General features: G+C 37.4%; 1 protein-coding gene across 1 annotated transcript; it reads left to right on the top strand.

The window, feature by feature from the left end:
* Window positions 1-32,720: 32,720 nt before the first annotated feature.
* On the top strand, window positions 32,721-66,605 carry LOC124160280 (collagen alpha-1(I) chain-like). The gene is made up of 2 exons (XM_046536107.1): window positions 32,721-32,989; window positions 63,043-66,605. Exon 2 carries the CDS (start codon window positions 63,047-63,049, stop codon window positions 65,147-65,149), a length of 2,103 nt encoding a protein of 700 aa, XP_046392063.1. The 5' UTR covers window positions 32,721-32,989; window positions 63,043-63,046; the 3' UTR covers window positions 65,150-66,605.
* Window positions 66,606-72,089: the final 5,484 nt, after the last annotated feature.

The following is a 72,089-nucleotide window of genomic DNA, read 5'->3' as shown; positions in this document are numbered from 1 at the left end:
AATAAAACTGGAATTGTAAGTCCCCAAATCCGGTTTTCCTGATGTATAGACAACCATAAATGGGTGAAAATAATGTGTCTTAAGATGTTCGAGGACGCATAGGAAGGAAATAGTATAAGATTTTTAAAGTAATCGCTTAGCATCGGTTGGGAAACGATGAAATTGCATTATAATTGACCCGGAGCGATTTTTTTTTATTATTTAAGTATTTAAACGATTAAGCTGAGTCCCAATGGAGTACTTAGAGAGCATTATGGCAGTCTCCCCTTCCTTCAAGCATATCCCTCTTCAATTCACAATAAGGTCTACTCCCTTTCATTGTATCTAAAAATCATATTCTTTTCCTTCCTCTCCTTCGTTTACCCAACCAATCTGCCTTCTAACACTGTTTTCAACGTTTGCATGGATCGTTTTGCAAGTCATCGCAACCTGCCCACATTGGACCTAACGTTGTGACCTACTTCCTTAGATTCCACCAATAAATAATATTATCTTCCTTTCCCTTTCTTGCTTACCTAACATTGTTCCTATTACCACGGAGTTCAGCATCCTCTTCCCGCTAAGTACTCCCTCCATCCATACCTTCTGTGTCCTCTGTATCTCGTCTATGAACTGCCTCTCATCATCCACCATGTTAGTCGTTTCGGCTCCGGGTCAATTCTAATGCAATTTCATCGTTTCCCAACCGATGCTAAGCGATTACTTTAAAAATCTTATACTATTTTCTTATACGAATATAAAAATCTTATACTAATTTCTTTCCTATGCGTCCTCGAACATCTTAAGACACATTATTTTCCCCCATTTATGGTTGTCTATACATCAGGAAAACCGGATTTGGGGACTTACAATTCCAGTTTCATTTGGCTTTAGAGCATCGTCGTTCCTCCTCTCCGTCCACTTCACATTTTCCATCCTTCGCCACACTCACTTTTCAAACGCCTCCAGATTTCTCTTGTCCTAAAGCTCTACACTCCAGAACAGACTCTTCACCAGCCTTTTCTTTAAGCTATTATATAACGATCCATTCATAAGCTCTTTCCTGTTCATGAACGCCTCCTTTGCTAACGCAATTCTCTTCTTAAGGTCCTTACTGCAACTTATATCCGGTTTCCATCTAATGTGCTCCCCAAATAGTTGAATTGATCTATCTGCTCAAGTTTCTCCCCAACTATTTTTCTATCGAGTTTCACATTCACAGCTCGTGATCAGTGTACCAAACTGTGTCACAGATCGTGTCACCAAACCGTGTAGCCTCGGTCTTCTGATGTTTTTATTACATCGACAAAATTGTTATGTTTCGTTAAATTGCATCAATGAACACTCTACCACCAGAAATCAATCATTACAATGCAATTGGACAGTTACCAAAGGATCATATTCCAGCACATATCATTTTCATCTCGCTAACACCCTTAAGACTCATTGTACGATACTACTTTCCCAGAGTAGGTTCAACAACTACACATCGAGAAACACCCTGAGCGCTGTATAGGTATTAAAAATAATTTCCATCTACTTCCACAGCTATATCCGCAAAGCGACTTATAGTCATGATAACAGGTCAGAGGATTGGTCAAGACTTTCCTGCTGTTTCTTCCACAATGACTATCTCTGAAATCAAAAACTGCTTGTCTTAAAATTAAAATGCAAGTTTTTTCGAAGTTTCGGTTTAATTATAAACCATCATCAGGTCTTTATATAAAAACGAGTAAATAATTTCGATAAGTAAACTAAATAAATGGTCACAGAAATGTTTTTACAATAATATAATAAAAAAGAACCATTCAGTCATAAATTAACAAAAAAGAAGAGAGGAATTATGGAATACTTACCTTTTTGCAATGTTTACTGATGGTAACGAGCTAATGCACTTCATGGTTACCAGTCAATTTTAATTAGTTAAAAGATAATAATTTTGCTTTAATTTTCTGTCTCATTCTGTCTTATTATAGCATTTTTTTAAAAATATATACACCATTTCTTCAAATAATCTTTTTGTTGATTTATTTTCAGTTTCTAAAACGTAGCTATTTTCAAAGTCATAAGTATGTTATTTGTTTAAACAGCGGTTTGCATGGGCACAAAGTTGAATTTAATTTTTTACAGATGATTTACGTTGGAAAATTTGAAGTTCTCTTTTTGAGTGTTGATGTCTTAATTAAATACCTTTATTTCAATGTCATTTTAAGGAAATTGGACCGTTTACAACGGATCATATTCCAGCACACATCATTTTGTTCCAGCTAACACTCTAAAGGCTCATTTTACAACACTACTTCCGCGAAGGATGTTTACAAAATTCATCACTCTCGATCGAAAAACTCCCTACGCGCTATAAAGGTACAAACGATAATTTGTAAGTACTTCCGCAGCTATATCCGCAAAGTGATTTATAGGCATGATAACAGGCCAGAGGATTGGTCAAGTCATGGCTCCTGTTGTTTCTTCCACAATAACTATCTCTGGAATCGAAAACTGCTCGGGATACCTCTCCGAGGATTGACACGCAGTCACGGTGTGGTCGGAATAATACATTAATTGATGTGAATTGCGCCTTCTCCGTGACTTTCGCACGCCGTGGAGGCACGAATAGATAAAACTATGGAAACCACGCGAAATTATAAATCAAAATTTGTGATATAGAGCTGGGACCAAATTAACCCTTTCATTGTTGTCTGCTACTTATCGGAATTGTGGAACAATTATCGATAGGGAGTAGGATTTTAATGGCTCTTCCGTGACCTTCAGCATCCCACCATCAACGATAATTTTATCTTTCATGATTATTCACCTGAACGCAAAATAAGTGTTTTTCGCCCCCCATTACACCAAAACAAGGATCTAATCTTCATCGTGAAGTGGAGTCATCCAAATCTGAACATTGATCTGAACAGAAACACTGGAGATGCGAATTTTAGGATGACAAAGAGAAGGCTGAATGAATTTCATAAATTCATACTATTGAGACCAATATTCTGTCCAAAATCATCACTATATTGGTACTTCTAAATTAATGGGTGACCCCACAGTAGAGGTTCTAGGATTTTGTTTTTGGGAGGGCTAACTTATGGAATTCTGAAGGCAGGCGAAGAAAAAGTTTACAACGCATTACCGTGGTGATGCCAGAAATCGAAAAATCATTACGTAGTCATGAAAACATTAAGTATTTGTTGTTTATGAGACAAAGTATGGAGAATATAATCCTTTGAATTAACACCATGCAGTGCATACATATGTACCTGCCGTAAATTAATATACTGTAGGTAAAAATACTTTTATGTGCGCATGACTTTTTTGTAAATGATGGTAGCCATAAAACAGGTTCTTCCTAACGGCAACCTAAAGTTACTACATTATTTATGTAATCAAGTTTCTGTACTCTACCTTTTTCCCTAATTTATAGTGATGAAACAATTTATAATTAATAACAAAAATTGGATTGCCCAGCAACAAGAACGTTAGCTCGCGGTGGAGCTTAAATTCACAAAGTGCGCCCACCGGGCTCCGGATGGTGGTTCGACCTCTAGATGTAGAGGTTATCAGCAATGTAAGCGGGTTTACTCGTCGAATAAGCAGTAGTGGGCAAAATACGACGGAATTCCGAGGTGGTAAGGGACTATGGGTAGGATAGTCCGTCAAAGTGACACTTTAATCCTGTGAAGATACCGTGACTTGGCGACGGGAGGCCGCCAACAATAATGCTTCCCATCACCCGGGGGAGAAGCAACAGGTCATCTTTACATTACTGACGGTAGAGACCACAGTGGTCAGTACAGGGACTATCACTTCACTGCAGACGTGGTAACATTTACTTAACGACTGGGCTTTCTACAAAAAGAAGACTCTTCTTACAACCGGGAATATAAGCAGAGAAGTAAGGAAACAATTCATCAGATGATACTTATGGAGTATGTTTCTCTATGGAAGCGAGGGTTGGACGTTGACAGCAGCAGAGAAGTAAAGAATGGAAGCATTCGAAATGTGATGCCACCGAATAATGATGATGATAAAATAGATCGCTCGTGTAAGCATGGGGAAGTGCTAAGAAGAGTGGAAAAAAAGAGAAGCCTCCTAAAAACCCGCAGAAGACGGGACAACTTAGTTGGCCACATTATGAGGCATGATAGCCTGATGAAGATAATCGTAGAGGGACAGGAATTGAGAGCTGCGTAAAGCCAATCTTAAAATTTTTTACTAATGATGATGAGCACTGCAATGTGGAAGGCAAGGGGAAACTACTACCTTATTATGCCGAAAATTCGCAGAAACTCCTATAAAAAATACAAAAATTATGAAATTTCCTTAGGTAAAATATTCCGCAGGCAAACTAATCTCCCATTCCGACCTCTAGGAGGAGACTACCCAAGAAGGTATATCGGTTAACTATAATAAAGTTATGAGGATTGGAACGTGAGATCGCTTAGGATGTGGTAGTCCAGAGAACCTTTCGGTGGAAATGAGAAGATTGAACCTTGACTTGCTAGGAATCAGAGAAATGAATTGGCCTGAAGAGAGAGACTCTCATAGTGGAAGCTATAGGATAATACACACCGAACTATCAAAGGTAATGCTGAAGTTGAGATAATGCTCAGAAAGAGCGCAGGAATTTGGTTTAAATGCCGGAATGCGTTTTAAAATCTCCCTCCTGTACAATGGAAAGGAAACATCCGTGCGACAGAGTACGAGAATGAAGAAGTTGAAGACGTCTACGACGATATCAAGGAAGTAATGAAACGGGTAAGAAGTGATGAAAATATTATTGCTTTAGGTTATTGGAACGCTGTCGTCGGCGAATCTAAGGATGGAAGAATAACCGGAAAATGTGGATAATGAAATAGAAATGAAAGTTATGAAGGCTCTTGGAATCCTACTCAGAACACAAATTAGTGATTAACAACACTGGTCATCAATCACATGCGAATAAGATGTACACGGAAAATTTCAGCAGACAAAAGATGATTTAAACTAAACTATGATGTGAACAGAGGTCTAGGAACCAATAAGGGACTTAAAAAGCTACCCGGGGGCAGATACTGAGAGTGGTCATGATCAAATGATGATGAAATGCCATCTAAAATCTGAGGAATTAAAAATATTAGTGAAGAGCACATGGTAAGTAGAGAAACTTAGAGAACCATAACATTAACGTGTATTTCAAAAAGTATTGAAGAGCAAAAACATTTTAAAAATATGAATGAGAAATCGTTGGAGGATAATGGGATAGTATCAAAAGTGGGCTTCAAGAGTCCGCAAGAGAAATGCTGGAGAGAAGAATGGTTATTAAAAAAGCCCTTGGGTCACAGATGAAGTCTTAGACCTCAATGAAGTACGAAGAGAGTATAAGAATACGAAAACTTATGAAGGACAGGCTTCTGATGTCGCATGCATCAAACATACTGACAAGAATCATCTATCAATACAAAAATAGTACAAAGAGCAGAAGAATCCCTGAATGAAGACAATTTCGGCTTCTGGAAGAATAAGGGCACAAGGGAAGCAATTTTGGCTCTCATGCTGCTCGTGCATAAGAGAGTTGGAGAAGAACAAACGGATTTTCCTCGCATTTGTTGACTTGGAGATGGTATTTAATACCATGGAATAGAACTCAAGGCTTAGAATTCTGAAATAAATAAAAGTGCTCTACATTGATCGCACAATTGTGCACAGTTTATATAAAAACCAAATAGTTATAATAAAATCTGGATCCAACTGTGAAGAAGCAAGAATAGAAAAAGGAGGGAGACAAGGACGTTCATTATCCCGTGATTTTTTATATTTGCATCAAGGAAGCCATTAATGAAATCAAAGAGAAAGCTTTGGGTGTAAATATCCACGGAGAAATCATTAGTATGCTTCAATTTTCTAACGACATAACAGTCATAGCCGACACAGAGACTGAATAGCAGAAGATTTGACAAATTTGGAAAGGGAAATGGCCAGATATCAGCTGAAAAAAGCAAAAAGAAGACTAAGATAATAGTATGCTGCAAAAGCAGGAGGAAGGCTGAGGCTAGGACGAACATCGAAAAAGGAAAACAAATTCTTGAAGAGATAGAAGAATTAATTTTTACCTAAGAGGCCGAATAGCCAATTATGGACGAAGCAAGAGAGACGTTGTCAGTAATACAGTGCAGGAAAAGACTGTTATCAGTCTTATTTTTATTACGTTAGGTACTAAGTCCAAGACATCATCCTATGACTGCAGTTCATTAAAAAATAAAGAAGTTCGAGGTATTCTTCTGTGTTTTATTTTCATTATTTCATTCAACGTTTTCATGCCATTAGAAAAATTCATGTTAAATTAAAACTAAGTTCGGTTAATTTACTTCCTACCATTTAATAACTGAAACATTAGGGTGGCCTATTGCGTGATACAGAAACGTATCTAACATGGCTCATTAATTTGAAAGCTCTCTCCTTTAAATAAATTAATTTAAGAAATTGTCATACCTTTTTTCAAGTTAATGATTCTCTTATTACAATTAAACTGATATTTCGAGGATAAGTTACAAAGGCCAGTGTCGTTTTTTTATGCCTTCAAGTGTCTTTAAAGCTACAAAAATGAATGGCCTCAATAGATAACCAACTGTTCTTCTACAATCGACCATCTGATTATGATCGAAACAAACAATACATCTGCTTTAATTGGCTGCCTCCCCTTTACGGACTCAAATCGTCGCGCTCACTATGGTTTTCACCAAGAGAAGATATTTAAGATAATGTTGGATCCTTATACTGCCCACTAAATCACTCAGAAAATATCTGAACTGTGAAATCTGAAAAACAACCACACTTAATTGCATTCTGATTGCCAATGTACATGGAATCATAATTTAATGAGCGGCATTTCGAGTGGAATTACTTGAAATCTATTTAATATTTTTTTAGGATAACTACTTATTTGGTTACTAAGACGCATTGGAATTATTAGCTATAGGTAGCATATGATAATTTTACCGCGTAAGAAATATATTGGGACGAATCTACCCAAAGGAACTGTTACATTTAAATAGCCTCTCCCAAAAAGTTGCTATTTTTGAGATACGTGTTGTTAGAACTTAGCCATCGATATACAGAGAATTGATAGAAGCATTAAATGATCCAGGACATTAATTTAAAAAATGAAACAATGCTGATCTTTAAAGGTATCTTTACATTTAAGTCCCAAGTACGAAAAAATACCAAAAAGAACACCAAATTGCGGAAACAAATTTTGTTTTGGGCCAACATGAGCATTTATGAGAATTCAGATGTAATCTTCTTTGCGGAAGACTAAAATGTTTTAATTCCAACTCCTCTGTAAGAAAAAGGTACAGACAGCCTTCATGAGCGTATATTACATCGTTTTATAGTTAAGAGAACTTTAGAATATTGAAATAGCATACGGAAGTAGTGACACATCATTTATCACGCAAACATAAAATATATGAACAACACGGCCTAAACGAGCTGATTCAATACAAGGTGATACATGAAACAAATTAAGCTATTTGGTTAGTAGCTATTAAAGCGTAGCACGGTGGAATAAATACATATCAGTTTTCTTTTGACCCGCAAACATTCACGAGCATAAATAAGGCCTCTATAACGGGAAAAGAAAAAATAACTTTTGAGATGTCAAAGCTGTTGCGAGAAGTGATTATCATTTATCATATAAAAGAGATAAACATTATCCGAATACTGCCCAATGGAGGGCCGAGGAATTTTTATTCCTAGCTATTTACCTGATATAGAGAATTTTTGGGCGTCGAATTATCGATTATGTGCTACCTATCGATCATCATTTTTGACACATAATGCTTGATGCCTTAATAATACAATGAAAAACCGTTTTATTTCAGACCGCAAACTTTATTTAACACACCACAGATCTTTATAAAGGAATGGAACAAACATTTTCCGATGTTTGATCCTTCGAGAGAGATGATACATCATATTAGGCGCGCAAACAAAAATGCTCAAGAAAAACACAAAAGGAACCTTTCCGCAGTCGTAAGGATGAATGTAAACAATCGACTTCCCCCAACCTCCAGCACCTTCACGTCAGGAGATAAGGAGGTATCCACCACACCAACCTGTACCTAGTCTTCCCCGAAGGAAGAAAATGTTTTTTTTTCGCCTGAGGAAGTGGGTGGCCGGCGGGCAATTAGGATGAGCTGGCAAGAAGGGGAGAGGTATGAGGCTCCCTGGAGGTCATGAATTGGCCGATGGATAGAAAAGTGAGATAAGCCAAGAGAAGTATTCCTCTTCCCCCCCACTCCACCCTTCCGATGGCCTCCACCATTGAGGAGGGCCCGCGCTCATTGTCTTAAGGAGAGATAGAGTCGGCCATTAAGCGTGCCATCGTCCCTTTATGCAGTTGGGGGAAAGAGACAAGAGTTGTGTTTTTATTTTCGAGACGAGCTGAGGTTCCCCTCTCTCTCTCTCACGCCTCGCGAGCGACTGAGTGACTAACTGATCGAGGCTGGCGATGCGAATGAGAGATTCCGACGCCTTCGCCCTAGCCTTGGTTCGCCTTTCTGCCAACACCCCTATTAATTGCTAACTATCCAGAAGGGTTAAAAGAATCCTTAACCCCTTACGCTGTAATGACGACTCTGGCTCGTCATGAACTTTCGACGCCAAACCGCGCAATGACGAGTGTATCTCGTCATCGGATTTTTTATAATTTAAGCACTATTTAGAGGAAAAATATGATTATTTTGAAATCTTAAAAATGTTAAAACACACATTGCATACATAAATAATTCATACTTCTTGAAACATGATGTATTGGAAGGATAAAAATGATTTTATTCGAGTAGCGATAGCTGTGTTCTCCGTGTTTAATAATCACATATTATTTCACGGTTCTACCTTGAATAGAAATTACAAAATATCATTTCATTACCTACCATTTGATAAAAAAAACCACAGATAAATAAATAGAGAATAGGAGCAGGATATTCAGCAAATTAATTGAAGTGGAAGGGGTTAAGGGAGATACAGCTGGTGTACCGACTCATCTTAAAATAGGGTAGTTTCCTTCATCAAAGAAAACGAAAGGCATTGATTGCGATTCGTTACCCACCATTAGCGTACTCGTAATATACAAATTATTTGGTTTTAGAAACCCCAGTTTAGACGAATGTAAATGGTCAATTTTAACCTCATTTGAATGACGCCCATGCGATGCAACTCCACATGACGTCACAGGGACCTAGCTGCTATACGAATAGCCAGGAGTTCTTTATCGTCTGAGATCACCAATGCATGCATGTAGCACATAGCTCAAGGAAACATCTCTTAATAATCACCTGTTTAAATTGCCTATGGTCGGAAAGTTTCCTTCGTTTGATAGGGTCTTAATAATCCTTATTTAAGCCAAGTGCCTGCGGCTAGCAGGGTACTCTGCTACCTGCTAGCAGCCTGCATCGTGGCGGCGCTCATAGCCTCGCACCAAGCTGGCGTTAGCCGAAACCAGAATGACGTCACATGAGCTTTTCCCAGCATTCATACTAAGCCGTCGCGTTTTCGCGCGCTTGAAATTTCTCACTTTTAATTTAATCGCGAAAAATAGATATCGTCATTTAAAAATCTAAAAGCGTGAAATACGTACTCGAGGAGTAATATTATTTCGATTTAGGAAAAAAAAAACAGGAAACCAGCCTATTATCCATCAAAATAATTTGGCACCTCTTATATTTTTACATTTAGGAATTTGAGTATTATCTCCATGACGTCTAAGATACTGCTCACGTTCTGGAGTGGAATGATTTATGGAATAGATTCATGGATTCATTCTATTTAATTATGAAGTCATTGCAAGCATAGTACCATTTTTTGCGATTTTTTTTATGTTTCCCCGCCAATAGACGAATTTAAACCAGGGATGGCCAGTGAAACGAGACGAAAATGTTTCATTTCGACCCGGAGGGAAACGAAAATACGTGGCCTGGATTTAGTTTCGTTCCTGCACGAAATTAAAATCACCTAGGAGTTTAATTTTGCCCCGGGACGAAAGGGTCTAGCAGGTTAAGATGGTGAAAAGTTCCCCCAGATATTTTAAAAGTAAAAAATATACACTTAAAGTGCATCTAAAATAATGTGTTTCCCCAAAGTTTCAGGCCTTAACAATGGGCAATACGAAAAAAAATTGAAACACAAATTTTAGTTTTTTTAACCATATCTCCAGTCATTATTTTTGTAAAATCGTTTTCTTGCATTGAAAATGTAAACACTCTGACGTTCTACCATCTTGATTTTTTTCACCGAAAACAACTTTTAAATAAGTTTGAAATTTTCAAAATTAAATTAAATATTTTAGGAAACAATGGACACGCCGAAAAAATATATGTTGTTACCTCTACCCGAAACTATAATCCTACTCTTTTACTCCCGGGAACGAAACTAAATTAATCCAAACATCTGTGCTCTTAGTTAAGTTTCGATCCCAGAAGTCGAGTGGAGGGGAAAAGAGGTAATAGTTTCGACCCATTCCATGACATGATATGGAGAGGTTAAAACAGTTAGCTTCGTTATATTGCGACTGAGCACTGCGTTGCGCATTGTGAGTGGAAAAATGCATCCATGCCCCATGCATCGGAAGCGGAAGGGTGAACCTCTACTTCATTCAACCATACTTCGTACTCGGTGTGTGGGTCGAAACTAAACTGTTCGAAGGTGAAGCACGTGATCTCTCCGGTGCGAAAGATAATTTGTGTTCCGTTTCGTCCCAAAGGTTTAGTTCAGTTACGACCCGAAGTAGTTTTGACTCCGATTTCGTTTCGACCATAAGTTCAGCTCCCTGGGTAATATTCATTTTCGTTTCGTTTCTACATTCCGCTCCTGGGACGAAACTATTGAAATTTTACTGGTTTTGGCTTTTATTTTGTTTCGATTGCCATCCCTGATTTAAACATAACAATGATACTCTTAACACGTTCCCTGCCACGCTCCGCCATAGGGCGTTTCACATAACTTCAAATCCGAGTTAGTGAGACGCCAATGGGCGTCAAAGTGGCGTTTCCGTTGAATCATCAAGCGATGTATAGAACTTGAAATTTAAGCTACATTTCCTTATGCACTGATGAGACAATGTTATCTTCTGTGAAGGGAGGGTATTGGTAACACATTTCAGCTCGAATTTCATTTTTTTTCGCCTTCGGTTTCTCATGTTTTTTTCGAGAGTGCCATTTTTCAATTGCTAGATCATTCTATGTTTCAAGTGGAAGCTTGAGGTATTATATCTCCACACAATGTTTCAAATTACATTTGCAGAGCTTTTTTTCGTTTCTTACCTTCCCTCTGTTGTCGCTCATACCTAACCGAGTGAGGAGCGCATCAGTATACCAAATTTATTCTCTGTGTCCGTGCCTTCGATACGGAAGTGATAACCAGTTTAGTGAATATATCATGTGTACTCCGTCACGCATTATTGGGGGAAAGAAACGTTTTAACGAAGAAGAAATCAAGCATATGTTTTAATCTGACAATTCGGCTTCCACCAACGACCTTGAAGGATTTTCTGAAGGAGACACCGCTAATTCACGGTGTCTGAGGAGTCGTATGATTCCTCAGAGTCAGGTAATCTTTCTTCTTCTAATACAGGTATGATTCCTTATTCCATTTTTTTATTCACATTCTAATAACTCCTTCTCAGTGGCACCGACTCCACGGGGCCTGAGGGGGCCCGAGCCCCCCCAAAAATTCGTTGCAGATGTGAGGAAAAAATGTGTCATGCTTATCAATTTTCCCCGGAGTGTCCAGATATCTAGATGCCAGTGATCAGGGTTCTAACGTCGATCATATGACTCTTATAAAATGCTTAAAAAACTTAAAATTCACTACTTATAAAATTTACAGAGACAAGGTATTTTTTGCAGGGGTGCCGACTTACAAAATATTTTTTGTAAGTCGGCACCCCTGTTCCTGCTGTAATGTTTAGATACTTCTAGTGAGGTGATTCATCCCACGCTTATGGAAAGAAATCTTGGGAGATAAGTCTCATTTTGTGGGAACCATTAGCAAAAATAGGAAGGGGCAGTTAAGAGAAATAACGACTGCTTAATTAAAGAAAGGCATTTCAGTGCTATGAAAAACTTGTTGAGCAACGGTAAAGAAATGGAAAGATCAGCGCGACGTATTCATGATCTCCACCACCATCAGGTAGGAGATAATCCCAACGGGGAAAGAAATCGAAGAGGGGAAGTGGTTACTAATCCAAAGATGGTGATTGAGTACAATAAAATAAAGGGAGGAATTGACATTGCCGACACACTTTCGTTGTATCACTTCACCCATCGAAAAACAATAAGGTGGTACCACAAGGTGGCTGATGATGCTCTTTTTGGGACTTGCATTGTTAATGCTTTTATACTGTGGAATGAAACACGGAATCCAGGTGCCCACATGATCTCTCTCCTGCAGTTAAGACGATAAATTATAGAAGAATGGATGCATATTCTTCGTGATTCCGTTGATAGGGTCTAAAAAAATCGACGCACTACCTTGTAAATACAAATAACACTAAAGGAAGTCTTCGAAGTCTGGTAATTTAGAGGATAAAATTATCATAACATAAAATCGAGAATTAGTATTTTTCGCACTATTTTTAGCGCTGTTTCTTCATTTTAGAAAAGCCCGTGTTGGCTGTCGCGGATGTTGCAAAGAATTCTTGCAGACGATGAGCCGCAAAGTTGCCCTCAGGAGAGCCAAACGTGTTTCTACAAAATTTATGATCTGTCCGGATCAGCCGTACCTAAGTCTCCCAAATTTAAATCATTGCACTAATCATCTCCGGATACGGTAGCAAATATTATTAAAAGCATAATCAACAATTAAAATTTGTTTTAACATTATTTTCAATCATAGCTTTTCAGTGTACACTAAAAAGTTGGAACGCAGATCCAATTGCCTGAGCCGCCAAATGGCGTCTCATCAAATTTTAGGCATTGTCAAAAGTGGGGAGACGCCCTATGGCGTCGCACGTGACTAAAGTTACAAGCGATAGCGCATCACGTAATGAGTGTAAATATACCGAGAAATATTAGTAAAACCCGGAGATAGGCTCAATATCATTATAATATCATTATGGCCGTTTGGTAATAGGTACGAAAATATTCGCCTAGCATACGCGGAATGACAGTAGAATTCGGGCCCGGCAGCGAACGTGTTAAATAAGGAATTCGCAGTGGCACTAAATTATCCAGGATATTCATTTAAAAAATGAAACGGTTTAAAAAATTTTCAAATGCTGTTAAGATGATACTTACATAATTTTTTGCAGAGCTTTTGGTATGGAAAATTATAGTTTATTCCCCTCTTATCAGGATTTTTAATCATGCACGTGTAATGGTTTTGGGCAGAAGAGTGCCTCATCACAATGAAGTTATGTGTTAGAACGGATTCATTAGCAACCAAAAAATTTAGCTCGTTTTAAAATTACAAAATTACTTAGCTTCTTATGCGTTTTCACCAGTGTTTGCGCGCATTAGGTGGTATTTCACAGACACGAAGACGGAGTCTTTGACGTTAAATAATGATTCTATTCGTCAATATAATCGTCATATAGGCTAATAAAAGTTCATGCGCTGAATGAAAACTGATCGTTCAATTGAGTCGCGAGATATGTATTATTTGGTGCTAAGAACTTAATATGGTCGCCAATAATATCTGATCGGTATACCAAAGCAAAATCTCTTAGCACCATTTGTATTTTTGTTAAATTTTTTATACGCAAGATGATGTAAAAGAGGCTTCGAAAACCATTTTTCGACAACCAGATGCTTCGACAAACAAAACATTATTTCGCGTCATTTTGGACAGTATACTTTACACAAGTATGCTTCACAAGTTTCTGAGAGTATACTTTACAGTGTTTTAAGCAATTAAATTTCTCGGCTCATTTAATGCATGCATTATTTTCTGTTCTTTTGTACAATCGCTTATGGAAGAATTCTCTCTCCAAACTTTTGGATGACCTCCTTGCAAAGACTATGCTTAGAATAAGTCTTTTACATAAACCCCAAAGAAATAGCACGAAAAAACACATCTCGTGACCGTATTGGGGTTTTCAGACAACATTTTCCCTGGCTCACGCCAGTATTCGTCTGTTTAGCTGATCTGTAAACCGCCGCGTCCCTAGCACCGACTATTAGTCCACATCGCACAGTGGTCCGGATTCGGAAAAAGGTGGACAAAAATCATTTTTTCGACTTTCTTCAAACTCGCTTAGACTATACAAGTTATGCAGTAATATGTCTGGGGTATCACCTTTCATGCTTACTTTTTTATAAAAAAAATTGCTAGCTTAGATATATTGCGTCAAAGTAGCACTATTTCTAAGGAAACTTGATTTTTCCGTTTTTTCGAAAATTACGCATTTTAGATTTATTTTTGGCTTTACGCCGCCAATTATATTCGTAAACTAACTTTGCACTGTAGTAATATAGACATTTTACTGTTATAAAATATATATTTCAACCTTTTAGAGATGTTGATGATTGCTGTAGAATTATTTGAAGGGGAGTAATTTTTTTCGGAAAAAATCGCATAAATGTTGAGTTATAAAAAAAGTGACGTCAATTTGCGCGGATTCGGCTATTTGTGACAGTAAAATACAGTATCATAAAGATATTAGTAAAGAAATCAGCTGCAAATCTGTGCGAGTTTGCGAATGACAACGATTTATATGCCTAGCCGTAGTAGACGTGAACGTCGACGCGCTAGCATCAGCGCAGTGTAGGCACATGGTAAATTGTGTCTCCCAATGTTTCATGGGCCAGAATCACAAAAATAAGAATTTTAGCATTTTAAAACATATTTTATACTTTGTAATCATCCAAATTTTATCTGTATGTGGACCAATAGAATAATTTCGGAACAATTTGAATTAGGTTAAGCGCAGTTGGGACGCTGGGAGAGGAGATAAAATATTTTTTCCGATCGCTTCTCAGAACGACTTCAAGCGCGATTTGGTAATAGATTTAAGTAAATACGACAGGCTATATGCACTGCTACCGGGAAAACCCACAACCGTCTCCCTTTCTTTCAATCCGAAGGAGACCCGTTACCCGAACACGTGTCGGACCTCAGGGAAGTGGGAAGGGGTCTTTAGTCGGGACATTTTGCCATCTTTTGTCATCTTGCTATTTTGCCACTTGGCGCACCACCCAACTTGAGGTTATTGCTTTTCTAGGGGCGGTCTGACCTGTAAGTGAAGCTGCACGTGTTAATAGATGAGGTCTTTACCCTCCACCCGCTTCCTTTTGGACGGGTTTTATTGCAGGTCCGCCGCTAGTATGCATTTTCGCACAGAATCCAAACATTTCACATTTTCTTTACGGGGTCCAACCTTACCCCAACCAGTTATCCTGGGGAATACCCACATTTCCATGGGTAAAGATTACTCCTCTTTTTAACCCCATCCAAATTTCGGTCGAAACATTTTGGTACCCTTCAGTTTCAACTTTTCTGTCGATGTGAACACACCCATCACTAATTGCGAAGTCCTATTTTGGCTACAGTTTTTGTGATTTACAGTGATCTCGAAAAGAAGTTATAGTGTTGTGATAACTAAAAAATTGTGATTAAGTTATTTATTAGTTCCTGACAACCACATAAATAAGGATTATTGAGCAGGTATACTATGTTTAATTTATTTCCGTTTCTTGTTTTCGTTTTGTTTAATTGGTCTGAGACGAGGCAGCGCTCTAATTTTCCATATTTTCCCTTCTATTTGATATTTAACTTTTTTAGAAAGAAGACTGTTGTGTAGGTTTTTGTAAACCTGTGTTTTATATTGTTGACTGTCAACAATGTCATGGGCATTTACGCGGTTGAAAACTGCACGAAAAAATGCTGGAGAAAAAAGAGAAAACCATGGATGCTCGAAAAAGGAATTTAAATGCATATCTGGAGAGTTGTTTCAGATTACACGGAGATGAGGAGGCAAAACTCGAGCTTAATAATTTTTTAAACATGAAATTTTTTTATTCCTACGAGAGAAGATGGCGAGCTAGTTCGCAATCAAAATCTTAAAGATCTTCCGGGGCCGGGGCCTTAAAGATCTTCCGCAGGAGGTTCGTGATCTCTTGGTCATGCAAGAATCTCAAAATTCTTCGAGCGAATGCGAAGAGAAGGAGGGGTGGGATTCAGAAGAATCTGATGCTGAATAATACATAATTGTAAATTTCTGAGGAATTATTCATGCTTTTATGAGAATAAAAGAGTTACATAAATACTATTTTGATACTTATTTAATAATTACTTTTAGTCCATACAGAAGAATCTCACGAAATCTGGAAATCGCACCTTTTTAACGTTAGTCAATGCACCCAACAACCCTACTTTTAGCCGTTTTTTTGTTTATTGAGTACTTTGAAAGATCATTAACTCATTCTATACAACTAATTATCATTTATTTTCATATTTTATCATGATTACCGTTTATCTATGCAGTCAGCGTTACAATTAGCCCGTTAATAAGTCAAAGTTCCACGATATCGCATGAAATAAAAGTTTTTTCGTAAAAATAACTGCAGAAATAAAAATAGCTCGCCAAAAAACATATAGAGAGCAATTTTTAAAGACATCCAACCAAAATCTGATTTTTGTCCAACTTTTTCGCGATCCGGACCACTGTGCATCGTAGCCTCGACGTGGAGTCTGCACCGATTAAGTTCCTGAATCTCCAAAAAATACTCTTTCCAAGATGCATATATCTACACATATTAATATCTCTATATAACTTTATTTTACGTTTTATGATGATTAGTACTCAATTTAATGCCATCGACGACCTCTCCATAGAAATCAACGATGCAAAAGATGGCGCGCCGCTGAATGCGAACATCGAATGCTACAGTTGGCGCATTAGTCTTCCTTACAAGGAACACTTTCAAGAGACTCATATGCCTGCTGAGGCTCTGGGGCTAGCCGTAGCACTGAAAACTCTTTAAACAATAAAAATTGTGGTTGCCATTTGCTAAAATTCTATACTTTTACATGAACTTATAGGATTTCTTTATGGCATCAATATTGAATCAGAAGTTCTATTTATGACTTTATTTTCTGATATTAAGGAGAAAATATAAGATTGAATTGGATGGATACCCTGAGCTACCTGACACTACATGTGCCTCCCAGGAGTTTGCTAATGCTATAATTAAAAATAATATTTATGCAAAGGAATAAAGATATGAATTTTCACCACTATCCGATTATACAAAGCGAATTTGATCAAAGATACGAAAGTAAAATGAAAAAATACTCCACGTCTATAATACTGCGATATGCAAAATATTAGAACACCTGATTAGAAACAATTAATGGCGACAGAACAACGATAAGATATACGAGTCTAAGTTTCAAGCGTAAAATCCTCGCAAACGCTTACGTGGTATAGATAAGGTGGAGTATGCGGGTGGGTTAAGGGATAGGAACGGAGAGGAAAGTGAAGATATGGGAAGGAGAATAGCAGCCTTAGAAATGGAATTCGGAGTCCTATAAGACAAATGATGTATTGTCAAAATGTGTCTAAAAGAGACCAAAGGTAAAGTAAAAGTGGGAAAAGAATACTTTGAAACGTTTCAAATAAATACATGCGTGGGTCAAGCAGATGCACTTTTTTCTCTCTTCTTCAATAAGTATAACACGAGAAGATAATCTAAAAAAAACCAGGAGTACACCTGGTGGAGCCAAAATTCCAGAAAAAAAGATTAGTCTGCCAGCTTTTGCAGATAATGTAGCAGTAAGGAAGATCTAAAAGACTCAGTAAAGGTGTTATTAAAAAGAGATGAACAAGTAGTTTTAAAAGTGAACATAGAAAAATGAATTTAATGAAAATCAGTAGAAATAAAGATGTATGGAATTCTCTACCAGTATTACATCAATATAATAAAAAATGAATCACTGCCCGTTAGTCTCACTAAACGGCAGTATAGATTTAGCTAATTTTGGTTTTCAAATATTTGTAGATGTTCAGGGAAGGTTTAAACGGTGAGAATATTATTTCGTAGATAGAATGGTGGAATGTGGAGACTTTTGGTCGGTGAGGCCATAGCGCATCTGGGTTTCCAATGGCCACAGGAGTATGTAAGGAATGGGAAAAATGAACCTGTCGCAAGAATGGAGCAGATTGCTATTGATAATGTAAACTGTCTCATCTTCTCTATTAAGGGAGGAAGAATGTCCATCCCAAATACTAGTGTAGCAATTAGCTGGAGACGCCCCGCGCCCCTTGCTGGATCCACCCATGGTAACAAGGAAATTAGGGCAATCTAACAATAATTAAACTCTATAATAAAGATGATTTGATGCCTCAAGATGGGTGACTTCGCCTTTTTATACATAAAATATTTTTCATCTATTTAACCCACCTTCGAGGAGGGGTAAAGGAAAATTAAGGGTTCTAGAGGAATATTCCAACCTTATCACAACACTACAATTGAACATCTTCTTGGTCAACGTAAATTGGCATTTAAATCGACCTTGACTTTGAAAGTACGAATGGCTTGATAGAATAGGAAAGGCTAGTAATAGAAAAGAGAACTACTTGTTGTGCCCTACACATAGATAAAAGTCAGATAATCTAACTTCCGCAATAAGAACAGCCAGACAGACAGTAGAAAACTATGAACAAAATCATTTCAGCGTTCCTGTCCAGAGGTGCTAAAAATAGATACTCTAAGTTATTGATAAAGATCTCTGGCCGGACAATCGATTGAAAAATCAAAACACCCGTTGTTGTAAGAACGGTGCCCACACATGTCCCTGTCTCCAACTCCTTCATGTCGGCCGAACAAAGGAACAATCCCATCCATCGGTTCAAGTCCGTTCATTGTGTTCTGAAAATGCTTTTTCCTTTAATTTTTTTCTCCTCTCGAGGTGGCGTGCCAAGTCCGACGTCTGGGATTCAATTAATGAGACAGCCAAAGTCAAGCGTTCGTCTCCTCGATCGAGTGCCCACACAAACACGCCTCGCCAATGAACGCCCAGACAAGTTGTCTTTACGTCTTTGCACCTTCCTTATGCGAAAAGATTTACGCGAGGTCTTCCGCGCGAGCTTCGTGGGTGGTGGTGGGGGCTTTTTAGCCGCTTAGCGCGCCCGACGCACGCAGCGGGGTGGCGCCTTCTTTTGTCTCAAAAGGGCGCGAGGAAAAAAATGAACGTCGCGGGGCGTGAAGGCGGGCGCGCGCAATTTTCATGGTCTCATCCTCCTCTTTTCCTGGACATAAAACGTCCAGCGAGCTCTCTTAAAAGCCCATCTCCCCGGAGAACAGAAAGAGAGTTATTTTCCGCGTATTTATTTCCCAGCATGAGAAGTCAGCTTTTAAATGGGAGGAAGCCGGCTCGCGCTAATCATGACATTCTCACTGTTTTCCCTCGCGAGCGGCGTAAGCAGATGGCTAGAATTGAATGCACATTCCCCCACTATCTTCCGGCGATCAAACGATTTGCGCACTTCAATTCCATCAATTAAAACAGGCTTTTTTCCTTTAACGGCTGTCTGTCATGTGACCCGCAAATGAATGAAATGTATTTAAAAATACACATACAAGCGAGATGAAAAATGAAACTAATATTTAATTAATTACAGACGCACATTAAAGACGCCGGTGGTTAAGAGGATTGATACAACAACGAGACTTTTTTTACGTGAGCCATAATTACCGAGTTTGAATACACGCAAGCATTGCACTTCGTTCTTAATGATCTCTGAAAATGTGTACCGGAAGCATTAAAGAGATTTTTCAAGAAAGGGGTGGGATGGGACATGGGATGAGATCCAAGGCAAAAATAATGCCCAGTAAAAGAATTAAACAACGGAAAATAAGTCTTAGGGGACTTTAAATAAAATGGGAGTGCATTCCTCTTTGATGTTATTTTGAATCAGGAGCAACTTTCGAATTAACGTTAACTATAAGGTGGCATATGACTCCCACTGGATATCAATCTTCAGGTTCTCTGAAATTAAAATATCAGTTAAAATGAAAAATTACATTTTAAATACCGGGTAAAATATGTAATGCTGTTGTGTGTATACATTTCGTGATACCGAATCGACGGATTTTAATGTACCTAAGGCACTGTGCCGCAATATAATCACACGATAAATTAAAATCTAACATTCGATCAGTAAGCAATCACATAATAACATAGGAAAATTAAACAGTAGCCCGTCTCTTCTTTAAACCTTCGACTATTTGGAAATTCGTGGTCCGGTGTCATTATGAAGATATTTTTGGTGAACTAAAATAAAATGAGTTCGTGGTTCCTAGATTGCCACCCATCAACGCAGTAGAGTAAACTTAGAATAAACGCCGAGGATATTTTGCTAATATAAATGTACCTGGCTCCATTTCAAATTAAATATCTATTACAAGGAGATTCAGTCTAAGACATAGGTAACTGTGAATGGCAGAAAGAACCTACAGTTGGTGAATGTTTGATTGAAACATGGTTCAGACGGTTATAAATAATGTGTATTGAGACCAATAAATAACCTATTAAATACAAACTTTTTTTTTTGTTTACTTAGATCACAGGAGAAAGGTAGGATGATGGCAGTGAACTCTGCAAGTTATTTCTCGCATGGAAAAAATCAGAAATGTCCACTACCCAATTGGGTTAAGGTATGCATGTAGCCAAAATGTATTTTTTTAGAAAAGCAAAATGAAGAAGCGATCTCTATTAAGGCTTAGGAAAGAAAATACTAGTCCCAAGTGAGGAGAGTGGGTAATTGCTTTCGCGAAAGGTGTTGTTCATTTCCCTAACAATAGCCTTCCTTGCTTCTTTTCTTACCTCGCGCTCCATCAGTATAAAGAATGGCCAATAGAAGAAGATAGCAACGCAAGGTGTCGAACGTTGAAAAAAACAATGGTTCTTCCAGAGAATCGGAATTTGAATGCACGAATGGGCGGAAACTCATCAATGATGAGAAATGAGATGAGCTAAATGGCCCATAAAAATGTGTGCACAGGCTTTTGGGTAAAATGAGTAATAGGCCTTAGCAGCTGAATTTTTTAAATTATTAAAACTACGCTCATACATCGTATAGGTACCGGTTAGTTTATAATTTTCCACAGATATATAATACTCATTTTTATGAAGTACCTAAGTATTAAAGAGCCGCTTATTTAAACCTGATATTTAAATTGTTTCAAGATGAGATACCAGGTTTTCAGTTGAAAAATACTACTTCAATTGAAAATTCTAACTTCTGCTTTGTCATTCGCATTGCAACATATGCGATCAATTCCGGCAAAACGGCACGCTGGGTAGGTACTGGTCACTTTACTTGAAGCACACAATTTTTAATAAATATGTAATGATGTATTTAATAAACTTCTTGTTGCATACAAAGAGGGAAACCTAATTATGCGTCAAATCAACCAATCGCTTGCGAAACACTTTCCAGGAATCAATTTCACCCAAATGTTATAGCGATTATGTTGAGACATGGTGGAAATTACTGTCTTTTTTCTTCACTTGTTGTCCTTTTGCTTTCCGTCCCTTTTCATGAGTAAGGAAAGCCGTGCTGCCAATAAGAGCACGACAAATTATATGCACTGATTAACTATCAGCTGAATTAATCACAAAAAAATGACCGTGGATATTAGTGCGTGACAAGCTTAACTATAAATGATTGTCGCATTATTTCTAAAGTAGTGCACGAAATATAATTATCAATTCCAAACCCAACAAATTCCTTTTCAGCTTCGCATCCGTAGTTGCGAGTAAGCGAGCAAGTGGTGAGAAATTATATTCCACTCAAAGGAGATAACAGAACCTCATGAATCTGCCACGCCAAGGGACACTGCCCCTCGCTTGGTGCGTCGCAAGCTCTTGATCGTAGTAACCCACAAAGCTTACATAATTATCATGTAAGTATTCTACCGATTAAGGTAGGTATGCATGCAGTTATTACCAAGTATTATAGCCGTATACCCTCACTTAAGGGTCCTCCATCTCAATACACAAATTACAATTCCAGTGAAATTCACAAAAACGCCTTCTCCCCTTCACTCTATCTAAAAATCTTATCCTCTTCGTTCATCTTCCTCGTTTGCCAAACATTTTACCCTGTTACACTGTTTTCAACATCCCCTTCACGCTAAGTACTTCCTCCATACATACTTTCTGTCTTCTCCAGATCTTACCTAAAAGCTGCCTCTCCTCAACCACCATGTCCAGCACTTCATCGCTCCTTTTCCTCTTCGTCCATTTCACCTTCTCCATTCTTCTCCATGCCCACATCTCGAATGCCTCCAATCTTCTCTCGTCCTTCTTCCGATGTTTCCATGTTCCCGGATCGTGGAGCGTGTTCAGACGTTATACCTTTTCTTTATATTCTTTCATATCGATCCATTCATCAGCTCTTTCCTATTCATGAACTCTTCCTTTGCTAATGCAATTACCTTCCTGACTTCCTTACTGCTGAATCCGTTTTCCTCTAGTGTACTGCCCAAATTGCTGAATCTGCTCAAATTTTCCCCCGACCGCTTTTACCTCGCTGACTGGTTAATGAACGTCTGGTCATCCGCGAACCTCACTGATTCCTCCGACTTTCACTCCAGCTTCCAATTCATCCCACCCCTCTCTTACTATCTCCTCGGTACCTATATACGTTAAAAAGCAGTGGCTATAGTGTACACCTTTGCCTCATTTCCCGGCCAATGCTTGGCCACCCAGATTCTCCGTCCGCTACCCTCACTTGGCAGCCTGGGCTACATACATCTACATCTACAAATTACCCTGCGAGCCACCTCTAGGGTGTTTGGCAGGGGGTGATCAATCACCAGCGTGCAGCATGCATTTGGACTCCCACATGCACACCACACCGTCCAAAAAACGTCCCGTATAATAACAAACTATACTACTATATGCTGTTAGAAATAGAATATAGAATAGAAATTCAGAAACATGCTTTAAGTTTTACATAGGTTAGTAGGCTACACTACAAGTCATGCAATCTATTTACGAGGTCTATTGCTGCCGTTATAATCTCTTATTGATCGAGGAAAAAATGACATTCGGAATCTGTCTGTTCTGCAATCTATCTCTCTTATTTTATTTATATGATCTGATCTTCCGTAGTACGTTGGCGTCCGCAAGATATGGTTAACTTCGTCAGAAAAGACACTGCTCTTGAATTTATCTAAAAGGTTTAGTCTATTTTTCAATCTACGGTCCGACAGAGATTCCCATCCGAGTTTATCTAAGAGGTCAGTTACACTAACAAGACTATCGTAACGACCTTTCACATACCTGGCAGCTCTCCTTTGCACGCGTTCTAACTCTGTTATTAAGCCTTTTTCATGAGGGTCCCAAACACTGGCAGCGTATTCCAAATGTGGTCTAACGAGGGAAAAGTAGCTAATTTCTCTCACTTTGTCGTCGCACTTTCCTAATATTCTTTTAACAAAACCCATTTTACGATTAGCTTGACCGGTTATTTCTCGAATGTGTTTATTCCACGATAGATCATTATTGAGTCTAACCCCTAGATATTTCACGGATTCAACTGCCTTTAACTGGGTGCCCCGAATGATATAGTTACGCTGTAGGGAGTTATTTTTCTTCCAGAAATTCATTACGACGCATTTTTCCAAATTTAATTCTAACTGCCAAGCATCGCACCAAGCTTGGATAGCAGCAAGGTCATTCGTTAGTTCATCTATATCTTTGCTGGAACGGATTTCTCTGTAAACTACAGCGTCGTCTGCAAATAATCGTAACTTACTCTGCACTACTTCGCCAATGTCGTTTATATAAAGAAGGAATAGGAGTGGGCCAATGACACTACCCTGAGGAACGCCAGAAGTGACTCTAACCTCATTGGAGACTGCACCGTCTAATACTACTCTTTGGATACGTATTACGGATACGGATCTACATATTACGGATCTACAGATTACGGATCTACATATTACGGATAAGTCGCGTACTTCTCCAAGTTATCCCTTTTTTCTTAAGAATATCCATTTGATTTACCCAGTCCATTCTAACAAATGCTTTTCCGAAATCTACAAAGGAGGCATACGTGTCTTGGTCATGTTATAGTCTCTTCTCCACGATGGACCTCATTACCGCGATAGCATCACGAGTTGACTTTCTTTTTTTGAAACCAAACTGATCTTCGCCCAGATCCTCGTTAGCTCTCACCTCCATTGTGCCTGTTTAATATCCGCAATGCCGATTTCAATACGTGCGACATGATACTTATAGTCCTATAAAATTCGCATTCTATTTTTTAGGAAGCGGAATTAGAACCGTTTTCACAAAATCCTCCGGCCAACGTCCCTCCAAATAGATCCTGAGTATAAATTAGAAAAATCTCCCGTTGCCATCCCTCCCTAAATTATTTAGAAGCTCACACGGGATATTGTCCGCGCCTACTGCTTTTCCAGACTTCATATCACGCTTTGATAGAACTTTGGGTTGCTCAGTTATCCTCCATCCGTTTTTTATTTCGTTACCCTTTTGTTTCAGGAGAGTTACTTCCCCTTGCCGTGAGGCGCGCCTGACTGACCTTCCTCCTGAAATTATTACATTACCTCACACCGTCTTTTCCAGCAATCCTCCCTCATTCTCTTCGTTTCTCACCGTGATCGATTTTTATTATTCCCTATATCCTTTCCCTCAGTGTCCACGTTTCTTCTGCGAAATTCTACTGCTTTTTCTCCCCAGATGTTTCTCATTCCTATTCCAAATTCTCTTTTAACGTTTCTGCCCCCCCTTCCCCGACTAAGGCGTTCCAGTCCCCCATTACTACTAGATTTACGTGAGAAATCCCTGATTAATTTAAATAACGGATCATGCACCTCATCGATTAATGCCTCCCTATGATTGATTATGAGCTCTTAAACTTGAAACACCATTTGGTAGTTGGGTTGTAGACTACTTTCTAACACCCGAATCCTACTGCTTGCCTGATCTACACCCATCGCTCTCTGATCCATCTTCACGTTCAACCCTAATGCTACCTCTTGTTAACTTTCTTCCTCACTGCTATATATAACCATACCCCCTTTTACTCCAGTAGTCCCCGCCATCCTTCCACCTAAATACGCATAATCCAAAGATATCTTTCCTCCCTTTCTGCATTTCCCTTTTGATATTTTATAGCTTGCCCGCCCTCATCATTGACCTCACATTCCATGTTCCAACATTCATTACTGCATTTTTCTTTCATATATTATTAGTCTTCTTATCTTCTTTCTTGGATGATGCTGTGATCATTTTTAGGCTCTGCAATTATTTGGCATCATATTGACCTCAAGGACCTTGCCGACCTCGCTACTACCCTAATGGCCAAGTCCCGTGATTCCCTCCGGGGGTCGTTTGGCTAAACTCGTTGTTTTCAGGGATGAGATATTTGTAAGGGTTTCCCCTTCCTTTCCAGCAGTCTTTTTTACGTGACACCATCACGTGGACTACCTTTCGTCTGGCTCCTACCCCTCGACCTATCTGGCATAGGTGGCCTTACCGGGAATAATTTAGAATCATTCCCGCCAGTACAGCTCTAGGGGTCATAGGAACGCGCAAGCCTTTCCACCGCGACAAGGTTGCAGCCCAAGGGAAAGGGTCGCCCTACCGGGAGTAATTGAGAATTAGTCAAACTGAGTCAAAGCAGCTCTTGCGGTGGTAGGAAATGGCAGGCCTCTCCACCATAGAAAGGTCGTACCACGAGGTGATATAAATTTATTTATAACCATTTTGAAACTATCATATTTATTCCATGCACATAGGTCCCCTGGTCTATTTCACTATCTCTTCCGTAATCTCTTTCTTCGAATAATAATAATAAAATTTTTGATAACTATTAGGAGCGCGGGCCAAATGAAATATTTTCGGAGGCTACAGGTTACAGCTAGATGATCTTAATACCAACTTAACTCATCCAAGCCGAGATGGAAGTGGTCTAAGTTCTCGGTCCCCGCTATTGGAAAAGTACTGAATCTTCGATTAGGCAGCATTTTCCTTAGCGTATTAGCCTTTTTGGGTCAGCGTATATTCCATGCCTTACAATCACCGAAGCAATACACTGATGAAAATTTGAAGGTAATCAACAGTCATCATTTATAAGATTGGTTTGACTTCACTGTCAATTCAGTTCCCCATTTGGCTTTTCTTTCATTGTCTACATAATTTTCCTGCTTAGCAGTAGCAATAAAACCCTAGTTTTAGTTCAAATTTAATTTTTGGTGAATGAGATCACTCATTACAGTTTATTTATACTAAGTACCTAATGTCAACTGAAATATGGTCCAACTTATCCCTTTAAGTCCACTCATTCATGAGTCTTCATCCGCCTGTGGCCTTTTGAGCTCCTCCAAATTACTTTGGTTTAACGCATCTATTCATACAGTTCGGTACCCAACGCAATATTTTCTTCAATTCTACGTATTTGGAATTGTGAGCCAGTGTATTCTGAAGCATAGTTCCATTTAAGACAGTAAATAATTGTTTGGAAGCTACTAATGAAATTCGATATTTAAAAACTGCGACCCAATCAGAAAATCAATGCGCTTCATAATCCTAGCTGAATCATTGGTATGTTAGAAAAGGCAAAATTATGTGAACATTTTAAATGCTGATTAAAGTATGAAACCATATTAGTTTTCGATGCCCACTTCAAGTCTCATATAATGGAAGAGTATACTTTTTCAAGTGATGTTTACTCTCCTGAACTTCCGAATCATCAAGTGATACCACCAAGGCTACATAACGGCGGTTGGTAAGCGGCTAAGTAGAAGAGGAAGCCAGGTTTTAGTTGGAATAAATAAAATTTTGCGTCATGCTCAATGTATTTTCCCGGTGGTGTAAGCCTCACTCTGTAAGCCTGTAAGTTTTTCACTAATTTTATAACGTGATCGAAACAAGCTATGATAAAGCCTATTTTCGATAGAGAATTTTTATAACTTATAGTCGTCTTATTACGCAGCGGGAAGAAAATGGATAGCACACAGAAAACAACTAACCCATTTTAACCCAATTTTGCTCCTAAGCAACATAAAAAATTTATACATTTTCGGCTCTATTCAGGAAATATTTAAACTATATGTTCTTATGTGCCGTAAATTTTAATGACGCCGTACGTAGCTGCTACAATAATTATGATTGAGTAGTAAATTTTCATTTTTTTCAAATGAGAGGTCGTGAAATTAAACTTCTACCAGAAGTAGCTCTGAGTTAGAAAGGGTTAATTACCTGGTGCCACAGTTTAGGACTGACTTACTGCAATACTATGCATTTTTCTTTATCTTATAGAAAATATTCCTTATTTTTAAAAGCAATGGACAGCTTTTACCTTAATTCCTTGACATAATGCAAAATGCGACTGACTTAAAAGGATACGGAAATCAGTCACGACCTTCCTTTATGCGTTTTTAAAATTAATATTAATGGTTTTTATGCTCTTTTCAAAAGCCGCTGGCAAAGTGAAACTCCTCGTGACAGGCTTTACCTTGGCCACTTCATCTACCTGCATCACGCCTGCATCTCTACCATTTTTCCATTTAATACAGAAAATATGGTAATAGTATAGCATTAATAGAATTTTAAATACGTATCGACAGTAAAGTATAATGTAAAAAAGGCTTGGGGCAGCTTGCTATCCCAGTCTTTCAATGGCGTTGTGCTCTCTAGAGACTTGAAGATGTATATACAGTGGAACTTGGTTATAACGGCATCGGTTGTAACTCGGATTTAACGTCACATTTTATACAGAACAGCCAAAATTGAACATTTTATGTTGTACGAAAACCCGTTTATATCGTCAACAAATACATCTACATCTACATAATACCCTGCGAGCCACCACTAGAGTGTTTGGCAGGGGGTGATCAATCAAAAGCATGCAGCATGCATTTGGACTCCCACATGCACTTCACACCGTCCAAAAAACGTCACGTATAATAACAAACTATTCTACTATATGCTGTTAGAAATAATAATTGAATTAAGGAACATGCATTAAGTTTTACATAGGTTAGTTGGCTACACTACAAGTCATGCAATCTATTTGCGAGTTCTATTGCTGCCGTTATAATCTCTTATTGATCGTGGAAAAAATGACATTCGGAATCTGTCTGTTCTACAATCTATCTCTCTTATTTTATATATATGATCTGATCTTCCGTAGTATGTTGGCGTCCGTAAAATATGGTTAACTTCGTCAGAAAAGACATTGCTCTTGAATTTATCTATAAGGTTTAGTCTATTTTTCAATCTACGGTCCGACAGAGATTCCCATCCGTGTTTTTCTAAGAGGTCAGTTACACTAACAAGACTATCGCAACGACCTTTCACATACCTGGCAGCTCTTCTTTGCACGCGTTCTAACTCTGTTATTAAGCCTTTTTCATGTGGTAAATATTGCGACGCTCGGGTATAGCGTCAAAAATTTTGCGATTCTTAGGTTTCAAAAGTGGTAATGTGATTGTATTATGTCCCAAAGTTCATAGAAACTATGTGTAGAAACATCAAAAGCAAAAAAAAGGTCACAAGCTGGACGTTCAGCTGGTGACGGGATGCAACTCTAATTGGTGTCTGGACATATTCAAATGTACAAGTAGATTTCAATAAACAGTGTTGTATATTGGAGAGCATTTGCGTCTTTACTTTGACCTTTCACTCAGATTTAAGGCTGCTTTTTTTATAACGTCACTCGGATATAACGTTAAAAATCTTCTGGTCCCTTTGATGACGTTATAACCAAGTTCCACTGTATAAAAATTGCGCTTTCCTTTTGTAGGGTTGGCCATAGGCTCAAAAATTAGCTCGACGTGGAGGGCATATCTTATTTTTTATAAGGCAGAGTTAAATGCTGTATATCAACGAGAGTGAAGAATCTGAGCTTTTCCCGGTGAATAGCGTGGATGAAAGCTTCTCGGGTTTCCAACCGGGTCAGGGTATGCATGGTGTAGGCCGACGTTTCGCTGGGAGACTTTCCCAACATCCTCAGGGCTGATGATGCCGATGTCGCGGAGTTTCGATATTCCAATCAGAGACCACCCAGGTGAAGGAGGAGGGTATAAATATCGAAACACCGCGACATCGGCATCATCAGCCCTGAGGATGTTGGGAAAGTCTCCCAGCGAAACGTCGGCCTACATCATGCAGACCCTGACCCGGTTGGAAACCCGAGAAGCTTTCATCCATATCAACGGGAGCATTTCTTTATTTCAAGAAGCAGCTTGTCAAGCTCTAGGTAGACTTTTGTGACACTATAATTATTTTCCACGTGTCATTTGAGTTTAAATCGAGAAGGTTAACAATAGAATTAATAATATAGTTAGTATACTTCGAGTGGGAGGTGATAATATTGGTATACTTTGCATTACGCTCATTTTATTGATGAGCTTTTGCTTGTCGGCCTCGGAGGTGGCAGGGAAAAGTCCTCACCTGCCAAATAAGAGTTGCGGGTTCGAGTTCCACCATGGTAAGTTTCCCTTATCACAAATGAAGCAAACATTCACACATAAAATGGCTAATATGAGCTGTATTCGGTGGTTTAGAAAAATAAAAAATGGCCCCTTTCGCAGATATCAGTTAAATTTAAAAAGCCGATTTATGAATAGTGACAATCTTAATCAGTGTATAAGGAAATCGTATAAGATGAGAACTAAAATATTAATTCTACTTAAGTTTTAAAATCATAAAAAAAGATTGAAAATATTCACGAAGAAAAAACTTTCTTGAGTTAAAAAAATTAATAAAAAAGTTAGTTTCTATGCATTATACGCATTGGTACAAAGGTGTTAACGCCAAAGAAGGATATTTGGAATCAAAACAAATCAAGCCAGTGTAAATCTTTCGTTCCAATGAAAGCCGCGCCTATAAGCCCTATTGTTATAATGATGCATGTGGCATCACTTCCGCGTTTTACTTCCATATTGCAAGAGCTGTATCAACGAATGAATCACTCTCGTGCCCTTCCTGACTTCGTTTATTCTAGTCAGTGCAACCAATGTATCGCGTTAATGATGATAACCTGGAAGATCTGTCCGTATTCAAAATTAACTATTTCTCACATAAAGAATTCACATTTTTTCTATTCCCATCAGAATTGCTTTTTCACTTTATGACGAAAATTTCATTAGATTTATATTTTATCGTTACATGAAAAATTATTCATGAGAAAAATGATGCCTTTCCATAATTTTTGTCTTATTCGCTAGAATGGCATACATTATTACGCACTTTTACGCACTATAACAAAGACAGAAGTATATTTACGTTTCAATATGAGATTCATGTACAAATAAATTGAAAAATCTTAAATAAAATCGTCCAAATGTTTTGGGAAATACCTAATAAAATCGAAATAAATGAATAAAATTAAACTAGTGCAACAGCTATGATAAAAATGGGAAGGAGTCTCTTCAAAAATATATACAATGACTGATTAGCAGTGTGCTTCCTAATACTGTCGTAATTTCATATCATGATCATCAAATTCTATTATGGACCCTCCATTAAAAAGGCTTTAGAACATTTACTTCATGGCGTAAGCAACAATACTTTATGCAACATAGACTAATCACTACGTTACGGAAAATATTAAACATTATAATTTGTAATATACAATTTATTATAAAAATCTCGCGTACTCCAGACGTTGCATCTGTAAATTCTTTAAAAAAATTCAAATAAAATTATTAATCGCCAATCTTTCAAAAAAATCATCCACGTGTAACTGATTGCTCATCATTAATTTGAAATTGCAATTAGTCTCGTTTACAAAGTTTTATTATCACTGCAGCAAGATGAGGTTAAATACAAAATTTTTCCTGATGTCTTACAGATACGCAGAAAGAAGATGAATTCTGATATAGAGCTCTTAGAATCATTTTATTTTTTAGAGCAAATGAACACCAAGGCAAATTAAAAAGTCTGTTCTGTGGGGTATTTATCTCTTTCATTTACCTAAATCTTTTTCAACCCATGCGTTTAAGGATCAAAAATTTTTAATTTGCTCCTTGCAATGGTTTGTTGCGTAACACAAAAGACATTAAGCTACTGTCCTCTACAAGATCTCACCACAGTATCACGTAACAATGACATAATATATACCTACCTAATATAAGAATACGCTTTTTAAAATTTTGCCATTTTAAAATAAGTTTCTGAGATTGAGAATAAATAATCTCGTCATCGGCTTTAGCAATTATAATCTTAAATGAGCTTTGATGACGGACAATGTGGGAGACATAAGCACACCAATCACGTACATCGTGTCATAATGAGTAACAACCACGAAACATGCACGTTCGTCTTACTTCGGAGACTACGAATAATGGAGCAATTACCATTCTTCATAAGCATATAACAACGTTGAAAAAAGGTTTCATTTCCTTGAGTAGCATGTGAAGAGCGTAAATTACTCATACACGATAAAGGGTCTGATTTGCACGAGAACGGAAGGAAAATATAATTTTCCGGAGTTTGAGGTCAATGACAACGCAGCACCGACCGTTGGTCGACCAGAGCTGACCTTGGGTACAATCGTGGTCCGTCGTAGGAAAATCCCGATGCAAATGACACGACCAGTGGCGGGCAATATCCTCTTTCCCCACCTTCGATCTCCAGGTCAGCAATAAAAATGGAACTTAACGCCCCTCAGACAAAAGAACAGAGGAATATTGGTCCTCCTATTAAAAATTCTTCCGAAGGCAAACGAATTGGGAGTTGTACTTCCGCACTGGAATTCTCACGCTTTGGAAGGAAGTCATCTGCGGCCGAAGACTTCAACGCCCGCGGAAACTTCAACGCCCGGGACACAATCCTTTCGGCGAAAACGCAAAAGAGCTCCAGGGAAGAGAGGGGAGAGTTTCACAATCGCTCGCGTAAGAATTTAGGTAAAGGTTAGCTCGTGCATTATGCACATTACTCGGGTGTGAGCGCGTGCTTTTTTTTTTGACGGATGAAGGAACAGCGGCGAGGCACTGGAGGAAGGAAGGAACTGGAAGTGCAAGAAACGCCAGAACCCTCCCATTGTTTCCGAAGCTGGGGAAAAAGTCCTTGATGAAAAAACAGGCGGATAAGCAGTCACTGAAAAATCTTTATCAGTGGCCGTTCATCTGCCTCCCCTCCTCCACCCACACAACCTCCAACCTCGCCCCCCCGACCACGGCGTTCTCGGGGAATTTTTTAATTTTCTCCTTCCTTCTCCCCTATCCCTCTCCCACGAGGTTGAAATCCTTAACACCTTCCCAACCGGTTGAGTCTTCACCTCTCATAGAGACGTGGAATAACAGGGGAGTGCTCAGGAGACGACCAGGGTCACTCTACCGTGAAGAAGACCTCAACGGTGGGTGGGGATCCAATCCCGGGCTCTTCCTCCCTGCTGATTCCCCCGCTGACCGTACCCACACCCCTCTCAAACGGGAAATGCATCTTTATCCCCACTCCGTTGCATATAGCGGTCTCACCAACCACGCTCCACCCACATAATCCCCCAGTAAACACTACCAGCGTCCCCTCTCCGCGACATCCAATGACAACACCCACAAAAACAGGCAACAACTCACTTTTTTCAGCCAAATTCCCCCCACTTCTACTTCCCCTACCCATCCAAGTCCCCAAGAAGCTTGTGAATCCCTTTGAAAACGCCTGAATCTCCCAAAACTTCCCCTACAGCCCTACCCCCATCGAATATACTCCCCACCATACTGGTATAAAAGCGTGGGCAAGGGTTTATTCGTTTACACTCTGAAGCATATGAACGGTGGAGGCATATGATAAAGCTTATGTTTTCCGGGATGAGAGAGGTTTAGAAAGTGGAAGCACTGCTGCGGGTTACAGCCAATTTTGTGTGTGTTAGGGGGGAGAAAAGGACACTTGTTCTCCCGACAGACTTTTGGATATTTGGGTGCTGGGACAGTTGGAGGAAGGGTGCTTTTCTGGTGAATGGTGTGGATCGTCTGGCGGTGAACAACAAAGCCGGGATCTTCGAGTACCGGTTTAGCGTCTCCAAGGAGTGGGAGACTTAAAAGGGGTGAGTTGGATAACCATGTATTGGGAGTGAAAAAGTGGAGTGGAGGTGCGTGAATTCGATTCGATCCTCTCGAAAGTGAAGCTATCGATGTGAAAATTTTGTGCAGCGCCATTCGACTGTATCAAGTGCAAAGTAGCTGGATAGCAATTGGGTTCATTTAGATGGGAAGGAGAAATGCAGTTACGTTTATCAATTACTTCGTAACTATTTTGCTATAAACAGTGCGAAAAGTTGGTGGCATCGAGTATTTCAAAATAATTTATAGTATCATTTAGTATTACATTACCACTTGTACTTAAAAATGAATCTTTGTAAACTGTAGACCCTCATTTTAGCACCACTTGCTGCTTTACGACCACATACTGGTGTGGCATCTTCCTCACATAGTCGTTCAAACGCTTTAGTTGATGATTTTGTCGTTTAAAAATAAAAGCGAAATTAAATTTTTCTAATGTTTTAGGGTAAATCAGTCGCATAATCACGTTCAACAAATCAGTTTCTCAGAAGATTGTCAAGTAGGAATGATTAATTCCAATATTCAAAGGACAACTGGGCACGTTATCGATTATCACAAGATAGAAATCAGGAAATTCTTTAGGTGTTGTAAAAATGCGTTCATACCGGTATATAATGGTATTCGGTCAACTATTGTGATTGTTTGCCTAACATTTCTTACTCATTATGCATTACAATGGCATATCCACCTTTTCTTGAGGATGTTGCATTTAATAACTCCTTTTAAAAGTTATTATACCGTATTGCTTGGGTACATTTATTAGAAAAACCTGTAGCCTTTATAGAAAATTCATAGAGAACAGCAAAAATTACTGTTCAGGAATGAATACATTTTAAAATAATATATTTGGTAATTCTTACATGGATCTTAACTTTTGAAGAAGAAGATTTAGAATAATGACCCCGTTTCCCGAAGATGCTTCATCTCATGGTCCCTTAGTTTATACAATAATTTACAGTGCGAGAAAAAGAATTCAATCATATTGGCAGTTGATTTTTGGCTTATCATTGTCTACATTATTTAATTATTGAAAGCTGAATTATGGCTCTGATAAATCATGAATAACCTATTTAAAATGTAATAATCACACCTACTCTACAGTGCAACAAGAACTACAACCCGATTATTTTTTTGAATGACTTTCAGTTAACAAAAATACAGAAGTGCCATTTTTGGTCTATTTTAATTATATTTGGAATTTATTAATTAGTACATGGTTTTAAGGCACTGCAATTTAGAATAGTATTGCTTCTTTAAATAGTAAAAATATCATAATGAAATCTCTCTTAATATTTTTAACATAACCATATATTTGTAAATGAAAAGCTTGCTCAAAATGAAATTTTAATGCAACGAATTATGATACTGAATAAAATCAATACTATTTGCTACAAATTTTTCAATGATAGGACTTGCTAAAATGAATAGTTACTGTTCATGTACCCTTAGTTATAGATTGATGAATAGAAAAAATAACGATAGGTAAATGAACCTGACAAAGAAATATTATTTTGCTTTCAAATTATTATTAGCACGCAAGAAAGACTATTTCACCGTTGTTAGTGCGCTTTAATTCGCTAATTTAATTCTGAAAAATTAATCAACTATAAATTATTTAATTTCTGATAACGATTTTAAAAAACACAACTTTCTCTTAAGCGAAAAGGTTAATCTTGAAATATAGTTTGTCTCCACCAGAACAGGAGAGGTAAGTAAATTATGTATTAAACTCGGGCAAAATATTTTTGCGCTACACATTAAAATACGCTTAAGGCATTCGATGTGTTTATTCACTAAACCGCTTCCCACGATTGGTATTTCTGACATCGAATTTTTAATTCTTTTCCCTACGATAGAACACCTCTCCACATCCAGGTTATTTATCAAAATCACGTTATATTTTTAAAAATTTTTACTCACAGAGACGTATTCTGTACATATTGCAGTTGTATATTTTTTACAGAATCACCATGAATTTTGTATGTGCTAAGAATTCCTCAAAGAAATAGAAGAAAATATGTATGTAGAAATCACCCCATTATGAGATTATTTCAATTAAATAAAATATTTTTGTGGTGAAAATAGGAGGTTAAAAAGTTCCGCGGAGAAAGTGAAACGCAAGATTCGTGGGTAATTAAAAATTGAATTCCATGAGAAATCAAGGCAAGGATTTAAAAAAGTTGAAGTTATAGATTGTGGATTTCATTCACACATTTCTCCACGTAGGATTCGGTACATTAAGTACGAAAATTCTGAATGTCTAAGAAAAAATTTAAAAATATTGAATTGCATGGGATTAAATACTTGGAAGAATTAAAAAAGCTAAATAAGTATTTATATGATGAATACAAATCTTAACTCTATATTAGATTATATTGGATGAAATCTCGTCTTGTCTCTTTATAATATCCTTTAAATTTACCTATTAAAAAGATGAAATGATAACAGTTCAAGAAAGCGATAGAGAAAAAGGTACTACGCCAGCCGATCCACATATATCCAGAGGATATCAACGTATAATATTATATACAGCAGCATTAAGAAAACTATTCAGGCATCTCTGGATCAAACTATAAATGACATACGAGAAAACATTTTAATTTTTGAATTCACTCTAGGAAACGTAATATATTCAAAATATTTCTCAGACATATGCATAGAGTGAGAACTCTAAAATGGACAGAAGAACAGTCTTACCCTAATAAAGTGAACAATAAGTATATTCAACTTGATATTTTTTTGAATTCCAGGCATTATCCTTAGTCGTTTATGCACAATTTTGCTGCATCTATTTTTACTTACATTGAAGGTAAGTGCTCAAGTTTATACTGAAAAACAGTTCAAAGCCATTTAATTGCAGCATAAAAATTATGTACATAAAACTCTTTCAGTATTAAGTATCACAGTATAAAAATTAGGGAAAAATCTTATCATTACGTTTCATAGATTAATATATTATTTTATGTTATTTCAGTTAAATTTTGAGGAAAAGAAAGCGTATATTTTCATCTCTAGGAAATCACAATTTCATCTCTATCTCATTTAGGAAGTCGGATGAGAGTTAAATTTTTCCGGGGTCCAGCAAACTTTTACCCAATGTTATGCATGGATTCAAGGCCATCTGAAGACTTGGATTTCCCCACGGGGCTTAAGTACGCCATGGTCGGTGGAATGTTCTCGGTGAAATTACCTGGCATTGGCATCAAAACAGAACGGGAACTCATTAAGAAACATCAATTTCCTGTATTTGTTGTCCGCTAAGAACGCTTGCGATGAAATTAAATCAAAGTAGTCCATCCGAAAATTAAAATGCAATTAATGCCTTCTTTTCCTGCCTTTCTCCATTTTTTATGATTTTTCGGCCATTCTTCCCAAAATATCAAGAAAATATTACTCAACTTCCTGAAAGGAGAACTGCATACGATGTCAGTGCAAGTAACAGAGATAACATATGAAAACACAGTTTTCGCCGTGGGTGCATATTCGTGTTTATTATTTATTACTGTTTATTTACTCATTATATTATCCTGGGTCACTAGGAATATTTGATAATTTTTCTGAAATTAAAATAAGACTTTAGAAATAGGAGATAAAAAAAGCATCCAAAATAAAAACGTTTTTCAATTTACTGTGGAAGAAATTTTGCTTCATTAGTTAGCTGATGGAACAATAGATACTCGTAACTTATAACGTTTATATTTTTATAGGACCAGCGTCAGAAATTAGAAAATTGATGTATTTTCCTGATTCCTTTATCAAAAGGATTTTTTAAATGTGGGAATTACTGACAAATATAACCAGAGCTAGATATTTTGGTTTTCAGAAGCCAAAATTTTATCAAAAGACGAGAAATTTTTGATGTACATTGAAACTGAAAATATTTTGATGAAGCCACTTATTGAACAATATTAGAATCGGATAACCTTCATTTGAATCATAACCTTCAGTGGTGATATCAATACTAATAATGCATGAAAAAAATTTGTAGATTAATATTTAGAGTCTCCCTATCCCAACAGTCGTTTTCTCGAAGCGTCCCTTCTTATGTGCTGCCTGAGATGCATACATTTGAAGAGATGATTTTGAGAGCGTTTGAAGTGATAAATTTCGTGACAAATAATTTGCATCCAGGAAAGAACTAATCGTGACCTGCAGACGAAATTAGAAGCTCTAAACATTATGATCTCCTAACTTTACTCTCACTAAAATTAAAATAAATGCCGAAAAAATCAAATATGATGATAAATTATGGCATGCATATTTATTGATTTTTTAAATTCAAAAGACTGCTTTCAAATAGAAACTTCCTCTTCTCCAGAAAGCTAGTTTACATTTGAAAGTAAGCTTCGGTTTCTTCCTGGGTTTAACAAAAAAATTCGCTGAAATTGAGACGAAATTTATTACCATTAAAGGCATCTCCACTAGAAATTTTCTCTTGCTACTTTTGTCACCTGGGCTGCCACAGAAGTGATGGTAGTATAAGAACAGCACGTGTTTTATTCCTGCCAATGAGGTATACACAGTCAAGCGTCGAGCTTCGAATCAGGAGAAAAAAGGTTCGTATGAAATATAAACGTTTGACAAATCTCTTAAGGAAACATGTGAATTAATATTCCGATTAGCTTCAAGTGGAAAATGCAAAAGTTCCATGGATACGAACGGACTTTTCCTCTCAAGAGTGAGAGAATAACAGATATGGCGGGCATTTCAGACAATGATTTTACAATCGTTAGACCTTCTAATTATCTGCCAAAATGAAGTTCTTCCAAATCAAAAATTAACTCTTTAACTACACCTTTACTTATTCTGTGACCGTATTTATTTTCTTATGCATCCCATAAAAGAGCAAAAGAAGAGTTTCTGTTACGGGAAATCAGCTTTGATTCTATAAGGTGGCATTAAATCTTTCTGAGTAAAAAAGTAGAAAATTACCTTTAATTATTAACAATTGATAAGCACGAATTTTACTACCAAGTCACTTAAAGTTTACTCATCGAATACACTTATGAAACTTTTCCCTTCAACAAAAACTCCCGATCTCAGCTACTGGGCATAAAAATCTTTCGGAATTAACGCTCTAACTGGTAGAGGATATTCTTTTACATTTTTGCAATCAAAAATGCTGGAGGTACTTCCCCGAGATATATAGATCTTATTCCACATAAAATGTACAACATTACTTGCTAGAAAGTACCAAATTTAAAAGTAGCAACGAAAAACGACATACAACCAACCAAACTGGTGAAGAAAATATTTTTCGGCACATCTCCGCCGACGTCTATTGGCTTTTCGACTTGATTTTGAAGACACGCATGAGTACTTTCTTAATTAACATACAGAAGGATTTACCATTTAAGTCTCCTCGTGGCCTTTTTAACATTATTATTTTGACAAAATTATATTTTTTTCTATGTTCGCGAATATTCATCGTTCCTTTTTTTAAACGCACATCGCCCAATCTTTCGGTAGTGTTTATAATATGCAAATTATTTTCCGATTGATCTAAGGCTTCATGTGACCACATGAGTCATATGTTTCAATGTTAGAGGATATTTCACATTACTACACTGTCAACTTCCTCTTCCAACGATATAAACAAAAATTTCCCCGAGCACAAACTTTACTTAAATGAATGTGCTAATAGCAGCTTATTAAGGCTGAGATGGAAAGCAATTATTCTACTTCTCCAAGTTTATAGCTAAAATTATCCCTAAAAGAAATAATCTGCAAGTAACTCTATTGGAGTATCTAATTTTTGGTAGTATAACCAAGCTACCCAAGTCTAAGTCATATCCTTTACTCTGACTTCAAAAAGAACTTTATTTCAAGAATTTCATCTATGGCTACTTAAGAATAACTGAATTGATTGAGAACTTATATGGACAAATCATACACATAGCTTATTTTATATGCACTTAAATCAAAGACCTTTTTATCAATAAATATTTTCAATAGATTCTGACATTTTTCAAGATCCTCATTTTGCCTTACCTATTTGGTGACATCGATCTACGAAAGAAATCATACAAAAGGATCGTTTCCCTCTAACGACAGAAGCGGGTAAAAATTTGATGCGCAGAAAAATTATTTCACAATTATTTTATTACTCCTGTATCGAGAAAAATTGAGTAAAATTTGCCGCACACGTAAGAACCTTGTAGCGTCATCCATTACTCCATCTAGTTCTCTATTTTCTCGCCACTAGCATAAAGAAGTAAAATTTTATCCGGCTTCTATGGCTATTGAGTAAGAGTTTCAAGTGATTGATAAAACTTTCAACGGTTCTTCCAATTAAATATATATGAAAGGTTGGAATTTTTAACGCTTAAAATTCGGAAACTAGGAAACAGACTCACTCGGACAAACCGTGACGTAATGATCTTAGTTATTAACGAAATTTAATAACGTCGTTAAGAAATCAAAATAAATTAATTTGAAAATAAAATTACAGCATTGTTGGCTAAAATTAATTGAAAGAAAATACTCGTAGACAGACAAACTCTCTCACATGGTTCGAAACCCGAAAGCACTACATGCAGTTCAAATTTCAAAATGTGCTCATCAGACTATCCTATATTCAATGTGGATCGAAACAACTAGGCCTTTCCATACTTCTTTTTTTAAACTGAAAAAAACTGTTTCTATTCACGATCTAATGCAGGGCCTTTTCGCAGGGTGAATAAAATAAATTCAGCCTGAAAATGGGACATACTCAAAGGTCTCTTTATGAAATTGGTGATGCATTAAGGTGAATCACAAAGTAGCAATCGTGAAAAAATGAGACATATTCCTTCAATTCATAATGTTTTCAGTTATTAACAAAACTAAATAGTGCTCTTGAATAAATCAAAATAAATAAGTTGAATAAATATGATGGCATGGTTGACTCAAAATAATTGATGCAAAATACCCACACAACACTGCATGCTGTAGTAGCGTAATATTTCGGTTTAGCGATACGAAGCGATGAGTTGCTAATCGGAGAGTTTGATTTTCCAATCTCACACAAAACATATTGGGGATCATGGTAACTGAATTGATATCGCTGTTGGCAACCGACTATAGTTTCAAATCTCAAGGGAAGCCTTGAGGAACCCCAAATAAAAAACCTCATTGTGTGAGGTGGCACAAGGTAACGAATAACTCCCTTATTTCAAGTCGTATATAATCGTATATCGTTCGTCATTTGTTTTAAATGCGATACAGAAAGGATTTTTTTTACATAGCTGAAATTTAAAAAAATTGTGCTTTACTCACGCGCCTGACGCTTACTCCTAGATGAGCTCTACCCGTAATACGGTTACGGCCTATACTGGGTTGAGCTTTAATCTACAGGAACCAAGAATTTCTTTGATTCACTGAGTGAGATACTCCTAGTTATGCAACTCAACGTTAATTTTCGAGAGAGGTCAAAGAAATTGAATTATCTTTGATTATAGTTTAAAATCATGAAATAATGTATTTTGAATCGAATAGCCGCGGTGAAATCTACTTGAGACGACATCTCATCCTCAATAGACCGATCGTATTTTGTCTAATTTCCTGTCGCATAGCTTGTCTAAAGCTTATGCCATCATCTTGCCATTCTCGCAGTGCTCCACAGTTCCCTTACTCCTCATTTTTTTCGGTACACTTCATTTATCACAATCACTCACTTAGTAATTCAACCCGAAGGTTGGCTTTGATAAGTGAGCGTAGAGTTCACCCTGGAATAAGCTCTGGTTGCGTGGGCAAAGACCTATGTTGCTAATTTAATCAGCGTAGCCAAATTGTGCCTGCATCGCACATAAATCAAATGACGGGCGATATATAATTATTGACGAAATTTATTCTTGCGGATGTTTACGTTCACCTTAAAGGCAAAAATGCGAAAAACTTAGTTATCTTACGACGAATCTGAAACCGTAAGGAGCGGGTTCATGCCACAATATGAGATAGCTAGTTCCTTACTCTGGTCAACCCCGCATTTCTAGGGGTTTCCAAAAGTTTCACGCGGGGACGTTTTGAACCGGGGACCCTTTGGTCAGCACCCTAGCGCTGTACTCACTATACTAGTGTGTTCCCCTTAACACTAATGCCGTAAACTTGATCTTAATCACATAAGTTTCATAAAAAGAAAAGAAGAAGGGTAAGGAAGGAGGCAAATGAGCTTTTTTTAAATTCCCATCCTCACGAAACTGCCTTCTCTTAGGACATGACCTGTCCATCGGGTTATTGCCTGGCTTCTAGTGCTATACAGTTCCCCCACCCCACCTATTTCTTGGCACACCACCTCCTTTATCACCATTACTCACTCAGTGATTCAACCCGAAATTTAGCTTGTATGGGTTATGGTAGAGCTCACCCCTGACTAAGATTCAGCCTTGCGAGTAACAATGTTCAGGAGAGGGGGGTCATTTACATTCCCTGGGCCACCTCGAATTTCCCGGATTTGTTAATGAGTTTCCAAAGACTCACCCAGGTCTGGAACTCCGGATCCTTAGGTCAGCTGCCTAGCACTAAGTTACCACGCATCCCTGATCACCCTATAGTTATGCATGATTTTCATTAAACGAGATTCATAAAATAGAATAGGGAAGGGAAGTAAGGAGTGTGATTAATACGTAAGCAAGTTGAGTTTGTTGTTCAGTACGGGGTGTGCCCAGAAAATAACGGGATTTTTGTTTTTTGGAAAAAATGTTTATTATTTCGTGTAGATTAATGTTTCTTTGCTTCGTCCCATCCTCAAAACACTTCTCAAACTCGGTCTTTGAAATAGCATTTTGCTCTGTCAGCGATTCCTTATGCTTGTAAAATGACAGCTATTTATAGTTATTTTTATTTTTGGAAATATGAAAAAGTTAAACGCAGCCACGTCAGGCGAATATGGAAGCTGGGTCATCGTTACAGTATTGTTTTTCACACCAAATTCTCGAGCATGTAATGAAATGTTAGCCGAAAATCGCCGAGTACATAAAAGCACGTGCATCCTTAGCGACTGCCGCAGGCAAAGTGGAAAATGAATACAGTTGGAAATGTTATCATACCTCAGGGGCATGTATTAACATCATTAAAGTATCCTACCGATTAAAGTAGGTAGTACCATGGAATACTTGAGAACAGGGGTGGATCCAGGATATTTGCAGGGGGGCACAAGGGTCTAATTGGTCTTCTCATATTTGAGATTAAAAACAAAATACAACTACAACTGTATAAAATATTCTCTTTATTTTGATTTGAAAGTTATTAATATTAAATGAAATCATTGAGGCATCGTAATGCAAAAAATAAAACGAACGTAACGACAGCCGTATTAAACATCTTGTCTATTGTAAGTCTAAGTGTCTGCGGTGGGGGCACGTGCCCCCGCGCCCCCCTCAAATCCACCTTTACGTAAGAGCCATTCTGGCAGCCTCCCCTTCCTTCTTATATTTCTCTCTTCAATTCACAATAAGGCCCACTCCCTTTCAATCTATCTAAAAATGCTACTCTCTTCCTTCTTCTCCTTCGTAAACCTAACAGTCTATCCTCTTACACTGTTTTCAACATCCCCTCCCCGCAAAGTACTCCCTCCATCCATACCTCATATCTCCTCGGTATCTTAACCAACCAATCTATATATAACAACATATAAATGATAATACCATTTAAAATATTTTGACAATAGGAATCTCCGAACTCAACATAAATTTTTTTAAAATTAGTTACCGTAATTTTCTCAATATACCTATTATGTATTCCCTCAAAGTATGTATTACGCCGTCGGGGCATACCTCCGCAATAAGACGGTAATTAAGTGGGTGGTACAGCTCGTCTGCCTAGACCCCGAAAGCCTCGGCCCGTGTCAACTCCGCCTGTCCACTTCCGCACGCACTAACACCCTCGCTAATAACCCTTCCGCGGCCGACAGCCGAGGCAGACATTCGACACAGAACTTTCGGCGCTAGATCCGAGCGTCCAGATAGCGCTCGGAATCGTCCTTCCAACCATTTTCCCCCGGAATACAATGAAAGGCTGCTTGCGTGGGGGAAGGGGTCGAAGAAGAGTGGGAGGGGATGAGGACATTGTCCCTGAGGACTCTCTGCTCGAGTCATTTAAACCAGGGGATGAGTTCCCTTGCAATGCTTTGGCGATTGAAGGAAGAGCACCCCGGGAGTCCGGGTTCAAATACAGGCGGAGGGAAAGATTTCAGAGGCCCGATTGTTGTTTGGAGTAAGGGTGGATCCAGGATTTTTTCAGGGCGGGAGGCCACAAAGGTCTAGTAGTCAAACAGTCTTCTCATGTTTGAGATTAAAGACAATATACAACAATTACTATACGAAATATTTTCTCCAAAGTCATTAATATGAAATTAAATGACTGAGGTCCCGTAATGCACAAAACAAAACAAATGTAATGGTAAACATTAAAAATCTTGCCTAGTTTTAAAGCGTCTGGGGGGGGGGGGGGGGACGTGCCCTCACCTATCCGCCTATTCCACTTATTTTTTATCTATTAATTATTATTTTATTCTATTATTTATTTCATAATTTTATCATTTATTTTATGGATTTTTATTTATCTCCGCCGAGGACATTTCAAGCGCAACACTTGGCTCGTCGGATGGGACGTTAAGCCGTGGTCCCCTTTTTGATAAGAGCAGGCTTGTTGATATTTACAATTTCAGTTGTGTTCTCTTTTTACTTCTTTACCACTGGTGTTTTGTCTTCGTTGGTTGGCGACCAAGCTATTTGATTATGGCACTCTTGGTGACAATAGTCGCTTATGTGATGTTCTAAATAAAGTGCAAATCGATCTGAGTTGAAGTCTTATTATCCATTTACGCCATAATCAGTGTCTTCTAGTGGGAATATAAGTTCGCGTAAATTAACTAACAAGGATAATGCCGACACCAGGTTCCTCTCCACTATTTCTTTCCTATCCGTATCGCATGGCGCAAAATGACTTAGCTATAGGTCACCTCCTTCATGCACCATACCAGGAAAAGCATGGTCACTACTCACTAGAACTACCCATTATTTTCATAATTCAGAAAAGTTATACTCGCCTAATCCCAAAATGAGCTAAATGAAATATTCTCACGTACTAAAATTTACTTTTAAAATGAAATTTTCGGATATTAATTGCTTTCCTTTCACCTTTTTCGACGGAATAGAGTTTTAAACCTTTAAAAAATTGAGCATTTAGTTCCAAACACCTTTGAGGTAAGGGTTTTGCTATTTTAAAGAAACCAAATTCTAAGTAAACACTAAAAAACTTCATTTTGGCCATTTTGAGACGAGGAAAACATAAGTGTGTGGGACTTTTTTTTCTCATGGCAATTCCCGTATAGGAAAACATAACTTTTTCCAATTCTGGAAAAAAAGGTTCGGCCAAGTACTCGGCCATTAGCTTACCGTCCGAACTAACATTGGTCCGGCCGATTCGGTTCGCATGGCATAGAAAGCGGTTCGAACATAACGGTTTGTAGGCGGGCTGAGTCAGTTTACTTTCAGAACCATTCTAAAACCTCAGCTCCGCCCGTCGGGGCCGATCTACGTGGTAAACATATTGAGCTAATCCTACTCAGTTATGAAATGCGATCCTTGTATTTCGTCCAATGCTTTTGTCGCTAATTTGATGCATGTAACCGATAAATTAACTTCACTAAGCGGAAAAACGCTATGCAAAACAAGGAAAATACACGTGTGGGAACTAACGGAAGAATGGAGAACTGAACTTGAGAGAATACTCGGATTTTTTACCAGGTAATTGTTGGCATAGCGGCCAGGTCAACAATTCCAAAGTAAAAAGGCAAGTAGCCTTCAAAGATGCTGCGCGCCAGAGAAAAAAACAAGGATTATGTTTGAACGAGAAGGGAAAATTCTTACGCTACATCTATGCTCAAAAACCAAACGTGTCATCTTTTCTATTCCCTGAGTTTGGTTGATAAAATTCGTGAATTACAGAAATAGAATTCAAAACGAATATCTTTCCCAGGAGTATAAAAAAATGAAAAGGGAAAGTTATGTAAAAGGTTTAAATTCGGTGATTTTCATGAAGGAATGAGTAGTTTTCTAGAGATAATCAAAACAAAGGCCTTCCACAGCTAGACAATGATTTCCATCTTATCGGTTCTCTCGACGAGAGCGCTATTTTTTTCTTGACTTATTCTTATTTATTTCCTATACATTTTTTACCTACACGCACAATGGGAAAAGCTTCAACTTAATGCGATTAAATACAATTTGGGGAGTGAACATTTACACCAATTAGCAGAATAATTGATTGCGACACATGGATAAAATGCTATATTCACTAGGCAACTGGAACATATTTTTCAAGAATGTATAGATGGGCAGCACGATTACCTGATTTTCGACAGTGCCTGCAGGCAGATAATTATGATTTGATCGAATCAGGATTCAGTCAAATTTTGCCATTATCATGGCATTAAATAACATGCTAAAATATCGGTCGGTTTGACGAATAATAACTGTGAAAATAAAGGATTTTTGTTAAATTATCATTTTCACTCATTTCCATAAATAATTTGTATTGATAAAGGAAACTAAAATTATTTAATTGTTAAAACTGAAGACGACAGCCCACTGCAACATCTAAAAGAGAGTTCTGTTTTTTATACTTTCCGCTTTCATGTACTTAAAGGTAAATGAGGTACATTTTGATTTATTTTACGATTTTACTCTCATTTAATTAACCATTCCTTGAATTAAAAACGATGCTTCGTTCAACTTTATGCTATCGGAAAAATTCGTCAGCATAGATTACGGAAAATATTTCTTTGAAACCGAAATTTTTCTTATCCTTACAGATGTATTACACTTGATTACGAGAAATTTCTCCATTATTTAATATTAAAGTAATATATCAATTAACACGAATGGAATTCTTTAATACTTTTGTGTATTTTAACGACATTTGTATTTAAATTAGGACAAAAGTTCCTCTTTTTCGAAATTAGGAACGTTTTCTCTGCAAGATAAACATTTAAACGTCTGCCACATAGATTTCATGAAAGCAGAATTTTAAGAAAATTTACATAAGCAAGCATCATCTTCATATTTTTCAAAAAATCATCTTCATATTCTTAAATGATATTTAATATTTTAAAGGTGCACAACTGTTTTATATACGGATATTTGCATTTATTAGTTAATAGTTTGATACCTTTCAGTCAAATGAATTAACTATATTGTTTGATTCATTTTACTAGAACTGTATCAAACTATTAACTTATATAAGCATGGATGCCTAACAAGGAAGAATCATTAACCACCTTCAAAGAAATAAAATTCTTCTAAGTATATGAAAAGGATTTTCAGATCTGGTCAAATGAATTAACAATATTGCTAATTCATTTTACTACAATCTGTTATGCAGCCGAATGTTCACAACAAAAGAAAGTCTAGCATATAGCGGCCACTTGGCCTGCGATGTTACAAGTTGAGCGTCTTAAAAAAATTAAGGACTTGCTAAGACTTTCTCAGAAATTATATCTCATCTACTTCTGGGAGATAATAAAAACCTTTCGAAGAAAGGACGAAGACAAAACAATGGCGCTAGTTGGATACGGATCTTTCTAACATAATTTTGCTCCGAGTCTGTCATTCGATGGATTAGAATGGGGCCTGATTAGAGTGTTGAAGGCAAGATGGACGGAAGACAGAATAAGAGCATTGGGCATTGAGAAAAGGAAAGAAAACAATTTTAAGTATTTCAGAGGAAAAAGATGATGAAGTAAATTGATGTAGGGACATCGGGCCGTAGGAGACACCATCTCTTAAGGCCATTTGAACCTGAAGGTCAAGTTGAACATGAGATATAATGACAGAGATGAAAACTAAGATAGTTGAAGCTAGAGCGAGTCTATGTATCTGATGGTAGTTTGCGCAAGAGATGAACTAACGACTTCCATGCTCCATTGAAAAAATTCACCCATGTCCATCCAGAGGCAAGGAGAGTTACATTTTCCATCAAGAGACATTTATAATTTCACACATGGAAACGAATTTCCTTCACATCCTCTCATTTTATTGCAGATGAATAATGATTGGGAAATAAATTACAAAATTCTTAAAGAAAACTGTCCGCTAGATAATTATATCATATTTGTTTTGGGTTTCGAAAAGTTTGGGAACAAACCTATCACAGTTAAACATGAATATATAATTGTTTTCTAAAACTGGAAGCACACAAGCATAAAATCATATTCATGTGATAAATTTGTCACATTAGAAAGCAACGGTTTGAAAAAATATTCAGAAACACAGATCTAAGATAAGCTAATACAAAAAATGTCTTTTCGACATGTTTAAGTTTTATTTTATGGAATTTTGTTTCAATACTAATCACTATTTCACCACTCTTATTCATTGGAGTCATGAGAATAATGTGTGGTGCACTTAAATGTTTTCAAGATTTGATGTACCAATTTTAGGTAACTCTAGGTAATTTTAGGTACGAAAATTACATTTTGAAAACAATTTCCATAGTGTAGAGCAGGCGGACCCGTTTCTTTCCCTTAAGTAACCTCACACATTGAGGATTGCTGTTTGCGACTCGAAAGGTTTGCTCATGATTTGACACTTCAATCTTTTCACTGAATTTTGATATGTTCATTGTTTATGATATTTTTTTTATTAAAAATGCCTACCGCCGAAATTCAGGTTACCTTCCCAAATGAAAACGCAGCCATAAGGATATATATATCAAATAATTACCATAAAATCGCATTTAATTTTATTCAATAAATTTCTTATTAATTTCATTTACTAAACAATGACTTAATCGTTTGATTATCTGTGCAGATGGCCCTCATTACCGACCCTACTGCATGTGTTTTAGACTAAAATATAGTCAAAAATTAAGCTGTCTCGATATTGGAGTGACATCTCAAATCACTAGCTCTAGCCATCAGGGAAAAGCTCAATACATAAAATTGTTCCATTTGAGTGCACTTTCAGTAGGGTGGAGTTATGGAGAGTCACTCTTTTCCGGCATGGATGACTGACTAGGGCGCGGATTGTACACCTGTTGGAGATGCAGCAATATTTGCGAGAAATGGGAATTTGATAGCGAGTTGACTATCAATGATTCAAAACTTCTCAGCGAAAAGGACTTCATATTATAAGCCTCTCTTCAACTGCACTTTAACTTCAACTGGCTTATTACTTTACTTCATTATTACTTTACTGCGTAAGCACCACTATAATGCGGATGGCGGTAGGTGATGATAGATAAACAGGCGATGAATATAGGGCATTAGTGGCTGATATTGCATTTAACCTATCGACCAATCCCATTCGGCATAGCTAGCTTCTGCTGCAGCGGCTTTGCACAATTAATTTCGATATGAATCCTGCCATTAGTTTTCAAACTCAAATATATAATTAAAACATCTTCTGAGATCGGTGAAAATCTACTCCATTGTTAAATGAAAATTAATATCACCATCTTTTGACATTATTCTTTTCTCTGGGTGAGAAAAAAGGTTAGTAATTTACAGCCTAGGACTCCCAATCACTTCTGCTTTATACAGAGCTTTTAAAGGAAGAAAAGATACGCTAATTAATTCCAGAAAGAACATGAATGCGAAATGCAATGAGACCGTAGAACTTAGGGGTATTATATCCACGCAATCGTTGTGTCCATCTTCAAATTTTTCGACGTCATGAGTGACACCTGCTCTTTACTTGCCCTTTTCGCAGGTGTGAAATTTTCAGTGGCGAATGAACTCAAGGGATATCACTTGCTTTTGTTAGCCCGGGGGGTGGGGGGGGGGGGAAGGAAAATGATAGCATCTCTCATGCCACGCTATGGGACGCTAATTAGAATTTACAAATAGCCACGGGGCTCTGCATGAGATCTGCTCATTACTCAAGTGCGAGAAACTTTGCTAATTTCGTTCCCCTGCCCTCTCTCAAGAAGCCACGCTGAGGCCCAAGTAAAATGCTTCGAAGAGCAGGTGAATTCATTTCTACTATTAAAAAGGCTGAAAATCAGTCTTAAGCTGATTTATAGTGCAGTAAATTTTATTTCAATTTTTCAATCAACTCCTTATTATAAAATTTAATTATCGATAGGAGTCTAACATGCTTTTATAAAAACTCGATTCCTAATTTCAAACAGATTTGACCATCAGTTTCCTTAGAAAAGAACATTACATCTAATTAATAGAATATTCAAGTCAAAATTTTTAATTACTATCATTTTTGGCACTCGGGTATAATGGAACATAATTTAAAACTAACATAAAATAATAACCGTCTCCAAGCATTTTTTTGCTTTAATGGTGTTAACTGAAAAATAGGGCTACGAATAATGCGATTGCTGGGAGAGAACAGTTTTTATAAGATTGCAACGATAATTGAAGTCGTGTTAGGTGGTACCTATTGGACTTAAGTTGAAATAAAAGTTTGAGTGGAAATCATTAGTTGAATATACAATATTTTAAAAAAGTTAATCAAAACATTGAAGACTAGGTATTGCAATAATTTAACTCTGTTACTGCCACTGTTGCTGCATAGTATATATTTAGATATAACAATGCGCAGCCAATACTTCATTTGGAATCGACAATTTCCCGACTTTTTATCGTAAGAAAAACTAAGCAGATACATTGTTAAGTTTCGCTCCTATATTAAAGGCAAGGTGACGATAGCTATACAATGATATTGTATACCTCTACACGTTTTACAAATTTTACTTGGCTGCTGACGGCTCAATTTGGTAAGATTAATTTTATAAAATTTTTGCAACGCATATTATAATAATTAAGTAAATATAATGCACATTTGCAAGAACATTCACAATTTTAAAATACATTTTTAATCTATTATAAACGGTCGATGATATGGATAAAAATTTTTTTCTCGCAAAAACATTTGAGCAGTAAGGGTACAAATATTAGAAGGATGCATGTAAGCTATTACCGAAAAATGAAATGACTGCTCATGACAAATGGTGCACCTTGGCGCGGTACGTATTAGACGAATCGAGGGAAATTCATGTAGCCTCACAATGTGTAAATACTAAGTAAAATTCATTCATTACTTTTGGAATTTTAAAATGTGCTTAGTTTAAAAAATGGTGTGTTTCAAGATAGAATCTAATTTATGCTGCTTGTATTAAGCCTAATCTTTAATGCCAGTACAATGGCATACAAATCTGTACCGTCAATGGATATTAAAACTATTCTTGACAAGATATGACGCTTTCCCACTTAGCAGAAGGAAAAATACTCATTTTCCCTGTAACAGCGGCAAAGTTTTTGGATTAGACTTGAGAATTCTATATTTCGGCCTTTTTAGCCAAAGATCGCAACAATACTAATAATAGCCAATATCAGTTATTCATTTCCTGAAATCCAGTCAGAGAAGGAAACTAGATTTAAAACAACAATGAATGCAATTTAAAAAGAGTTTTAAAAAAATTTAAACTATACGTATTATCTTCAAAAATTTGGAACATGAAGCTTTGAACATTATTCCATTTCAAATGTTCTAATTTTTTGTGCTTATTTCTTTCTCTGTGTCTACGTCGTCCTAATTCCATCTGTCTTCCACGTTACTGGTTATTTCCTCCGTGAATGGCGGTTTCTCGACCATTCTGCCCTCTATAACTTCAAAAGTCTTATCCGCTATTTCTAACAATCCTGGTTTAACTCTCTCCCAACTTTACTCCAGTTTCTAAATATGTTTTTCTTGCCCAAAATTGTAACTGATCTTCCAGCACATTCTTCAATTATACTGAAACAGAGTTTTCAATAACTTATATATTGCCTTAAAATAACATATCTCATTAATGCTATGAGTAGTAATGACGTATACACCTTCTGAAAGCTTACGTTGCTTAGCAAATGATTTCTGGAATTAAGAGTCTATTTTATAAAACCCAGAGGTCGCGATTGAATGAATAACACCTCCGGAAAAATATGTACTATTTTCGTCCTCAATTGTACTATTTACGTAGTGAATTCAATGGACACTAATTACCCCAGTCATTTGCCTTATTTCACCATGGGGGCAGTCCCGTCTATCCCTTAGTAGCAATTGGTGACCTCAAGGGCAAATTTTGCCGCTTTTCTGCGTGAATTCGGGGGGAATTATTATGCATTTCAAAATAATGGGAGCAAACTGCGAGGTTTTCAGAACCCGATAACGAAGAGGTGAACAAGAAATCTACGATTAAGCCAAATATAAACAATGTTAAAGTTAGGAACTTGAAATACTATAACGATTATGAGGAAGGAAAAGATTGAAAATACCATTCCAGAAACAAAGATAGAGTATAGACATTCCGGATCCCAGTGTGGTCAGGTGGGAAGAATGTGACAACTACTGGACAGATGGAGAAATGTATAGCTGGGAAATGGCAGTCAACAAGGGGTATCTTATACTTGCATGGATAATGGATGGCGAACATGCTACGACCATAGTGTGAAGAAAGTGAAGTATTGCAGATGTAAAAAACTAATTATTATGCCCTCTCGATGTATTTGAAATTATATATTTATCTGTTTAGATGAACCGAAGGTGAATAAAATAAGCTTAAGTACTTACATTGAGTGAATGCAGCTCTCATATTGCAAATTAAAACTTTAAAGAAATTTTACACAAGTACCTATCATTCTAATTGGGTTATTTGTGGAAAATTGCTGGAAAGTAATAGTAATTGCTATGCCTACCGGTAATTTTCCACAAATACCCCAAATAGATTTTGAGGAAGATTGCCTTATATACATGAGAATAAACTAAAATGGTAACCGTCTTCTAAATGGTAACACTGTGAATTTCCTTGTGGTTTTTATTTACAATAAATTGAAATTTCAATAGATTCATCGTGAAGCAACTCTCTATACAGCTCTCCTCATAATTGAAAATCATCTACTGCCCCACAGAGATGTCAAATAAATGATTTCTGAGGCATTAGGTGTAAACCATCCACATTCTGGACCACATTTTAGAGAAGTATTATCGCTACCGCAGTCGAAATAATGTAGCATCGTGTAAACCAAAAGCAAATGACAATAGTATTAACGGCAGTTAAGTTCAATATTTAATCAAATCAATATTTAATTTTAATTTACGATAATCCAAGTTAAAATCAATATGAGTACCATTACTGGCACTACAATGCATCGAGACCAAAATTATTTTTGTTATATATATTTTTATAAAATTGTTTTTAAATTTTTAAATGCAGCATTGTGTATAATGGTGCAAAAGCATGGGCAAGTTAAGGGAAAAGGAGGAGAAGACACTGGAGGTGTTCGAGATGTGGTTATGGTGAGATTTGGAGAATATGAATGGGCGGAGAGAAAAAGGGACAAGAAAGAGTAGGACGTGGTAGGTGGGGGAAGGAATCTTCTAGTAGAGGCGAAAAACTTCAAATACTACTATAATAATATTGATCTTCATTCAATTGCTGGGAAATACAGACCAGGGAAAAGCACTTCAACGACTCGTCCATTCTCTCAGAGCTTTTACACTAAGGTTGGTTCGCGGAGTAATACTATCCGTACGTTTTTATTGTTAAAGTATAGTATTGATTAAGATAGGTTTCCATGGAGTACTTAAGAAGTATTCTGGCAACCTCTCCTTCATTTTCAGCTAGATCTCACCCTTGGATTAAGCCGCTCTGACGTGTTTTTTGAGGAAGGTGTACATATTATGCAGATTATCCCAAACCTTGGAACCTCCTCAGAAATCATTTATTCGACATCTCTGTGGAACAGTAGACGATTTTCAATTATGAGGAGAGCTGTATAAAGAGTTGCTTCGCGATAAATCTTGTGATATTTCAATATATTGTAAATAAAAACCTTGAGGAAATTTTCCTCAAATATTTATTTGGGGTATTTGTGGAAAACTTAGATTATCCAAAAACTTGGACCTTATGCATGTAAGGAAGGAATGCATTTAGGGTGCAGAGGCTAGTCCTTTCTCATTCTTTGCGAGAGTTATTTTGGGGAGTGGGGGTAGTCCATAGGTTTTGTTCACCCTAGATTCAACCCCGGCACCTTTCGGGCAGAAATAGAGTCCTCCACTAACTATGCCGATACGCTATCATAGCATCGTCTACTGTCCGTACGTTTTTATTATTAAAGTGTAGTACTGATTAAGATAGGTTTCCATGGAGTACTTAGCCTTCCGTCGGGCGCAATAGATCTGATAGGCAAAGCGCAAGTTTGTTTTTAATTTCTCCATGCCACTAGGTGGCCTAGACCCTTAGCGCTTATAGTAGCTATTTGTTTTGACACGCTCTATGTAGCCTTTTGCTTTTCGAATTTATGCCGACAGATGAGAATCGAATTATTTAGCATAGTTAAACAAAATAATGACACAATGATTCAAAATAAAATCATTATTAGCTAAATAAGTTGGTAAAACAAAAAACACTGACCTTGTAGAATCCGTATGCTAAAATACATTACATACCATAATACTTAATAACCTAAAGAGTACGTTAAATCTTACCTCGCTGGATCGGTTCGGAGCCGTATGACGCTGTGTAAAGGGGTATATACATAGCAAATAAGACATCATTGAAGTGTTTGAATGCAATAATAATGGCGCTTTAAAAGAAGTGATGGTTTGAGGCGTAACTTTATGGAATTTATTCATATTGAATGTAAAAATTAAATTAAATGTTTTCCACATCAAATATTTATTAGATCACTACCATGGTTACGACACACCGCATCATCCTCAGGCCAACTAAGGGCCAGGGCCTGAGGATAACGCAGAGCATCGAAACCATGGTAGTGATCTAATAAGTATTTTACTTGGAAAACATAGTTTAATTTTCATTCAATATGGTGCTTTAAACTTTGAAGAACACCATTCTGTCAGGCACATACTGCCACCAAACTGTCAGGTACATTGCGCTTGAACTCAGCAATTCCAATATTGCGCCTGACGGAAGGTTAAGAAGTATTCTGGCAGCCTTCCCATCCTTCATGTAGCTCCCTCTTTAGTTCACTATAAGTTCTACTCCCTTTCAATCTATCTAAAAATCCTATTCTCTTCCTTCCAAAACTCTACCCTCTAGCATTGTTTTCAACGTCCGTACGTTAAGCTAACTTTAATATTTCCTCGCAGTTTCTCATGACCGAACGTAGATGTATATTCACTCACTCATTGGTAGATGCCTCTTCAGATTCCATGCTTTCCAAGCTATCAATGTGTACACTGTGATCATGTCATCCCCTTACTTATGAGAATGTAAATCAAAACGGCACCCGCTTTCCATAGTGGTGACCACCGCATAGAACCCAGTATTTAAGAGGAAGGCCATCACATATCTTAAGGTCTTCATCAGCATAACTTAAAGATTTGATCTAAATCAGAAATTTGAATGAGACATGCTCAGGGTTACGGCAGAAAAAGGTTTTGGATAATCTACATGTAAAATCTGCTCAAACATGAAGACTGAAGTATGTTTTTCATGCATGGACAAAAAAGTTTTAACAAATGTCACTAATTTTCATATTGCGTGACCGCTTCGCTTGAATATAATCCGACGTAATCCGAATATAATCACGTAGTTCTAGATGACATAAATCCAGATACGTCGTGTGCTTCTTTTAACGCTCAAAAGATAAGAAAATAAATAAATATAACGATATATATCCCCAAAAGGTGAATAAAAAATGTGAAATTAAGTGCTTTACAAAAACATTGCTGCGGTTATGTGCGTCAATTTTGCTGAGTGAAGCAATTACTTTCACAGGAGGCAATTGAATCAAACAGGTAGTAGTTTTAGGTTGACATACGTATTTATATTACATTAAAAAGTAAAATTAAATCATTCGCGAGTAACTGCAAGAGCTAAAACAGCCAATCTTTGTTGAATAAGAAACGGCTTGCGTTTGCACTGACCATAACTGTGGTAGTTATAAATAAAGTATCATATAAATTCAATTAGGTCTCCATGGAGTAACGAAGAAGCATTCTATTAGCCTCCCCTCCTTTATGTGCCTATATACTTCTGCATCAATAAGATAATATAATATATAAAAATCATATAATTTAATATGCATAATATGATAATATAATATGTACAATCTGTAATAATAATCTTTCTGTAGCAATTTAATAGTAGTTTTCGTACTTCTCTCCTCAATTCACAATTAAACTGCGTTTATATCCACAGTTATTTAATTACATTCAGATTTGCTGAGGATTATCACACACATACGCGTTTTAACTAATAAACTCGGCGCAAAAGGAATTTAGCTCTTACAATTGAAAAACATCGACGAGACTTTATTATAAGGCAGCTAGCTAAACTCAAGGATGTTCCGGGTTCAAGCGAGGTTCTCAGCAAACTGTTCTCAGGAGTCATTCCCAAAGAAAATTTGACCTTCAGGGATATCCCGGCCAAGGAAATCACTTATCATTTAGAAAACATTTTATTTCCTTACAGTGCCATCCTCACAGCCTTCCGCTCTCTCCAGATCTGAGGGTTAGGCTTGATCTCACCATTTTGATAAGGGATAACTTCTGAATCCCATAAGCCACGCTTCCGCAGTTGAAGCTTTCAAGGTTCAAACATCTTAATCAAGATAGTCCGCACGCAATGTGGGAACCAGGTTTTACGAAGGAATAATGAGATAGGCTACTTGGGCACCAAGAAAAAAAGTAAGGAATAACAATGAGGCATCGCTGATTCTCAAAAAGCCTTCAATTAGGTACGTAATTGTTCTGCGTGCCGGCGGCACAGCTCAAAAGAAGGAATATAACGATATACGAAAGTAGCACTGATGTCTTACTCCTGTTTCATGGAACAAAGAAAAATCGTATAGGTGAGTATCACTCAATCATTCATTTGTCATGCCCCATTCGGGGAAACTGAAATTTTTGAGCCACTAAAACAAGCATTTGCCAAGGTGGTCTAAGAAGATTTTATAGAATACCGTTTTTCAGTTGTGACGCTGAATTGAAGCCTAGTTTCGCAAAACTTTCCAGAATGGAGATTCAATATCTAGTCCATAAGAACTTAGGCTCAAAAGATAAGTTGAAAAAACGAGGTATTTACACTCGGTCGGCTTCGAATATTTAAGCTAGCAAGACTTCGAGAATTATGTAATAGAAAAACGGCCAAAAAGTGCGGAATTCTCTTATTTTTCTAGGTAAAAATTAAGTATAATGTCTTCTACTGGAAAAAATAAGAGCCTTGGCCGAAATTGATACGAGTAAAATTTTTAATGCATTGCAGAAACCGATACTAAATTACTCAAAAGGGTTGGGATACATACTTCTATTAATTATGCGCAAGGCAATAAAATTAATGTACTGTATCAATATAGCATTTTAGAGATTGACCAAGAAGATCAATTTAGATGCATAAACATTTGTTCGACGCAAGACGACGCAGATTTCAAATTTGAATTGAATCAAAATTCAATTTCTATGAAAGGCATGCATATTTTAAGTAGCTTGAGTGTAACTTAATCGATATACTTCTTTCTAACATAATTATATCTTAAAGGAAAGCTAGGAGCTTGCTATCCACATGCTATTGTAAAAAAAAGATGATTCCATTGAGCAAAGAATTATGCAGATTGCAAAAGACTGGCAAGAATAAGAACTAACGAAACACAAGGTATCACAAGTAATGCACCATCTCATTTTTCAGGCAGCCTATTAAGCTACCCAAGACCATAAAGTGGAAATAGCATGGCAAAATTTCACATAACGACAGCATGATAGGTTACGTACAGGATTATCCTCAGATCATGACCGGCTCAAAGGGAATTCTTAAAATTTGCGAAGGCGAATAATGATTACCTACATATTCAACCATCATTAAGGACCTGTATATGCGAACGAGGCACTTATATGAGTGTCTCTAGACTTTCCTAATGTTCCCATCTTCTACTCAGCGAGGTAGTTGATTGAGGCAGTCCCAAGGTGAAGCGGCGTCTCCGACCAGATTACAAAGTCGCAGCGGTGTAGAGAGCCCCTTTTCGTCGGGTTCTCACCCGCCCGCGGGAAAATTCGGCCGGTCTGCAGAAGAACAATGGGAACATCATAAAAAAGTGGTGAAGAGGGAGGACCACATCGCCTTGGTTAGCGGGAAAGCGAGAGTGAAGCGACCCGTGGAACAATAACGAGGCACAAGGCCTCTGGTGACATTGAAAACCACCAAATGAGAGGGTCAAATGATCTTACCATTTACAGATCACTTTGGATCATAGAACTATTCCAAAATAAGTTAATTAGGGGCACCGGCTTTGGCTCCCTTTTCAGTATTGCCTCAAAATTTCGGATCCAATAAAAAATTGTGGAAATAAAGCCAGAGTACCAAAATATTCTAAAAATACCAAAAGTGATTCCACCAAGAAAAGAATTTAATGTATTCGTAATTGAAATTTCCAAAAATATGTCATAATTACTGCCCTTTACCGGCTGAATATCACGTGATGGAATTCCCATAGTAATGTCATTATTTAAAAATCCAAACTTCCATATCTAGATCTCATCGCATCGTTTGCCTATGAATTCCAAAACTTTTATTGCGTTTAAAATGACATCATCATCTTAATTGGTCAAAGAATTCCAGATCGGTTTGACTTCATTACCGCAATGAGCTGTTCTGCCTTCATTTGGCATGGTTTAAACACTAAAGCTTTAGGGCATATTTTATATACTAGAATGTGAAGGCAAGATGTGCCTTCAATGTGTCTTACACAGGATTTCTATCTTGGCTAGTTAATACTATCCTTTCCTTTTTTTCCTCGGTTTCTTCCTAAATTGTTATATTTGCTTTCCATTTCCTCTAAACCTGTGCACAGTTTGAATGTGCTAACTTCTCTTCCTCTCGAGTATCGTATTAGGAGTACTTTGTTTAATGAACCATAAAGAGCCAGATCATATATTTAAAAATCAAAGGTGTAAGTATTAGCTAGTTACTTCTCCGTTCATGTCCAGAAGTAGTTCCAAGGATAGGTAGTCTAAAACTAGGTATTAAATAGAGGGAATTCATACCAAAGTTCTCCATTACATGTGCTAGACGTACAGATCATATTTGATTGAATATTTATCTTAACGAAGTTATAGTGTCTTATTTAATGCATTCCAAAACTTCCCTGTAACGCTTATCGCATACAAATTTTGTAGCTGAAAGCAAAAAATTATCTTTATTCCATCTTAAATCCTACTCAAGTTAGTATCAGCAATACCTATACTGAGATAGTTGCGTTAAGAGCATATTTTTCAAATGAAAAAAGAAAAATTTGGCCACAGCCCTCCAAAAGGGATGAAGTTTTCCTGTGGTGCATAGATTTTTCCGAAGAAAAAACTCATCGTTACCCAGGGCTATTCTATCCACTACATTTTGAAGACCACAAACCTCGTATAGTGGAAGTTGTATGAATTGAATTTTGATGAGTTGATAGGCAAGGCCAAAAGAGATTGGCCGTCCACGAAATTTTATTTCTAAAAGTGGAAAAGAATATGAATGATGATGTACAAGATGATTAACGACCCTAAATAATGTCAACGAAGCTCAAGATAGCCCACTGCCGGAACGACCTGTCTCATTTTATTCGGGAATAAGATTGAAAGGAAAGGTTAGAGACAAAATTTCCATCACACTTGTTTTTAGCAGTGAAGCACATTTCCAAGTGGAAAATAACTTAGATACCGGTGAAATATGACTTTTTGGGTGAATAATCCAATGATCGCTAGTTTCCTGACATTGTTGGAGACAGTGAGTGAAATATTAGATGTTTTTAACAGCGATTTTTTAGCGAAGTTCTTAATTTATTGTGATTAAAGTAGTAGCAGTTTATAGTAGAGAGTATTAGTAATAGTAGAGAGATTACTAATTATCACTGTTTAAACTGGATGAATATATTTCTTCTGGTGCAGTATAATACGCTCTGAATATGTAAAATTATCTATTATGACCACTGCAATACGATGATTAGCTTTATGTCAGTCTATGAAAAGTAAAAGTTTGAAAGTTGCTCCTATTCTTGCTTAAAGAACTGAAAATCTTATTTGGAAAAGATGGAGCCAAAAAATTAGGACAGGCCCCCATTGCCACATGAGTATGACTACGTGTGCGCATTTGAACCGTAAACACAATAACTTTAAACCTTATTGTCAATTTACAGAATTTCATTCTTTGCTGTCTAAAACGTGTTTCATCTGCACGAAGCTTCCGTTTCTTTCATATAATTAAGTAACATTAATTCCCATGAAATATCAAATTAAAAATATATTTCTCATTCTTAACGACCTAGGTACTTAACCGCCACAATCACAACACGATCGTTTTTGCTCTATCCGGTAGGAGTCAAGATGATTAATCTCTATGCTTCACGTATGAAGTTTCAAAAAATGAGTGCAAAGATTACTTGATAAGATCGCTTAGTATTACATTTAAACAGTAAATATACCGAATGAAGATATAAGATGCGAAAATATGATTAATTACAAATGTTCAACACACCAGGGAAACAATAGAATGATTATAGAGAACCTACTTTCAAATAATTCTTGATCATAGCCAGCTGGTGTAGGTAACCAAAACGTTTTTTACTCTTTAATGAAGTAGACAAACGTCTACGTAGCGCTTATTGCTATATCACGCCATCGGCTTAAGTACTACTGATAAAATGCACTAGGCTCCCTTTTATCTTTCACAGTTAAAACGTCTCATCTCCGAAAGTACTCCCTCTATTATTCTCCGGTAACAGTTTGAGTAATAAGTACTGCATGAAGTACTTTTAAGAAAATAATTGGCTCAAGATTATTTTTCGGACATTGAATTGAAAAAATATGATTTTTATCTAATCTATTTTTAAAAATGCCACATCTGTTCTAAATCTTTATTTGATGTTTGCCCAAATTCTAGTTCGATGATGCTTCGAGTTTTCTTTGAACCAATGGTTAGAAGCAAATCACACCACATCGCCGTAAAGACGAGATATAATTTTTCGCCGTCATTTATCTTCCCTATTTACCAATAAAATAAAAATTTTTCCATACAATCGCCATGAACAATTTTTTCAATTTTTGTATACCTATGTAAAAAGGAATGAGAATTGCGCTAAAATTTAAAAAATCTAAAAAAATCCTGCGCTAAAATTTTAGTATTTGTAATCTTACCCTCAAGTATGTTAAAAAATTTCTTGCCATTGAGGCTGTAAAAATGTTTGCAGAGAATTTTTGCTAGGGCATCATTCTGAGATAGAAGCTAAATAAGAAGAAGTTTTTAAGCATGAGTTTAATTTAGGAATTAAGTAATCTGTTGCTTAAATTGTAGCACCAAAAAGAATAATTTGTTGCTTGTCAATTTATGCTTCACAGTTCAATATTAATTTTAATCATTATTTTAAACTGTAAAAGCAACATATCACGCATCGGATTGCGTATAACTTACTACTATCATGCAGTTTTCAGTAACGCTCATTTCTTGGAAGACGATTCATTGCAATTTAGATCACTTTGCAATAACGTAAAATAAGATATAAAATTAAATAGGAATCTGTTAAACGATTATTTTAAAAATCAGAACTTCGATTTCCGGCTTGATTGACCACCAATTCCACATTTTTTGGCTATGATGAAAAATATAATGCGGTCCACGGTAAACGATTGTCGTTACACCACTTCCTCAGAAAAAAGTGCTCATATGGTAGTCAATCGTCAACATTATTCAATAATTTTAACATTAGTTTAACGTAGCTCCCCATTCTGCTCTCCTTCCGCTAGCCATTTCACAGTGACGTATTTCTTCTCGTTCAGAATCTTCAATAACCTGTTCCATGTGATTCATTCGAGGCCGTCTCTTACCCTTCTCCCATTCCACTTGTCCTCCTACTTTTGTTTTTATCAGGCTATCATGTCTCTTAATGTGGCCAACTATGTTTTCCCATTCTCCTTAAGCTATTTAGAAGACTTCTCTTTTCTCCCACCCTTCCTAGCACTTCCTAATTACTTACTCGGTCGATCCATTTTATCTTCATCATTCTTCGACGGTAGTCGATATAAAGCTTTTTTCTTGGATAATTTCGTAATACATTGACAATTTACCTCACCACAGCTTTGAAAAAATTCTCTAAGTAATGCCTTTTCTCGAAAAACGGGTTTAATCATTCACTCCATTTCACACATTTATTTGCTTTAGTACGAATTGCAAAAGTCTCCAATAATCTCAACTCGGAGAACTGCAAAGTTGTGAGAGACAACTTAACGGAACTCATTACACAACGTTGAATATCACCTGCTCGTCGTTTTCAGTTCTTCTTGTTCAGGAATCCGACTCAAGTTTAATCCCGCTAATTCTTGGTTCCATCCGAAAGAAGCGAGTGTTCCGCCCTTCCAAGAGTCTCACACCACCGCTCACAGCAGCCAGCCGGGCGTAACGCGATTAAACGGGCCGAGGTTCCTCACGCATGAGGCCTCAGTACCCCACAGGCCACGGAGAGGCGAAGTTTATACTCGAAGTCCACGATGGCTCCATATTATAAGTGCGTGTGCAGCGGTAAGGTGCTCGGCAAGATCTGAATCTGAATTTGTGTTTATTAAGGTGGGAATAATTAAATTCGTTTATACATGCTTATAAGTCGTTGAAAATACTCAGCCCTTATATGACTGCAACATATTCTGCATTACTAAGGAGTTGATACAAGCTTATATAATAGGAAAAATTTTCAAGTCCACACACCCAGGAAAAAGCCCCGTTTTTTATTGAAAATGTTAAGCAAGAAGAACTAGCTTGAGAAAGTATAAGGACGATCATAAACGGTGAAAAAGACACTGTACATCATCCTACTGGCTATAAGTGTATAGACTGTGATGTTAAATTATTTCTTGGATGCGCGGTTAACGGCAAGACAAGTAAGTATGGGAATTTTAATCGGTTATTTGTGTAGTAACTTAAGTCATAAATACTGGAAGAGCAATACATATATTTGAATAATGCTTCGAAAAATTTCATGCATGATCTAATTAAACAATACCGGTTGTTTTTTTACAGTAACTCGACAATAATATTGAACGCAAGTGTCGTCATAATTCATGAGCAGAAAATATTAGCATTTTTTTCTCATGATAATGCCAATTTCTTCGAGAAATTTATTATTCAGGCCAATAATAATCTACATTCTTGCATGTACTTGGCACGAATACGGTATTCACTATAAAAAGAATACACCGAGACGCCTTGCTACCCGATTAAAATGTAACGCTAAGTGACGAACGAAACTGGTATCATTTCATCAGGAAATAATGCAACATTTTCACTTGTCATTGCAATATTCGTGTGATAAGTAATTTAATCCTAAATTATCACTCATCGGATAAATTATACGACTAATGCAAACATAATTATCTAAAAAAATCCCAACGATGCCAGCTGATGAGGATTTCAGCAAAACCATGTTCAAAAATGCTCCACTCAATTTTTAAGCAATATTGGGCACGTAAGCCCATCCCATCCAATCCCATCCCATGGAAAAGTTATTTATTACTATAAACGCAGAAAAATAGTTGAGAGAATGAATTAAATTTACTTTATAATAATGCACTTTTCCTTACTAAAACGATAAAATTATAATTCAAAGCAAATTCTATAATGCTCGGATAATCACTGATGTTCGGCCTTCTTAATAATTATCATTGCTGAAAAGAAAAAGCGAGGTAATTCTGAGCTGACATGATAAAATATGATAGGAAATAATTGCGGGTGAGGCATTAAATTGGACGTGGTGTAAGGAAAAATATGTGATACATTAGTAAATGTGTCTGTACCAAATATATATTGCTATTTTCATTATGGTTTATACAAGAAAGACGCAATCAGTAATTTATGGCTTCGTTTGAATTATTTATTTGGTCTTCGACAGTGTGTCGAAGCCAAGAAGTGTGTCAAGAAGTTCCAGTAAGTCACATCCTAAAAATTGATAGGTGACGAATGAATGCATCAAACAAATCATCGCTCCAAAATAATAAAATTCTGACGCCAAAATAATTTAATTTTTCTGATCATCAAATTTCTATTACCAATGCCTAAAGTGCTACATTTCTTTATTTTCCAGATCCATGATGGAGGCGATCCTTCTCCTTCTCTTCGTGCTGGGAGCAACGTCGTTAGCAGAAATATCCCCGGCCACAACTGCTTCCACATATATAATAACAACTTATCGTCCTAGAAACATTCAAAAGTACCACGAGAACCTAGTGGCCAGTGAAAGCCTTTATGCTCGAGTTCAAAACCCATCACCTCAACCAATTTCACCGCACCCATCTGATCCCTCAAAGCAGCTAGAAGAGCCGGTCTTGGACCAGAAGGAACAGCCCTCCAATCATCCGATCAACTTCCACAAGCATAGCGAGAGCGAGTCTAGTAGGCTGGTGGCTGCCCCGGGACCGAGGGTGCAGAACCGACAAGACAGTTATCCAGCTGCCGGGCACAACATAAACCGAAGACAGGACCATAACTCCCGTCCCTCTTCGCCAAAACACGATGATCAGGTTGGAAGTCAGTCTTACCATGGAGTTCCGTCTCCCGCGAGACAAGTTTACCCGAGGGTGAAGCAAAACCCAGGACCGCCCGTCAACGTTGGCCCGCGCCATTCAAAGCCTGAACCAGATGGCCAGCAACTTAGTGAATCTTCCAGACACTCCATCTCTCGGAGACAGGATGGTCCTGGGGTCAGACGGAGGCCGGGTCAGCAAGGTCCTCCTCAGCCAGGTGGAGGTCCCCCTCAGAAGGAAGAACCCGATTACGACGACCCTAACGCAGACAGGAGTTACAACTTTCGCTTCGACACCCCCGTTTATTCGAGACGAGAGCAGGCTGATCCTAAGGGAGAGGTATCCGGTCGATACACCTATGTGGACGATGCCGGGGTCCGGAGAGTGGTTGACTACTTAGCCGGTGGTAGGACTGGGTTCTATGTTCGCGGTTCTTACCCCGACCCAGAAATCCCAGGTCTATCTCTGTTCCAAGCATCATACGGTCCCGGAGGCAGAGGCCCTGCAAGAGCGAGAACATCCGTTCACAGGGGTGTTGATGGATCTTACAGGTTCGATTATGGTGGCCCTGAACACAGGAGGAGAGAGTCATCTGATGCTAACGGTAATGTTAGGGGCGCGTACACGTACTTGGACTCTGCTGGGAGAACACGGACCGTTCAATACATAGCAGGTCCAAACATAGGTTTTAGAGTGACCTCTAACACACTAGGACCCCCGGGACCCTTTGTCTATCCCTTCCCGAGACCAACTATCATCCCAGCTGCTCCAACCGCTCGTCCCAGGCCCGGAGGTGGCCCACCGACTCTACGACCATCTGCTTCGACTTTCCCTGCAAATCCCCAGGCAGTCCCAAGACCTCAAGAGACGGACTTCAAAGACGAGACCTTGGACAACATACCAGACCTCTCCTCAAGCGGTGGTGGTAGTTTTCCGCAAGGAGCGTCGAACCCCAACACGCCGATCGACAACAGTCCTTTCCCACCCGAAGAAGAACTGGCAAACACTCCGCAGAGGGGTGGAGAAACCGGCCAGACGCTCCCGGACAACAACCAGAACAATTACAACAGCAAGGACTTCGAAGACGTGGATTCAGGCGACCAGTCCCTCCCACCACCCCCAGCAACCGTCAACGATAGGCCCTTCAGGAGAGGCGAAGAAGCACCAGACGTCAATTCATTCGAAGTTGAGGACTTTGACAAGGCGAGCAACGACCAGGACACGAGCGGGCAGAGAGGGCAGGGAGAGTTCCCAGTTAGGGACTATGACGAATCCAGCAACGGGGAGAGAGGCGGCGCCAGACCGGGACCGTTTCGAGGAAGAATCATTGGCGGGAGGTCAGTAGGAGAGGGGCCTTATGGGCGCAAGCGAAGGGTCAAGGGGAGGAGGTCTCACAGGCCTATCAGGAAGGACGGTCAACACCACAGGAACTATCGACGGGAAGAGAACTCGATACCGGACCACGCTCCCTCCGCCTCCGGCGGCAGAGAATCTGTCCCGGGTATTGCGCTAGTCCAGTCCATAGACCTAGGCCCCGCGGGACCAGTGGCTCCGGCCCCGGCTGCTGCACTGGAGAACAGGGAGACTTTCCCCTCTAGGAGGCCATCGCCGCCAAGGGTCCCCACTGCCAGGAGGTGGAACCCATCCGTTCGCGACACGCCAGCATAGACCCAAAACCATAGTCGCCTAATTTTTAAATGAACGGAGCTTCTGAAGTAAGGGCTCGTCGAGAAATTTTTTCTTTAAGTAATGCTATTTTTTCACGAAAGATATATAAATAGACAGGGCGCCATATGATTCCTCGTGATAAATGAACACATAACTTATGTATCCAAGTAGGAATATGATGGGTGACAAATGACTGAATGCTTGTGTGAGATATTACCTCGTTTTCAGGGGATTTATTCCCGTGCATGAAAGGTTATTGGGCCGTAGTGGATGTAGAAAACTAATTATCGTTGGAATTTCGGAGTGGCAGAGATTTAAACTAAAGGGAATACTCGGGTTATCACACTGTAAAATAGTCCTCCTATAATATTGAAACAAAAATAATCCTGGATTTATATGATGACGATATCAGTATCACTAGGATCTCAAAATAAAGTTAAGTGCTATCGGCATGGAAAATAAGAGTATTAAGAATTAAAAAATCGTCAGCAAATTAATTTAGATTCGAAGTCTGGTATTTTGATGATAGTATAATCATCTCATAGCCGAAATCATATCACCTCCCGTTTGCAGTAGGTACTTCATTGACAATTCTTGTAAATTGACAATGAAAACTATTTTAACTTGATAAGGTTCCGACATAAAAGAGTACACATAAATGGCAGGGAACTATGTATTGCCTTTTTAAATTAAAATTAAAAGCCAAATGTAAAAAATATAGCTTCATTCGTTCCAAAAAAAATCATCACTAGCAGCTATTAGATCGGATGAATGGAATAGATAAATCATTTTGTAAGACGATAAATCTGCATTTAAGGTTATCAGTGTTTGATTCAATGCAAATACTCCCATGGATAGCCAGATAAAGCGAAATGATAAGTAACAAAATCAGCTATGAATTAAAATACGATTAATCTTCCCAATGAACTCGCCTCCGAAGGAGAAAAATAATTACAGCCTTATATCGGTTTTTATGAAAACTTATTAAAATTTACATTATAAGACTGATAAACGGAGGTTAATTTCTAAATTTATTATAATAATAGCCTCTACGTTCCATCTTAAGTTCTGAATTGCTTCATCAAAATTAAGAAAATAGTAGTCTACCTGTGAATACAGCGCCACAAATTTAATCAAATCTTACATATTCATATTTTATCAATGGTGCCACAAAATGAATACTCCCGATAGCATATTTCACTAAATCCTAATAATTGCAGGAGGGAAAACATATTTCGGTGGTTTCCTTCTGCAAAATGAGGTCCTTATTCCATGTAAAAATCGGCAGGTAACCAAATATCCTATAGATCACCAAATATATTCCAAATGTATATGAATACAGCTGCCAAAATTTCTCTGCCTATGTATAACAGTACACACCAAAGTGCTCTGTAAAATTATCCAATATATTATTTATAACCCAGTATTAATGACTAACTACCTGTAATTATAATAAAGCTGGTTTCATATTACATTTTCTTTTATTTGTAATTGTATTTTTGAAACATTATAATAGCTGGAAAATTCATTCAAGTAGCAATTCCGGAATGACGATGAGTTTTCCACAAAAAAACTATTTTTTAAAATGCCTATTTGTAAATTAGAATGCCAATTTTTCTGCCGCCTTCATAATTCTTCCATTAAACTCTTATTTTATGCAAAGATTTTAAGCTGCTCGAGCAATCGTTTACCGAGAAAATATCATACATGAGAATTTATAATAGAGATGGAATTTATTTTCCATTTATAACCAATGGACTTATTTTCTTATCAAATGAATCAAAATGTTTACGGATTTATTAAACAATAATTGTAAATAATAAAAAAATCAGCATTAATGAAACGAGATGAATTGCTTTAAACACATAGGGATAGAGATTAGATTCCAAAATAAATTTTTTATGGCAATAAAGAGTCTATTCCTTACATGCCGCGCCAAAACAGATACATAAAAATGATGAGGGGTCACCAAAGAAACATTAAGTCAAACAATAAGAAACATTACAGAATATGTGTTAAGAAACATTACAGAATGGCGACATTGGAGTATCTACGCATCATCTGAGGAGTCAGTGAACTGAAATTTTCTGATTATTTACTCCAAGATACATCTACCACATCATTTAAAAAAAGGTCAGTAAAGAAGAGAATGAAATACACATAATGAGGAGAGGAAATATTTGTGGAAAATATCGCTGAAATTTAGACTGTTCACCTGAAATTGATATTTAGCCTTATAGAGCAATTCAACTTAAATATGAAAATAAAGGTTCAAAAGTGCAACTACTCTTTGGAACATGGTTTATATTTTACGGTACTTATATATCAAATTTACAGATTACATAAGTTGCAGTAGCTGTTTCGGTTGGCAATTTAGTAAAATAAAACAAGACGAGTCTCCATTTTACTCCAGTGCCGGCACCATAAAACATACATGGGATCAATGGTATACAAATTCCGACAAAATCGCCAACCATCGGTTTTTTCTGAATAAATCCCAAATTTAATCTTATGTCGCGCTTTAATGGATTGACCTAAAATATTAATTTAAATAAAGTTTACTCCGTTCTATCAAATGTATTTTCTAAGATTTTTTATCAATAGTAACTATAAACTCATAACAAATTGGCATTGCCAAGTTACAGCCATTATTTTTACATAAATGTAGACACCAAGGTAACAATTGCCGTTACGAACGTGGTTTATCATTTACATAACATATATAAAATTAATTTACAACATATATAAGTTGCAGCAGTTGTTGCGGTAGGCCAAAAGTAAAAAACAAACAATAGTCAGTATTATTAGTAATGAGTTAAGAAGCCCTTGAGATTTAACGTACTGATACACCAAATAAATATTAAGAGACAGATTAAGCAAGCAAAACAATTATAATTGCTTAGGTTAGGAAATCAATTTGAATACTTGATTCCTCGGTAAGTGAAATCGTTTCTGACCAGCATAAAATTGAAACGATTTTGGTGCATTTTGAGAAAGGTCAAGAATCAACATTAATGTCTTCAAATATCTTGGATAGCAAAAAAATAAAAACTAGCCATGAGATTCAATATTAATCCTTAGAGTGCCGGGGATCGCTATCGCGCTGTTCCTATCCCTCGCGAAAAGGGTCGGGAGCGCAATATCGCTCCTCCTGCAATACCACTCTTAGATGCTCATAGTTCCCCAGACGGCACAGAATCCTCCGTATCTAATTCGTATGCAGATAGTATCCATTGACGAAAAGCGACGGAGCGGTAGTCAATGGATACTATCTGCATACGAATTAGATACGGAGGATTCTGTGCTGTCTGGGTCACTAATCATTCAATATTGAATATTCAATATTCATTTTATTTTAATGTTAACTATTTTCTTTAAATTATAAAAATGAACTCATGTTACCAAAAATTCGTCAAATAATACATTAAAAAGGTGAAACCACATGTTATAAAGATTTCCGTAAGCTTTTGAGTACATACCTTTTGTTGTTTTTGAGACCTTTTTTTTCTAAACTACTGAAAAATCACCAAAAATGCCTCGGCACTTTTAGCATAGTACCTAGAAAATCGGTTGGCATTGAAAGGGTTCAATAAAAAAATATTTACTTGATAGCTTTTCAAAATTCGATGCTGGAAATATGGCAAAGAACGGGAGGGTTGTCCAATGAAAATGCTTAAGGAAAAAAAAGAGAAATTATGATGAATATTTTCACCTCAGGGTTTCTCTCATAGCTAAGACTCGAGATGAAATTAACTCATAAGATTCAAGAAATGGCTGAGACCATAGGTGGGAAGGCCAGCGCGCGCAAAACGCTGTAAATAAAATTCGGCTGGACGCCGCGCATTGGGCTGAAATCAGTAGAAGTTGGCCGAAGTCTAAAGCCCAACATTAAAGCATAAGTTTATGGGGACAAATTTTCGATAAAAACGCAGACCATCGATTTGTTTCAATTCTGCACTTAAATGGATTGCTCTAAAAATACCAATTCATTTGAATTTCATGCTTTTCTATTCAGTGTATTTTCAAAGATTTTTTTTACTCTTAATCAAAAGCACAGCCAAATGGCAGACACAATTTCCAACAAATATTTTACATTTTTGGGAAAAGGTGTTAATACCTTCTAGGTCCATTAAGTGAATTCCACAATTCCAATGAATAAAGCCTCTACACTGTGAATCTAAAGAAGAATCATACGCACACTGGCAAATCCGAATTTTAAATCGATTTTTCGGGCGTGCACCCGACTCCGGTTATGGGCATCAGCGGTGGAGAGTACGGCGACACAGCTAGCGTGAGAATGCGGAATGGCCAAGTTCACTTTTATATTTTTGATAGCCGATATTATAGGTTTGAAAAAAAGGTTGGAAATAGACACCGAAACGTTAATTTAATTAAACGTGTCACAAATTAGCGCCACCGCTTAATACCGTTGACGTTAAGTCCGTTTACCAGGGAACTTGCCTGAGATTTCTTGATTTTCCGAGGTTATTGCTAAGGGTAATTCCGGGGTCTAACCAGTCCTGAAGAAAGGAAGTTTAGGCAAAATATTCCTTATGAGGTAGAAATTACTCGCCACAAAAACACTGAAACATCAATAGATGATAGAAAATTGCCTTCGCCAGTAAGTAACCTCAAATTGATGAGGTTCAATAAACCCTCAACATATTTCATAAAACTTTAACTCACATGTAAAAACGCAGCAAAAAAAGCACAAGCATTATCAATATTTCCTGAACTTTGCAAATTATACAACGTTGGGCACCAAAATATTCAGCATGCCAGTGAAATTGCCGGAATGGAACTGCAATGGCTAAGAACTGAACCCCTCGCAAATAGTTTTGCTAACTAGTTCCCAAATGTGAGCTGCAGGTAATATAATTCGTAAATAATATCAATAATTCCACAACAATGACAGAAAATCATTGTAAACGAACCCCAATGGATGAGCAGCTTCCACCGAGGAGAATTAGGCCTCTGAGAAATTTCTGACTAAAACTTTTAGAAATGTCTTCTTAGGCTGCGTCACGGGAATTTCAACGTATTAGGTTGATTTTTGCCGAACTAGGAATGCATACAAGATAAATTTCTCCCGAAAACTCGTCAAAGATATATTTAATGATCACACTTATAAGAGAGTGAGCGAGTTCAAATATCTTGGGGCAATACCATGGAAGAAGCGTATAGAGTAAATAGCGTAAAAGAAATAGAAATAAAAGCAAGAATTCAAGATGCCAGTGAGGCTTTTACACTCTGAACGGTATAATAATTCCCAGAATGAGTCGATACAACTTACAATAAGGATGTATAAGTACCTAATTATCTCTGTTATTCTACATGGTTGCCAAAGCTTAAGAACCAGGAGACTAGACTGAAACAAATTTTTTGCTTTTTGAAAGTCGGGTGATTAGAAAAATACATGGTGCAGTCCAGGGCGAATTAACAGAGGTATGGAAAAAATGACACAATCTGTAATGATATAACCGTTATGGGAACAATACGATAGTGGCTTTATTAAAAAGAAGGATAGATAAGATATGTGTAAGCTAGATTTCCCGACCTACGCACTATGTTGGTTTTTCTTGCCTAATCTATCTCTTAGTATTTAATAGGTGGGTAAGATCGTTGGTGTCGAAGGGTTCTTAACTCATCAAAATAAATTTTACTGACTGGTTTGATTTTATTTTTTAATTTCCGACCGCAAAATTTAAAGAAAAATTTATGTTGTAATTGATAACGAAATACGTCCGAAATTAGCTGATTACATGGTTACGGAGAAAAGAAGATAATGAGGAAATCCGAAGAAAAGGTGGATGAATTTCATAATGGAAGATTTTCTACGAATGGAATCCTGCGGTGATTGGAAAGAAATAGTCAGAAGAAGGGAAGAGTGCAGAGCGTTTGTTTTGACGTCACGCGGTCCGCTGGGCTTGATCTAGTCAAGTAATATCTAATCCTAGGGAACTGTAATATACCAATTTAAATTCCTCGGGAATAAAATAACTTAAATTCTAGGAGGACATGCCTTTCCAGGGAAAATGTTTAGACAAGTAAGGAAAAAATGCGAAAAAAAAACTTTTTTTCTTCTACGTTTTACAAAATCCATGGATAAAAAACGTTCTTTTTCCCTCTCCATTATGAGCAATTACTCCACCAGGCTGATTACTCCACACTGCGCATTACTGCGTAAAAATTACTTGGTTCTTATAGTGCTTTGGAAATCTTTCATAAAGTAAAGTAATCGATTAAGATGCCTCACCCTCAAATGTAGCGAGGGATACTATCGCATGAGGCATAAAATGGAGTATAAATAAAAGCATGAATTCATGCTGAAAATAAATCATGGTATGCTCTGAATGGTATTTTTAAGTCACAGAATGTGTCGAGACAACTTAAAAGCAAGCTGTACAAGGCATTAACTCTCTCTGTAGTTATTTATGGTTGCCAAAGTTGGAGCACAAGAAAACAAGGCTCAAGTGTGTTAGGGATGGAGGTGTCCCGACATTGTTTCAGACGAGTTCACTCACGTCACGAGTCCAATTTCGGACTGCTGAGAGAACCTTCGAGGAAGAAGAGGGAGGTTCAAGAAGCGCTCCTCCGGGGAGGCGTCTACTTCTCCCTCAGTCTCTCAAAAAAAAAGGAAAAATCCCGTCATCCGGTTCGTCCTTCGCGCGGAGAGCACCTTATGCTCTTTCCGCCGAGTCACCGAGTCGGAGCTCTGCTCTTGATTGCGTGTGGTTTCTTTTAGACCCAATGAGGGGCAAAACCTTTTTCGAGCGCCCCGCGGCAGATTCCAATCAAATCTTCTTCTCTCTCCGCTAGCAGACAAAAAAAATGCCGCGAGACAGTGGAGGGATGAAAAAGACACAAGCGAGGAATGAGGAAAAGACGCTAGATAGCAATCGAAGGTGGTGGGAAAGGTTTTCAACCAATTCCGCCTTCT

This window comes from Ischnura elegans, chromosome 6 (genome assembly GCF_921293095.1).
Source record: "Ischnura elegans chromosome 6, ioIscEleg1.1, whole genome shotgun sequence".
Classification (NCBI taxonomy): domain Eukaryota; kingdom Metazoa; phylum Arthropoda; class Insecta; order Odonata; family Coenagrionidae; genus Ischnura; species Ischnura elegans.
Note: the sequence above shows the minus strand (reverse complement) of the source record. Positions and strands in the feature narration are given on the sequence as shown.

What these genes read in the sequence shown, in the direction of transcription:
- LOC124160280 (XM_046536107.1), top strand. Translation starts at nt 63,047, where the DNA reads ATGATGGAGGCGATCCTTCTCCTTCTCTTCGTGCTGGGAGCAACGTCG.